Source organism: Nothobranchius furzeri, chromosome 4, assembly GCF_043380555.1.
Source record: "Nothobranchius furzeri strain GRZ-AD chromosome 4, NfurGRZ-RIMD1, whole genome shotgun sequence".
NCBI lineage: Eukaryota > Metazoa > Chordata > Actinopteri > Cyprinodontiformes > Nothobranchiidae > Nothobranchius > Nothobranchius furzeri.
In genome coordinates this window covers 63480872-63552960 of record NC_091744.1, presented here as the reverse complement: position 1 = coordinate 63552960, position 72089 = coordinate 63480872, and the positions used below count along the sequence as shown (strand labels likewise).

Below are 72089 nucleotides of genomic sequence, written 5' to 3'. Positions count from 1 at the left end.
ATGTTCGAACATGGTATCTTGGAATTAATACGATTGTGGGCCAGTTTCAAATTCCCCCTTTTTTTCTGCTAAGTGTGAAAGAAACCTTTGTGTGAAAATGTTATTGTTCTTCTCCTTGTAAATCCAAACAAAGTTAACCTGAGCTTATAAAATGATTTTCACTACATTCCCAACCATTTTTAATAGAGTCTAAACAGGTGTGTAACAGCTGAGCTAAAAGGAGATGAACAATTGGAAGTTATCTGCATAAAGATGGTGAGAGATTCCTTTGAAAGAGACCAGGGTGTACTGAAGAGGAAGCAGATGAAGAAGGAAAAGTAGAGGCCCCAGCACAGAACCTTGAGAGACATCATGGATGAGGGAGGTGGTGGAGTATAGAGGTCCAAAGCATGAAGACAGCCACAGAAAAGGAACACTCACACAGATCAAATCAAATCAACTTTATTTATATAGCACTTTTCATACAAAAAAAAAATGCAACTCAAAGTGCTTTACAGATTAAAATGGCCCCATAGATCCCATACTCCCATCCCAGTCCCCCTCCCCAGGTATAAAACAATTAACAATTACGGTTCCCCTCCCGCACCCAACTTCCAAAGTGGACAAACAATCACCCGCACACTCGTCCATGCACACACACACACACACACACACACACACACACACACACACACACACACACACACACACACACACACACACACACACACACACACACACACACGCACACACACACACACACACACACACACACACACACACACACACACACACACACACACACACACACACACACACACACACACACGTGAACACCAAAGGAAACAATAGGAAACAATAGGCTGAGTTCAGATGGGTCAAGTAATGAACGAGACATCATAAGCGGAGCCATCTGCCCTGACAGTAACAGATCCACGGCAGCAGCCAAGACACCGGCCCATGACGCCCAGTGGCGGAGGGCAGAAACCCTCACCAGTGCCCGGGCACTACCCGAGGAGCGCCCCAGCCGCCGCCGCCCCTGACCACCGGCCCCAAGGCAGAGGGCTCCGCAGAGGAAACACTGGAGGATTAAAATATATAACACGTAAACTAACAAAAGCTAATATGGATAAAAAGTAACTGATAAAAAGGGATTATAAAGATAGTAAAAGAAAACATAATCATGTAAAAACACTTAGATGTAAATAAAATGATCAAATTAATTAAAAGAGATAAATATGTATATATAGATAAGAGAAGAACCACTCCAGAGCAGTTCCTGATAGGCCTACCCAGTCTTTTAGCATCTCCAGTAGCAGGTGATGGTCAACAGTGTCAAAGGCTGCAATCAGGTCCAGGAGGTCCAGAACAGAACAGTCCCCTGCATCACTGTGGGTCAGAAGGTGATTAGAGACCCTCAGAAGGGCTGTTTCAGTAAGAGCCCGCTGTCTGTCTGACAATCATCTCTGCTCTCTGTTACCATAGAAACAACCCAAGGAACTGATAAAACTGTACACTTTCTAATCATCCTTTTTTGTTTATTAGGGTGTGGAAATGCCTGACTTACTAACAAACCAGACATTAAATGGATGTAAAAGGATTAATGCTGCAACACAACAAATAATGTGATCAAACAAAATGATGCAAACAGCAAAACTTTTGTCGTATTTATGAGGTCCATGTGTAATTAATCACCTGACCTGGATGGCAATAAATTAGTCTCCGAGAACAAAGCAAGGAGCCTTGTTCTTATCTTCAACCAGGACGTGCCATTCAAATCTCACATTAAACAGGTTTGTAGGATTTTCTTTTTCCACCTTCGGAATATTGCTAAGATTAGAAGCATCCTTTCCAGGAGTGATGCTGAAAAACTAGTTCATGCATTTATTACATCAAGACTGGATTACTGTAATTCATTACTCTCAGGAAGTCCACAGAATGTAGGTAAAAGTATTCAGCTTGTCCAAAATGCTGCAGCTAGAGTTCTGATGAAAATTACAAAGAGAGATCATATCTCTCCTGTCTTAGCTTCCTTACACTGGCTGCCTGTTAAATTCAGAATAGATTTTAATATCCTCCTTCTCACATATAAAGCTCTTAATAATCAAGCTCCATCATACATCAGCGACCTGATTGTTCCATATTTTCCTAACGAGCACTTCACTCTTAGACTGCAGGTTTACTGGCGGTTCCCAAAATATCTAAAAATAGGATGAGAGGCAGATCTTTTAGCTATCAGGCTCCTCTCTTGTGGTACCAACTCCCAGCTTTAGTCCGTGAGGCCGACACCTTGTCTACTTTTAAGACTAGGCTTAAAACATTTTTATTTGATAGGGCCTATGGTTAAAATCTGATGTTAACCCAAATCTGGACAAGTGGGGGAGTAGAGGGAGGTGGAGTGTACAGTCGGTAAAGACGGGACTCCCTTGCCCTGCTTCCAACATGCCTCCATCTAAAAAGGCTAGGTTATCCAGAGTTATCTCTGTAGTTATGCTGCTATAGGCTTAGACTGCTGGAGGACACACTGACCACTTTCCACACTCTACTACTTTCTTCTACAATCTGCTCTAACTGTATTATTTTCTGCTATTTCAGCTGTTAACATTATTTCATCTCTAAGTGTTTTTCTCCCCAGAAGAAGCTACAGTGGTGTTCTGCTGAACTGAGGTACCCTCATGGTGGGGACCATCGGGTTGAACACTGTTGCTAACCATTTAAACATTCTCCCTCTCCTGATAATAACATTTTACTTTCTTTGACATTGAATGTGCTACTACTAGTTTACCAGTTTAATTATAGATTCACTAGGATAAATACAATAAAGTTTATCTCTCACCAAAGACAATATTTATTAAGAAATCACAATGTAACCATAGACACATTGCTTGGGGGACTTGGTTGTGTTGTTTTTGTTGTTGTTGTTGTTGTCGTGTGTGTGTGTGTGTGTGTGTGTGTGTGTGTGTGTGTGTGTGTGTGTGTGTGTGTGTGTGTGTGTGTCTGCTCTGTCTTCTCGATCCCCAGTGAGTCGTGGTGGATGGCTGCTTATACTGAGCCAGGATTCTCTGGAGGTTTCTTCCTGTTAAAAGGGAGTTTTCCTCTCCACTGTCACTAAATGCTTGCTTAGTATGAGGATTGCTGTAAAGACACTGACACCAGTCAGAGACTTGATACAATTTGCTGGGTTCCTTATATAGGAAACTTTTTTCTGATCGGCTTAATGAACTGACCTGTATTGGAATGTTTACTATGTGAAGTGCCTTGAGATGACTCTTGTCATGATTTGGCGCTATATAATTAAACTAGAATTGAATTAACTTGAGTTACAACATCTTTTTATTCTTTGTGTGTATCATTTAGCAGCCTGGGAGGCAAATCTGACTGTAGCTTTCTGCTAAACCCCACACAAGCTTGTTCAGCCTGTGTTTCTTGTTTTTAACCCCTAACACACACACACACACACACACACACACACACACACACACACACACACACACACACACACACACACACACACACACACACACACACACACACACACACACACACACACACACACACACACACACACACACACACACACACACAAATATGTTTCCAATCATGAATCCTGTGACTGGGGGCATAGTGAAGCTCCACTTCTGATTTATGATGCGTTCCAGTCTTGTCTTGTACGGTGCATTCACAGATGAAGGCCTCCTGTAGCAGAGCTCAGAGGTCAGACACTCACAGCTGCTGAGCTCTTGTGGACGCTGGTGGACAGCAATGCCTTGACAGTGACTGACAGACAGAGATGATGACAGAGGCCACAGTGTGAAAAGAAACGGTGTGAGATGACGAGCTAAACATCACATTAGCCTCCAGCTGAGAGGAAATGTTGAAACACAGCCACTCAGAGGAAAATGAGTCAGAAGCAGTCCCAATCTCCTGGCCCTCTTTACAGAGCTTCTTCAATGTCACCAAAGAGCACTTAGCGGTCTTTTCACACGAGACGGCTCAGGGTATCCAGTTATATTTATCAGCTGAAAATCAAGAAAAGAAATGCTTTACAAGTGAGTCACTGGACACAAGAGACTCCAGTGCTCAGTCTGAGAAACGGCTCATCCCTGCAGACCTTCCCAGATCACTTCCTGTATCGGTTTGGGGCGCCACACAGTGCGTCACTAAAAGCTGCCTGCTCGAGTCTAAAACAGCTGGATCTGTGGGACAAGTCGAATGTTCTAAAACCACAACAAGATGCCAATTTATGAGAGCTGCAACTTTAATTTGGCTTGTTGTTTGCCTCATACATGTATTAAACCGGGCTATTAAACATGCTTTCTGGAGTTTCACATTTTCATAATGGGGCTTTGTGGTTTTGTTGCAGCAGATGTTAATCGTCCTGCTCCCGTTAAGGTTTATGCAGAGCGGTCCTTGCGGATTTCTCCTCACCGGACCTAACACCTTTCTCAATGGATAAACACAACGCAAGGAAGAAGCCAACGTTTTATGTTGGAAAGGGGGTTATTACAAGCAGGAAAACAGGCTCTCTAATTCCCACAAGAGGCTAACCACTCATAAATCATCAAGCAATGAAAGTTTCCTCTCCAAACAGAGGGCTAAAACAAACTCAACCCCCTGCGCCTCACATCTCCTCCATCCATCAGCTACTTCTCTCCTTTCTTCCTGGAGGGAATTTTTATTAGGAAAGAAAAGATGTTGTTTGCACAAGACAGCAAGAGCAAAGCATAAATAATAGAACTGTATTCCTGAGCATTGTCTCTATGTGAAAAAAGAAGCATTTATACATAATTCACAACATATTGAGAACAAAGGAGCATTCTTATTTTCCCATCTTCAGGGTTTGTTCCTCTGTTTAGATGTGTCAGGTTAGAGAGAACCCAAAGGATTTCTGCAAACAAAGTGCTGAAGGGAGTTTCACCGCAAGCTGTCAGCTCACATCAAAACTCCAAAGAAAAATAAATCTATGTTTCATTTTCTTTATCTGCTGAATAAAAGCCGTCTGATGTGTTTAGTGTTTTTGTCAGGTTGGGTTTATTTTTTGCCAAATTTTGACTTTCAGCTGTTTTAGTTTAATTTCATGGGTCCAAATGAGGATTTATGCTTCGTCACAGTGAGAGAGAAAAGCAGCATTGTTACCAAATAACTGTCACAGCGTTCTCTTTGCTACAGTGCTACCAGGACGACTGCACTCCAGCGGGATGTGTTGAATATAATTATGTTATTTACCTGAATGAGCTGCAGGTAGGATCAGGATCTGCTCATAATCATCATCTGTAAGAGACAGACTGATGCTGTTGGGCACATTCAGGTCAGCAGAGCTAACAGAGTGCCAAATATTCAGGTTTAATTTTAGGAGCTGGCTTTAAAGCGACTGTCAGTTTTACATCGATGCTTAAAGTTATTTAAACACATAAGAAGGTAAAAATATACTCCAAGTTTAAATCTTTGTAACAGTTTCTATTAAACGCTTAGAGAAAAATCTGATTGACGGTAAGTGTAGTTTCGTAAGTCCAACACTTCCCTCTTGTGGACATTTAACAGAATTACTATGCTGAACTTTTTTTGAGTTGTCAATGTGTGTGTGTGTGTGTGTGTGTGTGTGTGTGTGTGTGTGTGTGTGTGTGTGTGTGTGTGTGTGTGTGTGTGTGTGTGTGTGTGTGTGTGTGTGTGTGTGTTTCTCAGTAAGAAAAACAGCTCAATCCAGAGACGGTGCATGTGTAAATGTAAAAAACAGAAAACCTGACATCTGCACCTTTAAGAACTCGGGGAACCTGCATGGAGGTTAGGGATGAGTCGAGCAGCAGCTCCTCATCCATCTGAGCTGAACCAGAACCAGAACCCACACTGGCTGATCTGTATCTGTGGTGATGGGTCTGAAATACTGGCAGTACCATGAAAACAACATTCATTATTGTGCTCCATGAGTGATCAGCCCTGGTGTTTTGTACCGGGGAGAGATAGTTCTATACGTAAGCACAATGAACACTCAAATAATAATTATATAAATAGTTAGCTGTGTTGCTGTTTTATTATGTTTTCCTGTTTTGTTTTACACCATATTTGAACCTTCACTGATTTTTTTTTACAATGGACAAAAAGGAAACGGGCTGGAAGTATATAGATTTCAGTAACTTTATTCATATCTCACAGTATTTCAATCATGCTGGAAATGAATTTGGGTACAAAGGAGGAGACCAAAAAGGAAGACCTAGGACACTCTGGAGGGACATTTTCTCTGCTGGCCTGGGAACGCCACTTGGTTTATGCATTCACATTTTGCCTAGTTTTTGGTTACAAATTGGTTGTTTGTATGCCAAAATAAGTCATGTGTTGCATGTTAAACATTCTATTCTATTCTATTCTATTCTATTCTATTATTTTGATATTAATAATTTATATGTCATTACACAGCTGTATTAAATGCTAATAAATTATCCTCATGCCACTAGCTGGATTTCCTATGCCATTGACGGACCTTAAGCATGGATAGGCTGGCATTAGCATAGGAGAGGCTAGCCATTAGCATGTCTCGGAGAGTCACTAGTCAGCTAGTGGCCAGCCTAGACACGCTAATGGCTAGCCTCTCCGATGCTAATGTCAGCCTATCCATGCTAATGGTCTGTCAAGGGGGTAGGAAATCCAGCTAGTGGCCAGCCTAGGCACGCTAATGGCTAGCCTCTCCAATGCTAACACCAGCCCGTCCAGGCTAACACTAGCCTATCCATGTTAATAGACAGCAGAGGGAGTGTGTGAGCCAGTCAATGACCAGCCGAGGTCTGCTAGTCCCTAGTGTATCTATTCGTAACGCTGGTAAAGGTGCTATTTCTCAGCAGCACCAGCCTCTCAGTTACTGGTGCCAGCTTATCATTAATCAGGTTGGTAGTTTGCTTCAGAATTTATATAGCCTCCTGCTGCTGGGCAGTAGTCTTAATATTGGCCCCCATACCACGCCATAGCAATTTTGCTATGCTTGACCCGTGCGAACCTCGTGCACGGGTCAAGCATAAACCGAGCTTTACTGCTGAGTGCCGGAAGGGAAATATATTAAAAATGAAAGTAAACACGGTAAGTTATATATATATATATATATATATATATATATATATATATATATATATATATATATATATATATATGCAGAGCCGGATTAAATAAATGGACTACACTAGGCAGGCTGCATTTTTTCAAGAATAAATAGATTAAATAAATAGATTAATTTGAACGGACTGAAGCATGTTTTAAAGGCGCAAAAACGAACTATAAACATGCAGCCTAAATTATTACAGTATTAATTTAATACAATCTATAATCTTAAAAGAAAGTATTTTAATAAAATGAAAACGTTATCTTAAGTTTTGATCTTGCTTTATGCTCATTCAGGCTGTTATTGCCTCTGCTGAATCAGAAATTCTGTGACAATTTTCTGAGTGTGAACTTCTTGTTTTGCTATTTGAACATTAATAAAATTATTTGAAAAATAATTAATACAACCAGCAACACTTACCAAGGAAACCATTTAGCATGCTCCACTCCGGGGTAATCTTCAGCCTTCCAGCATCACAGGCCTCAATCAGCAGAAACACATCTAAATAAATGTTCCTTAATTAAGCTTCGGTTTATGTCTCCATATTTCCTCTGTGAAGCTGAAGAATATCCAATATTTTGAGAGGGATGGTAGTGCAAGTACTCACGCATCCTGTCATCAATTTGGTACCACTTTGCAGGATTAGATGGGTAGCTAGTTGTTAACGCCCTTTCTGGGTCTAGAGGCTCCTGCTGTAAGACTATACTGGGCTCACTTCTGGCTGGCTGCTGTTCTTCCAGCTTGTACTGTGAAGGCGTTGATGTTGACGGCGTTGGCACTACAGGGTCTTCCGCCGCATATTCCAACGCGTCTTTGGGTCGTGTCAACTCCGGGTCTGACTTGGGCCCGGCCTCTGGCTCTGCTGACTCGAGCAGGTTCACAGCTGTCAGACGGCTGCCCGAGCAGCCCGACAGTAACGTCTGAAAAGCCCCCCGCTGTCTCTTCTTTTGTTCCTCTTCATTTATTTTATTTTTTAACGTTTTGCCGCACCCGAAAGCATCGTGAAAGTTAGCCTACTCAAAATCACCTGCTAGCTTTGTTGTGTCCCGCTCTGACTCTGACCGCGTCACTGACATCCTTAATTGGGTGGTGCCTTAATGTGAAGTAGCCAATGAAACGGTCTATGGTTAAGATAAACATTGCCACTATTTTTAATTAATTAATAAATATTGAAATAAATTGTAGATAGGAGTCCTATCTACAAATTCTATCATAGGACATTTGTACATTTAATTTTTAATTTATTTATTTTTAATTTTGTTCCTCTGTCTGGGCCCCATCCAGCCAATCAGGCCCTAGGTACGTGCCTACTTTGCCTTTGCGTTAATCCGGCTCTGTATATATGTAACGTGATGAAGGAGCTATTCCTCAAGGTTATTTAACCTTTTCCACAGTATCCTTTGGCACAGCCCCAGAGTGCTTGAAACAGCCTCAAGGTCATGCATTTGCTTCTAAACTGTTTACTTTCCAGCAATGAAGACAGAAGATGAAGAGACTCTTTTCTTTTATTAAATCAAAGAACTCTATTTTCAATAAAGCTAATCAAAACAACTGTTAGTCAATAATATGATGTGAACGATCTGTGAAATCACAATATTATGATTAATATGTTTTAATAAGTAATATGACTTAATCTAGTTCACTAGACACACGTTAAGGTAAACAGCCGCATGACACATTGCTGTTGCTGATCCAATCCAAACCTTCCTAGTCTGAAGCGTGGCAGAGTTTCTGTGGTGTTTATAAATCTGCCAGCTTTGATTAGTCCAGAATCAGAAACATCCAGATTAATAAAACAGTTCCAACGCCATCTTAAGTTCAGTTCTCAAGATCCCATGGAGTTCACCACATGCTAAGCGAAGTATTGGACCGGCCATCTGTACACTGTAAACATGCTTGTTTCTTCGCTCTGGTCGAGGAGTGCCTCGACTCAGCTGTAGTTTTTCTTTCAACCACTTGGTGTCCTCCATTTCCTCTCTGCCTTTTCTCTGCTCTTTTCCTCTACACCCCCCTCCCCCTAGCTGTTTGTGTGTGTGTTTGTACGTGTGTGTGTGAACCAGTTGTTAATAGCTGGCCTACGACTTTCTGCCTCTGTCCTGTTTGCTCCAGTTGAAAGACACACAAAACCACACCCCCTTCACGTGGTCACACACGTGTGTGTGTGTGTGTGTTTGTGTGGTTTTTATGCAGTGTCTGTTTACAAACACATTTGACTATTGCGGAAATGTATTTTGAAATGCTTTACATTTACCGGCCTGCCTCTTATGTCTAGGTGTGACTTCCTGCCAGAATTGACGCGAATCACCCGCGGCTCGCAAAATAAAAAATAAAAAAATAGAGCAGACGCCGATACAATCGCTGCATGGCGCGGGCTGGAGCGCCGGCACCTCAGCGTCCCATTTGGCCAATAGAATAGGATAACAAGGGCGTCGAATGAAGGTGGTCCCCGTTTCGCGGCACTTCGGCAGGCCGGTGTGTCCCCAGCGTCACTTAGTAGTGAACATCTGTATGAATTTCCTACGTGTTTAATATTAAAAAGTATCAAACACTATTTATTGCGCGGTCGAACGCGCTGGGCTGATGCTCTGAGCCTAGACTTGAGCATTAAAGTCAGTGAATGGCTGAAAATGTCGTTATGCGCTTGTACAAAATGTTAGCTTACCTGCTACCGCAAATGGTCGGCAGCTCCCGCTCCTGTTCAGAAAATGTCCAAAGTTCACTCCAGACCAAGAAAAAATCTGTTTTGGTCGAAACAATTCAACTCATATCGAACTTTGGCCACGTTCTATCGTTTTCTAAGCATCCACGGGCCACCATCACACGGTCCAGGTCTGCTCAGGCTCGGTGAATGGTCCGTTTGATCTGGTTAAGGTTAAAACTTGTTCAGACAATGTGCTCAGGAGTCCTCTACGGGGTTTCCCACAGGGTTTTTCACTTCACTCAAAAAATCTACTCAAAAGTTAATAATCTCTGTTATGCTATTTAGAAAATCTTAGGACAACAATGGCAGAAATTAGTTGGGCAAACAAGCTGTTGTAGGTTGTAAATGGAAAGCTTTAATTCTGAGTCAGTTAAATTTGAAAACTTTAATGAAATCAACAATTGCTAGTTATCGTTTTTACAGTGTACTTCTTTTTAAGCTGAGAAAATTTTGTTGTTTGTTACCAACCAAGCAACGGTACCTTTCAGAATAAAAGCTGAACTCACTGACCCAAGGAGGGTCCCCTTTTTGACGCTGTGAACCACCTGTCGCTTTTTACCTGGAGACAATCCAAAGACTGGTTTGTCGTACTGTTGACACTGTTTCATCGGCTCCAGTACCAGAGGAGGGTCTTGGACCTGGCATCCGGATCTGTACGGAGGTCTCAACTCTGAGGGTATGTGGATGTGGCATCTCATGTGGTTATGAAGCTACTCTGATAAGTTAGGAGCAAAACATCATCTCCCACTCAGACTTTGTTTCTCCGGATACGAGGGTTCTGAATGACACTCATTCACACACACCAACCATCTCACACCTCATTCAAACAGAACATCCATCATTAGAAAGTTAGTCTTGTTTAAATTGTTTCAAATTATTTACTAATAAACCATCTTAAACGTTTGAAGGTCTCTCTCTCGTCTCTTGTATCTAAGTTATGACAAGGTGTCATCTAAATCCCTGCTTTAAAAGATCCAATCTTCTGATTAAATAAACCAGTGGTCCGCAAGATGGATTTCATACTAGATGTTTATGTTTATGTGCTTAGCAGACGCTTTTACCCAAAGCGACTTGCAATTTTTTAATTTTTTTTTAACCTATAGGTCATGTTGTGATCTGTGGGGGAAACCGGAGTACCCGGAGAAAACCCACGCATGCATGGGGAGAACACGCAACTCCACGCAGAAAGGCCGCAGCCGAGTTTCGAACCTGCAACCTTCGTGTTGCGAGGCTACAGTGCTAACCACTGCGCCACCATGCAGCCAGTGCAGATGTGAAATTTTAATGTCTTGTGGTCCTTAATTAATTGTAATTAACAGTCATGTGTATATATATATATATATATATGTATATATATATATATATATATATATATATATATATATATATATATATACAGTATATACTAATCCTGCAGTAGATCTATTTTCATTTGTTTTATGAAACAGAACTGTTTGTTTGCCCTCATTCTGTCTAAACTTTCCATATTTTCTAGCAAGAAGGGAACCAAATCAATCCTCCAGGCTAGCTATGAGAGATATCGATTTTGTAAAGACAACACGAGCTGTATGTGGACGGTATTGACTTTTATTCTCGGACTCATCAACAAATGTCAGCGCCCATCTTTTGGGTGTCAATATTCCAAATGTCAAGCGGATGTGGCAGAAAATTAAAGGCTTTAATAAAGAAATACATTCATCTTTCAAGTGGATTATTATTATTACTGTCATTCTGGATAAATGTCTTGTTTATGTTATTGTATCTAAGGAACCTCTCAGTTCTGCTTCGCATGTTGTATTTGATTTGAGGCAAAAAAACACACAACAGTAATTGAAAATGTCTTTTATGTCACAATCTTTTCAAGAATCTAATACCAATGCTCACATGTCACCACCTAAAACCACATTTTACATCAAATGCAATAAACAGTCACCATAAAAAGAGTAAAAGAGTTGTTGGTTTTCAAGCGTAGGAGAGGAGTGGTCATCGTGGAAGTTGCTCACACACTCACAAATAACAGAGCCACCAGCACACACGTGCACGCACGCGCGCACGCACACACACACACACACACGCACACATAAAAGAGCTTAACTGATACAGTATTTAGAATGTGTCAGTAAAAAATGTTTGCGTAGGGGTTTACAGTATACACTCAGGGAACGAGTTACCAACCAGAGTTTCCATAAAACACAGTTTAATTTTACAGCTAAGCCAACTTTATATAAATAGTCTTCATCCAAAAGTCAGTGCAGTGTTTTCTGCTCAGCGGCCACATCACACCCAGTCTGTGCTAGACCTGGTCCACAAAATGCTATCTCCACTTTGCACACAAATCTGTTTACATTAGTTTAATCTCAGATCTCAGACTTTATCAATGTGTTTGCGTGTGTGAATGTATTTTTTTGTTTGTTTTCGCCACTCAGCACCTCAAAAGTCCAGCTGTGAAGTACAAGAAGCAGCTTATTTTTTATCCAATTAAACGTTAGAAAAAGCAATCCACAAATTGACAAATGTCCTTCTTGTAGTAAATTTTTCTCTTGCATTCCCCTTTTTTAAAGAGAAAAGAGGAAATTCACAAATGGAGCATTTCTACTGGATTCCCCTGAAGAGGCACATCGCAAAGATCATGGCAAACAGCTGAGGGAAAAAGCACAGAAAAAGGTTATTTACACACATAAATAAAAAAGTTCAGTGTGTTTTTAACACAGTTTCAGTTATCCTGTCAAATTTTTAACAGACAAGGAATAATGTTTGTTTAAAGGTGACTGAGCTTTCTAGTTTTATCTGCATTAATTTGCACAGCTTTGTCAAAAAAACACACAAAATGACTGAGCTTTCTAGTTTTATCTGCATTAATTTGTATATTTAAACATGTAATTTCAACATAAACAATTTAAAAATAGCCAAAAATATATTTGTGTAATTATTTTTTTCATTTTTGCTCCTCAAAAAACGTTCAAAATAAACATATGAGTAAACATTTTAAGATAGAAAACCATCACTCTACATCAAGAGCCTATTGTAGAGACAACACGCATCACTCTAGAACTAATAAATCCTTCTGAGAGCCAATAATGGCCCTTGGGCGGTACTTTTAACATGCCGCCTTAGAATGATACCAATATTTATCCTTCTTTAAACTTCTAAACATTTAAACTGCAGCTGAATCGGCTAAATAAAACCACTGAGTAGTAGGTGATGCTGTGATACCAGATATGACCACCAGGTAGCAATCTTGTAATTCAAACAGCGTTTCCAGGTGGGAAGGCTTTTGGTTAAACTAAAACTGTTTCTAAAATTAAAATTCAAAGGCACTTTTTTAAGTTCCTCGTACCTCAACGGTTAGCACCACAATAGCCAGGGCTCCAGCAACATAGATGTAAAGTTCAAAGTAGTCAACGACTGCAGAGTAACAGCCCTGTGAACAAAGATGACACGCTCAGTTGAGAATCAATAGGCCATAAATTTGCACAATTACAGAGATAGTTAAAGTAACATCGCAGCTTCAGTTGAGCAAGGCTTGGAACAAAGGGCCATCTGAATGAGTGGGAAGCAGGGCCTGCAGCCTCACCGCCTTTTAATGAGAGCTTGTTGCGTGAATGGAGGGAGGGAGGGAGGGAGGGAGGGAGGGAGGGAGGGAGGGAGAGAGAGAGAGAGAGAGAGAGAGAGAGAGAGAGAGAGAGAGAGAGAGAGAGAGAGAGAGAGAGAGAGAGAGAGAGAGAGAGAGAGAGAGAGAGAGAGAGAGAGAGAGAGAGAGAGAGAGAGAGAGAGAGAGAGAGAGAGAGAGAGAGAGAGAGAGAGAGAGAGAGAGAGAGAGAGAGAGAGAGAGAGAGAGAGAGAGAGAGAGAGAGAGAGAGAGAGAGAGAGAGAGAGAGAGAGAGAGAGAGAGAGAGAGAGTGGATATCTCCTCATTGTTCTGATAGCATAACAACAGGTGGCAGAAGAAGAGTGCTGCTGGAAGAAAGCGATTGCTGTAATTGCTATCAAGGCTTGCCTTCCACATGTGAGAAAAAAGGCTTTGGTTTGTATGAACGTTACACACATTTAAATATTTTTAAATGTTCTACAGACGCATTACAGTCATGTGTGAACACACACACACACACACACACACACACACACACACACACACACACACACACACACACACACACACACACACACACACACACACACACACACACACACACACACAAACTGCCATCTCTGAGCTGCACCGCACAGAAAGATGATCCGCCATGACACTCAAAACACAGAATACATGGCAGAGTCAGCCAATCCTGGAAGACATTTATCGACTGCTTTCTGCTCTAATTAGGCCTGCAGATGCTGTAGAGGGAGGGTAAAGAAAAGACCTGGCAGATGTCAGAAGTTGTTACCTTGTTTTTGCGGAACTCCATATTGCCCGATATGCAGTGCTCCAGGTTGGTGTAGGCCACTTCTCCGTTCTGACTGGTACGCTTGCAGCAGGCTACTGGTATCACATGAGTCTGGTCCATTTGCCTGAACACGCTGTCCTTAAAATCCTCTGGGCCGTTCACTCCGCAGCACTCAAACTGAGAGGAGGAGAGAGTGGGGGAAATAAGTTGTTGGTTCTGAGTACCTTTTTGTGCGTTGACCTGTGGTCATTCATGCTGCACAAAATTATATTGACTATAATGACCTAAAAATCAAGGATTTGCCTATGAAAATAGCTCCTCGAGCCTTCGTATTTCTGGTTGATGGATACTGATTGGTGCTGGTGTTTAAAGCTATAGTGTAGAAAGGTTCCACTAGATAAATACTTTACCTACAACTCTATAATTGACCTCAACTGGAATAATTACAGATTAGTTCTGGCAGGACTGATGTGCTAACGGCTAGATAAGTGGAATACTGCCATCTTAACACAAATACTTCAGTGATTAAAGCAAACTCTATTATAGAAACCTTATCATCATTGTCAGTTTGGTATTACAGTCAGTTACATAGCTTTTTATGATCATTTGTTTGAATTGCAGCAACTAGCAGTAGCACCTCCTGGAACACTAGCTGGAGATGAATTTTTGTTTTGAATGACAATGAAATGCCAGTTGGACAGCGGTTTAAGAATGCGTTTGAAAAACATATGTGTGTAATTGTTTTGAATGATAAAAGTTGCTTTAAGAAAAAGGCAATGCAGGTAGATCCTTGTCTTGCTTGAACTAGCCATTAGCTCATCAATCAGGTCAGTAATAGGTTGTCCAAAGAGCCATCAACAACGGGTGAAACACTTCAATGTCAGGTCGGACAGTCAGTAGAGTTCACTTTGGTTCCTATATCTGATTGATTCAGGCATTCATCAGCAGAACAAAACAACTAAATCAAACTAAATAAGGGAATTTTGTATCACTTTATATCATATTGGCTCAAATGCAAAAAAAAAAAATCCTTGCTTTGCTTGTTATATTAAGGTGAAAGTTAGGGCTGCTCAATTATGGCAAAAATGATAATCACAATTGTTTTGACTGAAATTGAAATCTCGATTATTTAAGACGATTTTTAAATTAATGCTGATTTTATTTATCCATTTCGTTATTTATTCTGTCATAAAATTGCAAAGGACACAATCAGAACAACAATAAATAAGAAAAAGAAACAAAATAATCACAGAAACAACTCCTGATTCCTATAGTATAAAAAGGCCAATTGCTCATTCTTTATGAGGCTGAGATTTAACTTATTCAAGCGTACCCAGTACAGACCCAAGCTTGCAAATACTGACAGCAAGAATTATACAGTGCATTTATAATATAAATTAATACAAACATATACACTAAAATGTTGCATAATGATAATTTAGACCTGTCCAGCGGTGCTGTAGGGAAGTGAACCTGCAACGTGTCGCTCAGAGAGAAGAATTAATATTTATCAGTGTGAGAAACTTAATTCTATCTATTTCTAAACTATTTATTAACATGTGCCATCAGTTAATGTAATTATTGTCCCAGGCAGCGATCGGAGGTGTGCTGCAACCCCCAACCCGATCTCACAGCAACGCAGGGGCAAGCTGCATGTGAGTGTTTAACATGCCACACACACACATTGTAGTTTTTTTTAGTGGCTCAGGAGCCTGCAGGTGTGTCACTCACTCTGGCTATCCAAGAAGGAGCCGGTTCTGTGAGCTGTTTCTATCACGACACACACCTTCCCTTCCCCTAATGTACGGAAGGTCTGTCCGTAGCGCAGGTTGAGTGTTTTGCTAACCTGCAGGAAATGTTGACAGTTATCCAGAAAGTAGCTAAGGGTTACCAGAAATGCTTCTTTGTTGTTCGCAAGGTACTTTTAGGATTTAAAAAGTCAAGAAGAGGGTTTGAAAAGTTGTTAGAAATAGCGACAAAAGTCGCTAAGTTGGCAACGCGGTGAGACGAGCACTTGATTTGTAACTCGGGGCAGCGCAAGAAGGAGGAGCAAATAACCGGCTCGTTTTATTTCTATAATCGTTCAAAACTCAGATAGTAATTGTGATTAAAATTCGATTAATTGAGCAGCCCTAGTGAAAGTTAAAGGGTTAACTGCTCATGACCTTTCTACAATAACACAACAAAGATTTGCCCTTTAACCTCTCTGCTGGCCTTACTGTAGTCATGATGGCGTTCCATGTGGAGCTGAAGACGTCGCTTTTGTTGTTGTAGCCTTGATAATAACTCTTCAGCTCCTTGGTGAAGTACTCTCTGGTCAGCTAAGTGAACAAACAGCAACACCAGAGGAAATAACACTTTTAAATGCAAAGAGAAAAACTTCCACACACACACACACAACCACATAACATTTGACTGCATTGCTGTTTTAGTAAAACAAGAACAAAAAGTACTGATTCCTCCCTCGCCTGACGGTGTTTATTCAGAGTTGAATTGACTCTCACGTTTGTGTACAAACCACAAATGTGGGAACTGTAACACGCTTTTCCAAAAGAGCTGCGAGTCTCATCAGCTTGTAAAATGATGTAGCATGAGGCAACATCACTTGTTACACGAGGAGAAGTTTAGAGAAGAAAGAGTTCATCGGCCATGTCTTCTGCCTGGGAAGAGAGGTGCAGCAAGGATGATGGTAAGTTCTGGTAAGAAGAAGCTTCCAGGGGATAAAAGGTGATGATTCCTCTATTTATTAAAAATGTATAATGCCTTAAAGGTGTGGTTGACTGAAAAAGCACTTTTTTTTTCATTTTATTTTTGAATATAATCGGTCATTCTGAGTTTTTCATGCAGGCTGAAAATGAAAATAGTCTCCTACGCCGATCTCCTGCATTCAGCTTCTGGTAGAAAGCTCAGCTGTTAGTTCCGTGATATGGTGCACCGGTAGCTTTCCTACTAGAGACCACTGCAAATGCATGGATTAAACGAGTCAACCACTCCTTTAAATAAAACGCAAACTTATTATTACAACACATCACTGAATGGAGGGCAATATTGTTTTTGATTGCTAGTGTGCAGTTTTGTTTGTTGGATTGTCATTTCTCAACACAAGATGGTTTCATTTTAAATCTTTGGCACAAAAGGTGGTGGTTGATGTGGATTCCATCAAGGGACGTAAGTAACAAAAGTGTCAGCTCAGAAACACAGTTAAGTGTGAGGTCTGACCTCTCAGCTCTGACATTTGCCCAAACATTGGTATGAATACTGAGGCAACCTACATGCTCCCGGAATATGAAGGCGAGGATGGCAGCAGCCAGCTCTGCTAGGAAGATGAGGAGGATGAGCATGAAGAACTGCAGGAAGACAAAAGAACAGAAAAAGGAGCAAAGAATTTGACAAGGTGGTTGAGATGCAGAAAAAGTGCATGACAGGTTAAAAAAAATCACACACTGCCCACTTCACTCAGCATTAACTATGTATGAGGCTCCAAGGCAAACAGAAAGGCATTTTGCTCGTTCTTGACTGATTCCAGCATGGCTGTCCAAAAACCAAATAATAAATAAAACACCTGACAGAGAATATAATCACCACATGTACACAAACAAGCCTGGGTCTGAAATGCATTTCAAATTTGTCAGCAGACTCACGAAGAGGAGTAGACACTTGTTTTCACGGATAGCTCCACAGCAGCCGAGGAAGCCCAGCAGAAAGAGCATGCCTCCCATTCCCAGGATGATGTAGATTCCAGTGAAGAGTAAAGGGTTGGCTGCCACAATTTCCCTGAACCCCGTGGGGTCCACCAACACCCACACTCCCACTCCAAGAAGGAAGGAGCCTCCCAGCTGATGGAGAAAATGATAAAATGTCACATCACAGAAAAACAAATCAATATTTATGCCGCTTTAACGGAGCAGTAGAATGGGGTTTATTTACAATTGGAACCTGATCTTTGAGGCTCCATAAAGCATATGAAACTTTGTAGAGCTTGACATGTTCCAAGAGCTCTGATAAAAGGTCAAATAAAAGACACAAATTCATTATAAAACAGCTAATTAAAAAATAACCTGTTTTCCCCGCCCACTCACCCAGGACATGAATGCTCCGTGAGCTGCATGCTGACTAGACAATTTAACAATGTGTGCATGTGTGTGTGTGTGTGTGTGTGTGTGTGTGTGTGTGTGTGTGTGTGTGTGTGTGTGTGTGTGTTCACAGGCGAAAGTTTGAAGAGAGAAAGGGAAAGTAGAAACTGAAAGTAAAGTCAAGGTTCATCACTTAAGCCCAATTTATACTTCTCCGTAAGATCGAGCGTGGAGTTGCACACACGCATTGACGGAGATGTTTTCTCTTCAGACTTCTCCATCACCTGGGGATTGTTGCTAAGCAATTCCCCACCAGGACAACAGAGGGCATAGCACTTTTCTGGGGTATCCTGCCGTTAGTCATGTAGAGTATCTGATCCAAGATAGTGTATTTGCTATTGTGTTTAAATAGTTTTAATATATTTCAGATACTTTTTATAACACAGATGAGTTTGTTCTCCCACTCGTAATGCGATGGGCACCTCTAAACCCACGTTTCTTGTCATTTCCATCAACAAACTATGCACTTGCTGTGTATCTTTGCACTCCTTCAGTCACGGGTGAATAAATGTTCATATTTTTGGACTTTTTCCACAAGCCGTTCTTCATTCTGTTCCAGGTGTGCAGCAAAATATCTTTTTACTTTTGACAGGGCAATGGCGGTGCTGTTGACACATTTAACAAAAGCAGCATCCTGACCAATCCCAAGCTTGTGTCTCCATCATTTTCGACAGATAGTTATAATGTTGGGCATGTCTCAATCAGCCTCGGCGAGCCCATGGGAGAGCATTTGCACCGGCACATGAAGGCGTTGCGTGTCTTCGTACCCACACAGACGAAGTCCCCACTTTACTGAAGAACCAGAGTGTGTGGGGCAAAGCCCGGCTGCTTGTAGATGGGTTGAGGATGAACAAGGAAGAACATTATCTGACTTGATCGGACCACATGTTGTGGATCTATCTGGCATTCATTTATAGTCTGGACTTTACCAGTGTATCATGAAACCTAGGTGGTGAGTGCTTGTTATTCTCTCTTTCAATAAGGTTGTTGCTAGGAGCTGAAGCTAACAGCTCAGGCTGGTGTTAACAGAGTTTCGGCTTATCGTGGCTCTACGATAGAGTAACTGCGACTAGCGTTTAAATGTTGATGACATTTAAATGGGTTGGAACATGTAGATTAAAGATGTAGTTCACTTGTTTAATCAATACATTTGCAGTGGTCTCTAGTAGGAATGAATGCCTTGTAACTCATCTCCGGGGGGCATGAAGGAGATCTGCTGTGTGGTGTGGTTGCTAATGCTAAGGGTTAGCTTAAACTAGCCAAGACGTCTGCTGCTGATTCTGGAACTTTAAAACAACAACAGCCTTCCCCGTTGGGAGTGAAGTTAGATGAGTCCATGAATGTTCAGTGAAAGTGTGACATAGATCTGTGACGATTGTCAAATCCTAGAATTTCACCATCTATTTTCTATCAGAAGCTAATACAGGAGATAGGTGTAGGAGACTATTATCATGTTCAGCCTGCCTCAAAACTCAGAATGACTGAAATAAAAATAAATAATGGGTTTTCAGTGTTTCACACCATTAAAGAGCAAGTCAACCCCTACCTGAGTCTAACTCCACTCCCACTTCATGTTTGAAAAATGCAACAAATGCTGTTGCCTGGAAGACCGAGAAGGCGGAGCTGCTAACAAATACACACACACACAGGCTCACGACAGCATTGTGACATCATAATGTACCAGTTTACATCATAGCATACCTCTTAGCCAATAGCGGTGGCAGATTTAAACTAAAATACAGTGCAGAGTTTTTACCTGACGACGGCGCAACACTGCCAGTTTTAGGCAGAATATTTAAATTTTAACTAAGATGCACTGAAGTGCCAAATTATTGACCACACATGTCTGCAGCACGATTAGACACTTGTTTATTTAGTTTATCAGCAAAAAAAAAAAGTTTATTTGGGGGTGACTTGCTCTTTAAGCAGGGATGGCTATCATGTGACGTGTTATCACCGCCTTGCTCGGAACGGATGTTTTTTTCTCGCATTTTTAAAATTTCTAATTGACAAAGAAAGCAGGTCTCACATGAATTAGACTTTTTGGTATGCTACATTTGACCACCCGAGCTGTTTTTATTCAACGACAAGGAAACTGTTGCTTTACGTTCTATTGCCTCTTTAAAACATTCATAGGAACTAAAAAGAGAGTTGACACAAATTAGAAAAATATATAAGTGATGTGAATGCCTGCCAGGGTGGATTGACAGTTGTGTGTGAAACAAAAGATCTAGAGCCACAATGATGCTTTTGTGTGGGTAGAGATGTCTGTCCTACTTAAAAAAAAAAACAACCTGCTAAAGAAAAGAGTGCTGCAGCTTTGATTCTCTCCAATCCTTTCACTCAAATCGTATCTGCCACCACCATGGGGCGACTCATGTGATTAAGAAAAGTAGATATAAAGGTAAGGGAAGAGATCCGAGCCTCCGACGTTCCCATCTAAATCCTCCCCCTGTCGGCTGGAGAAACCTGGATAGACTCAAATGAACTCTACTTCAAGCAAACATGGCGAGAGAGGATCAGGCTGCCATTTAGAAGGACTTTACTTATTAAAAATGCTGTTAAATGACACAACATGTGCATGAAATGCTAACAGCTAAGCTCATTCCTTGCTCTGCTGCTTGCATTATTAACCCAGCCTCGAACACCCACATCTGAGAAGAGCCTCTAAATGGTTTGGCTGCACCCAATAAAGCAGGAAAAGAGACAAACCTCCCAACGCCGACCCACCCCCGCTGTGAGGCCTCAGACTAACAGGATTACCCATGATTGTCTTATCAAGACTGATAAACTCAGGTGCCAGTCACAAACTCCATATGGCCCAGCATGCCTCAGATGTGTGTCAGCACGTTGAAATTTAATCAAAAGAGAATTTGATAGAATCAAGATTGCCTCATCTAATGAAATGCAAATGTGGGTCCATTAGTCAGCCAGGCAGGGAGCAGGCTGAGGCAGACTGAGGCGCATCTCCAATCATTAGACTGACGCAAACTTCAGAGGTAGTCAGATTAAGAGTCTTTTGAGAAAGAGATGAAAAGTACTTACAAAGATGAGAAAATTGAAGACAAACATGAGGTACTTGATGCAGCTGAGACAGTCCCCCTCCATGGTTGTCCCCCGAGCTGAAGCCTCCCCCTGCCCCTGAAAGCAAACAAACAGAAACACATTACATGGATCCGGGTCAGAATTGACACGTATATGATATATAATCAATATTTCAGCAATTATAAGGTCAGTATCTGCGCAAAAGTTTTAAATAAATCAACTCTTGAATAGGTTCAGAGAAAAAGAGTTTTCATCCAGCAGGATTGATGAGCTAACAGCTAGTTGGAGTGCAGTTGTGTAAAAACTGTTTAACTCTCAAAGCTTTTCATGCAAATATTTTCTCTTCTGTGCATTAGACTTGATTGTCATCAGTTTTGTGTTATGTGTTTATTTTGGCAGAAATATAAGGAAATGCTTGCAGAATTTGACCCCTGGATGTCATGTTCTGTGTCCCTTTCTTCCCCAGCTCCTCCAGTTCCCACTCCAGGTTCTCCTTTTGTGCTCTCTTAGCGCCCTCATGTGTCCTTTGTCTGCATCTCTGTTGTGTGTCTTAAGTTGTAGCCCCAACCTCTTGTTCCCCAGTTCATTGTATGTGTGTATGAGTTTGTGTGTGTCAGTATGTGTATGTGTTTGTGTGAGTCCTTCCCTTAGTCTTTAGGTTTAGTTTTGTGTTTTATATAGTGTTAGGTTTATCTGCCCTCCACTGGTTCGCTTCCCCATCCAGATAATTGTTGTCACCTGCCTTCCCTCCAGCCTCACTCCACACACCTGCTTCCTGTTTCCCTAATTGCTCCTCCCTGTCTATACAGGTGCTGGCCAGTAAATTAGAATATCATCAAAAGGTTGAAAATATTTCAGTAATTCCATTCAAAACGTGAAACTTGTACATTATATTCATGCAATGCACACAGACCAATGTATTTCCGATGTTTATTACGTTTAATTTTGATATTTATAGGTGACAACCAATGAAAACATCAAATCTGGTATCTCAGAAAATTAGAATATTCTAAAGGCCAATGAAAAAATGTTTGTTTCTCTAATGTTGGCCAACTGAAAAGAATGAACATGAAAAGAATGTGCATGTATAGCACTCAATACTTAGTCGGGGCTCCTTTTGCCTCAATAACTGCAGTAATGCGGCGTGGCATGGACTCGATCAGTCTGTGGCACTGCTCAGGTGTTATGAGAGCCCAGGTTGCTCTGATAGTCGTCTTCAGCTCCTCTGCATTGTTGGGTCTAGCGTATTGCATCCTCCGCTTCACAATACCCCATAGATTTTCTATGGGGTTAAGGTCAGGCGAGTTTGCTGGCCAATCAAGGACAGGGATACCATGGTCCTTGAACCAGGTGCTGGTGGTTTTGGCACTGTGTGCAGGTGCCAAGTCCTGTTGAAAGGTGAAGTCTGCATCCCCATAAAGTTGGTCAGCAGCAGGAAGCATGAAGTGCTCTAAAACTTCCTGGTAGACGGCTGCATTGACCCTGGACCTCAGGAAACAGAGTGGGCCAACACCGGCAGATGACATGGCACCCCACACCATCACTGACGGTGGAAACTTTACACTGGACCTCATGCAACGTGGATTCTGTGCTTCTCCGCTCTTCCTCCAGACTCTGGGTCCTTGATTTCCAAAGGAAATGCAGAACTTGCTTTCATCAGAAAACATAACTTTGGACCACTCAGCATCAGTCCAGTCCTTTTTGTCCTTGGCCCAGGCGAGACGCTTCTTGCGCTGTTTCATGTTCAAGAGTGGCTTGACACACGGAATGCGACACCTGAATCCCATGTCTTTCATGAGTCTCCTCGTGGTGGTTCTTGAAGCGCTGACTCCAGCTGCAGTCCACTCTTTGTGGATCTCCCCCACATTTTTGAATGGGTTTGTCGTCACAATTCTCTGCAGGGTGCGGTTATCCCTAGAGCTTGTACACTTTTTTCTACCACATTTTTTCCGTCCCTTCGCCTGTCTGTTAATGTGCTTGGACACAGAGCTCTGCGAACAGCCAGCTTCTTTAGCAATCACCTTTTGTGTCTTGCCCTCCTTGTGCAAGGTGTCAATGATTGTCTTTTGGACAGCTGTTAAATCAGAAGTCTTCCCCATGATTGTGGTGCCTTCAAAACAAGACTGAGGGACCTTTTAAAGGCCTTTGCAGGTGTTTTGAGTAAATCAGCTGATTAGAGTGGCAGCAGGTGTCTTCTATATTCAGCCTTTTCAGAATATTCTAATTTTTTGAGATACCAAATTTGGAGTTTTCATTAGTTGTCACTTATGAATATCAAATTTAAATGTAATGAACATTGGAAATACATTGGTCTGTGTGCATTGCATGAATATAATGTACAAGTTTCACGTTTTGAATGGAATTACTGAAATATTTTCAACCTTTTGATGATATTCTAATTTACTGGCCAGCACCTGTATAAGCCCTCCTTGTCTCATTGTTCTTGTCGGTCCATTGTTGTTTTATGTCAGCGTTGTTCTTGTCTCTCCCTCCTGGTCTCTGGTTCTCTGCTCATGAAGTGAGCTTTTGGATTTATCCCTGCTTCATTTTGTTATTGGATTTTTTGCCTCCTGCCCCTTTTTGGATTTTTATTTTGTCATCCAAAATAAAGGATTCCTCTTTATTTTACATTCCTGCCTCGTGTCATCCTGGGTCTGCATCTTGGGTCCTAACCTCCTGCTCTCAACGTGACACTGGATTCCCATGAAGTGCTACGTTTTGCCGATGCAATTGACTCATGAGTCCAATCTCAATACTTGCATTGCGCCCTGCGGTCTTCAGCTAAGTGTGCATTGCTGCGGACTTGGGTGAAGTGCAGATCAAGGGTGCAAAAGGGGCGTGATCAACTTCCGCACTTGAGAATTGGGACACCCTACGCCAGGGCTATTCAATTCCAGGCCTCATGGGCCGGTATCCAGCATGTTTTAATTTTAACCTCGCTTCAACACATCTGACTTCCATCAGCAGGTGATTAACAGACGTCTGCAGAGCCTGATGAGCTGCTGCATAGGTGACTCAACCACTCAATCTGGTGTGTTGGACCAGAGAAATCACTAAAACGTGCCGGATACCGGCCCTCAAGGCCTGAACTTGAAGAGCCCTGCCCTAAGCACTAGCGCCCCTGGTCGGGATCGCGCATTTGAAAGGCTCAAGGGTGGAAGTGCGAGTATTGAGACTGGGCCTTAAATTACTCCTTAATACAAAAATCATTAAAGTTAAAAAGTTAATGTTTGCATAACCTTTTGGGCATTGAGGCAAATGATGCATTGATGATGGCAGCATTTAGACTAGCAGAATATGTCCTAAGGAACTAGTTTTCTGAACAGAGGTTGTTCAGAGAGCAACCTAAAAAGGGTAAAACATTAATTATTTATACCTTTGCAACAGAAACATCTTTCAGAATAGCCAATTAGTCACATTACTTAAAATGTTATTGAGATATTCCAAATTCGGGTTCAAAACTTCAGTTTCCATTTTCCAACTACACATGCTCAGCCGTTTCAGTCTGAACCTAAAAGTAACTAGAATCTGAGCAGAAGCCATATCCACACTTGTTTCCTTCAGAGATGGTGTTCCAGCATGACTCAAGAGTAATTTAAGGATATCAGTTCTGACTGGAGCTCCTTGTGCATTAGCCAACAGGGATGACCTTTAGTTCAGAGCTTCCTCTTGTTAATGTAATGGAAGATGGGAGCTCCCCTCAGCTAACCCTCTACCTGACAGAAACACACTTTACTTGATGAAAGTATGTCCTCAGAGCACTAGGAGATAATGAAGAACACCTCCACTGTATGAGTATCCACGACCCTGAGCTCATATAAAGGTGATACAAAAAAATAACAAGCAGTATTTAAATAAAATTATTTGAGATAATTTTGACCTGATTTCCAAGTAAACAAGTTGAAATTCAGAAATGTTGTTAAAAACATTTATGCTTAACTTTATATGATCAAAAGTAATGAAGCATATTAGAGGTCAGCTGTATTATACGTTTTCTCTCTAAAGCACCTACAGTTTTTAATGGTTTACTGGCCTGGACTGCTATTAAATCAGCTTAGCACCTAGATTCATCTACAGCTGAAAAACATAAAAAAAAATAAAATGGTTTATTCTGCTGAAACAAACAAGGTCTTGTTTGAAAAAGTTGTTGCTTGGCCAGCTGCTGTGTATGCCATTCAGCTTTAATGATGGCTGCACACATGCACCCCTGTGGTGCCATCGTGGATGCTGACTTTTGAACTCAGCACTACAGAACATTCCCATAAAATCCCAAAGGATATGTTAGCCATGGATATTCAAATGAGCACAGAGAAAGCAGCATCTCAGTTCATGCATTCGTGTCTTTGCGTTGTTGAGGTTTAATTGGCATTCGTGGAGGCTGCTGTATTCACAGAGAGGGGTTTCATAAGTCTTGAGTGCTGAAAATCCTGTCTGCAGCTAATAAAGTGCAAAACCAGAGCTTAAAGACTAGGACATGATCCCGGTTTTAGACCCAGAGATGTTGCTCACAAATTGCTAAAACAAGTAGTTCTTAAAAAACGGTGTTATTTAGGAAGACTTGGGCTCTGCCGGTTAGCATAGGTCAGTGATTTCCAACTCCCTTCCATGAGGGCATGTATGCAGCATGTTTTACTGTTTTTCCTGCATCAACACAGCTGATTTTATTTACCAGGTGATTAGTAGGCTCCTGCAAAGCTTGACGAGCTGATGAACAAATGAATCAAGCGGGTTGGATTATGGAAACAACAAAAACATGCTGGACACCGCCCCTCCACGAAGGGATTTGGTGATCACTGGTTTAGGATCTTCGTATATGTAAAGTCCAATCATTCCTTTATGGTGTACTAGAAATAGTTTGTTTAATACAATTGGAAATAGTTCTGGGCTGCGCAGTGGTTACAGATGTTGCCTTGCAGCAAGAAGGTCCTAGGTTCGCTTCCCAGCCTGGGAGCTTTCTGCATGGAGGTTGCATGTTCTCCCTGTGCATGTGTGGGTTCTCTCCGGGTACTCCGGCTTCCTCCCACAGTCCAAAAACATGACTGTTAGGTTAATTGGTCTGTCCAAATTGTCCCTAGGTGTGAGTGTGTGTGTGTGTGTGTGTGTGATTGCTTGTCCTGTGCATCTCTGTGTTGCCCTGCGATGGACTGGCTCTCTGTCCAGGGTGTACCCCGCCTGATTACCCATTGACCGCTGGAGATAGGCAACACAACTAATCAGAGTCCAGAGCCGGCTGCTGTTTGAACGAGCCACCGGTAACCACAGACATCGTATATTGATGTCCATGCCGGTGATGGTTGAACATTTTGTGTCTAAAAGTAGAAAATGCACAGGGCTTGGAGGAAAATGATTAGATGTGACCATCTGAAAAGTATTTGCTTGGTGATTACACATACGGGTTTTCCTCTGGTTGTAAAAGTGTTACGGTGGTAGCACCCAAAAGGGGCGGGAGAGGGGAGGATTGCTGCAGCCGAACCTAATGCACTAGTTTTTGTGGTGCTGCTACAGCCTAAACCTCCAGCATTCGGTGTACTTGCATTGTTTTTGTGACGAAAAAACATTTAGGCAGCACAGATAAATGTTCAGGCAGCTGACCTTGGTAAATTAGTGCAGGGAACTCTAATATATACATTTGAAAACAAATCTTACCTCTAGCTTACCTCTTTGCATTATTAGAGTAACATGAATGAATGTTTTGATGGTATGATGTCATTTCCTGTAATGTTTACAACTTTTACTGAACATTATACCAATTTATTTACTTTATTAATATTGAGAGGCACCATTTCAAACTGTCAGTGTGCATTTTGATATGTTTCTAATAATAATTGCTATAAAAACAATTACAAATACAGTTTTATTGATCCAAAGTGTGAAATGTGAAATCTTCTAATTTCTTTAGATTCTATAGATTACCTTTAGATAAGTGGAAAATTATTGCATCACAAGAAAAAGACATGTACAAATATGTTTAGTCCACTAAAATGTCACTAAATAAAAAATTATTTTAGTTGAAAGAATAAAACTATAACTAAATAAAAATTTCTTGTCAAAATGTACGCTGCTGCACAGTCTGCGTAGCAGTCACTGACAACCGGATTCATGAGCTAACAGCTAGTTGTTACATGCAAATTTCTCACAAATAATTGATTTTTTTCTCTCTTTTTTGATGAGTTTGCACATCTGATGCACCATCTAGCTAGTTTTAACCTTTAAAGCTGCAAAAAATAAATGTTTAGGTATAGAAAGGATGAGCATATTTATTTATTTCTACATATGTATAAAGCTAATACTAATAGTGTCACTGAAGGAAGAAAATACATTTTTTTTTAATAGAAGCAGTTATCTGTGCTGTGTGTGGCTGATTATTAATTTGCTTTTTTCATCTGGGTGGCGAGGATTGAGACTCAGTAACAGGCAGATTGGAAAGTGATTTCTCGCAGGAATTGTAAATAGGTTTAACAGCTACACACTGGCCAGTTTGAAATAGAAAAAAAATGTCAAAATGTCTTTCACTTCTTTTGTCTGAACTTGGCAGGCATCCATGAAATGTAATCTGGTAATAACCGGACAGTCTCTCTGCCGTCTAATGGACTCCTCTGGGTAATCTCTCCCTGCCTCTTTGGAACACAGATGAACTCTGGGTTATGATCGGTGCCAGGTTTGATTCCTGTCTGTTTTTGAAGCAGCTCTGCTGTCACTCAGATGTGACTCCACTCTGACCCCCTCATCCTGCCGCTGCACAGTCGACTCAGGTGAAATAAACCACAGCCTTCTGAAAACTCTCCTGACTGACGGGGATGCTTTAAGTGCTTCTGCTGCAAAACTAAAAAGTAAACGTCTAAGTGAAAAGAAAAGCCTTTTCTTGATATCTTTTGTTTCATCACTGCACATTTTCATTGGTTTGTTCTTCATTCTGCTACTAATCACGACGTATTGTGAGATACAAAGAAAGCTTTTTTTATTTGTCTCATCAAGAATGTGTAAACGTTGCTGTGACAATGAAACTGAACAACACCAGAGATACAAAAACTTTCTTTGTCTGCCTTAGAACCCATTTAAAAAAATAATTGAGCGCTTTTGGTTTCCTCACCAGCCAGAAGAGGGAATTATCTTTTCCTTCAATCCTTTCCTTGCAGGACCAAGAAAAAAGATTTAGAGTGATGCTTAAATACTTTCTGTAAATCATAATGATATGCTAAGATATTGATTACCCTCCAAGTGGTACTCTGAAAGCTACCGACCACTTCCTGTCCTGAGATGGGTTTTAAGTAACGCCACCCTTTTCCAGACCTAACTGAAAGGCCCAATGAAGGCCCCAGTAGCTTTTAATTGAGATCTGCATGAATTAATGTCTCACAGAAAGCAGCGTGCATTATCTGTTCTCACCTCCACAGATTCCCAGCGACAATCCTGAGCCCAGAAGAATGAAAACTGTATTTTCAAGAAAAGGGAACTGCGAGGCTGGAAAACCTCCCAAGAGTCTGCCGGCTTCTTATAACCCCAAACAAAATGCCTGATCTATTTTCCAGCCTCTCCCATTTGCTTCCATCGCAGAGTCAAACCAACTGTCAGATGTGGAGCAAATTTTCTTCTGTGCATTAAAATTCATTGCTTTCATTGAATGAAATGGGTTATACTGTACTTCCCTAGCTGGGCTGCAAATAATAAGGTGCAAACCAGCCCTGTATAAATCAAACTGCCACAGAGAAAGTGCAGAGTAAACAAACTGGTCTTTCCCATGACTCCCACGAGACTGTAGGTCCTCATCGATCACAAGCCATACAGATCGGACCACTGGGTCTTGGAATATTCTGCAGTGTGTGTTATCTGTAGAAGGGAAACACGGCTCACAGGTACTGCAGTTTTGCAACAATTCACATAGATTTAAAGCAGATCCTCCTCTGGTGTGCTGTTCAGCAAACTCAGCAATATTTTAAGATGTGTGAAGTTGTCTGTGTGACCTGACAAAAAACAAGCAATAAAAACAAGCATCGCAAAGAAAACTGTACTAATGAGATTGCACGTGTGTCACTGAGATGGCAGTCTGAGGTATCCTGCCTCAGCCGTCTCCATCTGTGTATTCTACTGCAGACATCATTAAATGCCATGCAGCATGAAGATTTTTGTTTACTCTTGGAGATCCCTCACCAGCTTGGGCTGAGGATGTCAGCATGGTGGAGTTTGATAGTGGGATTAATGAGAGTCAAGAGTGACTCCACGATAACGACAGGAGTCAGAGCTCCGTAATGAGGACAAACCCATCCGACCTACATTTTTCTTCGAATGAGGAAATCTGAATGATTGCTAAAAGCATTTCCCCCACTTTATATAGACAACAAGAGCTCCATTTACTTGGCACCTACACAAGAAACCATTACGGTTATGTCAACCTTCTCTAATTTAAAGACAAAGATCCTCAAGGAAAGTCTTTTTCTATAAATAGCCCATCCTTGTGAGGTTCCCCCCCTGAAACTGTCACTTTCTGCACGATTAATGAAGTGAATCCATACGCCTCTGCTCCATTGGACTAATGTATCACAGCAAGGACGCTTTGTCTGTTCCTCGACAAACGGTCGCCACCCTCCTCCATCCACAAGACCAGTTCACTCCATGATGAACGTGGACCTGCATAGCAAATAATCATTACAACTGAAAACCTCTTGAAATTGTAAAAGCTGAAACTTGACCTGTTTAAATGTTATTGACCCTCTAAGCGATCACCTGTAATTGAACCTTGGGGATAGTCTGCTTGTTCCAGTCTTTCTGGTGTAGCTGGAGCAGGTGGTTGATACTCTATGTGCTAATGCCTCCCCAACAATGACACCAAGAGACCACACACATGCTGCATCACCCTTTATCTCAATTAAAAACTCATTTTCATAGTTTTCCATGACTTCCTAAATCAGCCACTGCAAGTAAACACCCCCAGATCCCCTTGCAATGAGAAAGGTCCTCTTGAGGCACGCCATGTTCCCTAATGAACCTCCAATTAGGAGAGAATGAGCCCTGGGCTGTGCCGTCACACCAAGGAGCTTTGAAGTGCACTGAATGCAAAGCAGCCATAGCTTTGTAAGCTTGGAGGGAACACCGAGTTTCCAAACAACAATGAACAACTGCAAAAAGAAAGTGTACAAAAGTGGCTCAAAGGCAACCGAGTCAAAGTGTGCGTGTGGGTGCGAGTGACCAGAGCTGAAGCACTAATGGCTTTGGAGGTTCAGGAAGTAGTGCTGGCTAAATGCTCAGGTGGACAGAAATAAATAGCATCTCCACAGGCAAACTGAGCCTCACATTATGTATATATCCCAGAGTGGTGATGAAAAAGCTCCCTCTTGCAACACCATGTATTACTTGATACAGTCGTTCCCATGCGTGCTACAAATGTAAAACAGTTTCTGTCTGAGCCTGAACTATCCTGACCCTTTTCACTTAGGAACGATATTATATGAATCCCAGAAGACAGAAGTCCTCTGACCAGGCAGCTGATCCACCCCTGAATAACAGCCTGATTAACCAGGAAAACTCCCACAATGAACAAATGCATACAGTCAGAGACAGGCGGACCATGTGTTGTCAACATTACTGCAGGCCACATTCCTGACATCCCAACTGGGCCCATGTCCAGCTGTTAGTTCAGTACTAACTGTTGTTGTTAAAACTTCTGCCGTTAAACCAATTTTCCAGCTTCCAAGGTTAGAGAGATTGGCTAAGCTGGAAGGGAGCTGATAACTTCTTGATATTAAACTTCAGCAGAGGATCTATGGAGAAGATAAGTGGGTTTTGGCCTCTATTGAACATACGTTTGAAGCCGTCGCTTTCCCACAACTGAGACTTTTATTTAATTATTTCACCACCTTCATTCGGCTGAGTGAAAATACAAACTGGCTGCATGAGAAAGGATCAATAACGGGCCCACGCGTAAAGCCAATGATGCATTGATCCCCTGGAGCTCCAGTTCTTAGTCTGCTGGTTATCTAGCACTGAGGGCATGTAGTAGCAGCTCACAATGAACACATAAACACTTCTGCACAGCTGCTAGGGCTTTTCCCACATGGCGTTTTAGAGGATGACACATGGCCTATGGGAATTCCCACAAAAATGAGTTACAATCCAATTCTAAATGAAATGTTTCATAATTACACAACGAGGCTGGCGTGTCTCGGTGTGTGTGTGTGTGTGTGTGTGTGTGTGTGTGTGTGTGTGTGTGTGTGTGTGTGTGTGTGTGTGTGTGTGTGTGTGTGTGTGTGTGTGTGTGTGTGTGTTGGGGGGGTATTTCCATGCACTTCTGCCTTCTAGCCTAATTTATACTTTAGCACACTACTCCACAAGTTTGTGTAATATTATTCTATTCTTTATTAGCCATTAACTGTGTAGGAAATGATGTGGAAAAGCTTGAGGGGACCCTAAGTTTGAGCTCTGGGGAGCACTGCTGATGACTGATGTGAACCGAGTTTGAGTTGAAGTTGTAGCAGCTGAACAGATAATGTCCAGATTAGGTGTTAAGAGATATTAAAGAAAGTCAAAACATTGTTTCCACTAGATATGACATAGTTAAAAGGATACTGTTCTACGAGGATGAGTACACCATTTTCTGCTGCTATCAGCTGGTTGTTTGTGACCTTCAATAGTGATTTCAAACATGTAAAAAAAAACTGGAAGAAATGTCTGGCCAAGTACTTTTTTACAGCAATTTAGAAATAAATCTGAATGTTGTTAAAGTTAGGGTTGCTGCTTCATCAGAGATTATGTTAGAAAAACTAAAAACAGACAGAAAAAGTAATTAAAATGTGTGACTTAAACAACATGGAGTCAGATTTAGGTAATCGTAAATAAATAATTCAAATATGTCTTGATACTTGTTTTAAATAAGCTATTAAATGATGTGAAAAGGACTGATGGTCACCAGGATTCTGCCCTGAGGAACACCAGATAAGTGGGTTTTATTTGCATTAAAGTTGATAAAACTGAATGTGTTAGCTAGTTTGTTTTAAAAAAAAAAGAAACCTAGGGTTTAAAGAAAATAGAGTTCAGATCAGTAGGAATACATGACAAACTGGAAATTGTATGGCCAATAAAAAAATGTTGTTTTACAGATATTGTCAACAGAAGAAAACAAAAGGAGATAAAGCTTTTCCTAACAAAGACATTTATTCCAGAGAAAACAATCATAATCAAACCAGTTTCAATTTACTTAATTGCAGATGTTTGTTCTCTCTCCAAAAGCTTGTCTTTTGAATTTTGCTGGAATCTTTCCCAATGTCCTTAAACACTATGGTAACCCAGATAATGGTGTGACACTGGCCTTTGTCTGCTGAGGAGTGTTTGGCATCAAGCTCCAGTTCCTGTTAAAAAACAAAGGGGTGCTCAGGCGCTTTACAACAGGACGGGATAGTGTTTGGCCACCATGTGTCTGATGAACAACCCCTCACACGCCGGTAGGCGACCATATGTTGGTTTGAATAAAACTGTCTCCCCTGTGTAGAAAGCCTGAAAGCTGTTCCATCACTCACTGATGGCTTCATGTTGTGCAAACATAAGCAAACCATCACACCGTGAGAGAGGGATACAAGGTGCATAACCCGTAGTGATACTATTTAAAGTGCAAGGCAGTAGAGACAAAGCCCAGTGGATCAAGAGTTTGGAGATGCTTTTGATGAGAGGTAAAAGAAAAATCACCCACTGCTGCTAATAAGGTCATAAAATAAGTTATCTGAGAGGGGTTGACCAGTGTTGAAGTAGCAAAAATCCATCTCTATCAGTACGAGAGTTGGTTTTGAAAATGACTATTTCATGTTTACAGAGTTAGAAAAACAATTTCAATTTGCCAACACACAGATGTGATTCACAGATTTGTTTTAGCCTCGTGCTAAAACTGATTAAAGCTGATCTGTCGGGTCTAAACGCCCCTTTAACCTCTCAATCCATACAGGTCTGCAGCTCAGCCATGCCCAGAATACTAATGTTATGAATGTCAATGCAAATCAGAGCCTAACAAAGACCAATGCCAGCACGATGTGATGGTTAAAGGACAAAAGCTTTTCTGCCTGTTTGCGGGACCGGCTCCGTGCACCGGCTCTCGCTCCGGCACTCTGCCTCCTGTCGACGGTAACAATGGCTTTGCGCCTGTGCTGTCAGCATCTTACTGAAAAGAGTCTGTCAACAAGCTCTTTCTGCAGTGACTCTTGCGGTTTTAACACGTGTGTGTGCCGAGGTAGAAAACACTCAAGGCAGCCGCTGTACCAGACTGCAGGAAAACCAAGGAGAATAAATACATTCCTCACATGAATATATGTTAAAAATGAAAGTTGGGAGAGGTTTTTTCGACATCAAATGTGCCATGCTTGAAGACAAAGCAATCCCATACCATCAGTGTCTCTTTGTTCTTATCAGCTGAAGGTGACGACTCTTCTGGCTATCCTCTCCTCTCCTGTTTTCATGGGCTGTTGGACAGAAGGAGAGGAAAACACAGGTTAAGATTCGGCTAATGGGATGAACACAGAAGCATCAGAAAGGACAGAATACCAAAGGCACACATTTGTCTTGATATTTGCAATAAATTTCAGCTGGATGAAAGCGCAAGCGAAAGAAAATAACAAAGAAAATGAAATTGTGGGACACTTAAAGTGACAGAGATTGCATTTATTATTTACGAAGCTCTTGCTCCCAGCAGCACACTAATCTGTGGCTGCAAAAGTGTTTCATCTGTGTGAATATTTCACCTCTCAGCTGTGAGGTAAAATGACCAAAACAAAAAAACGGCATCACCTTTAAAAGCTCAAAACAAAGTCGCATCTAAGGAAAATATTAGCATTGGCTTCCAGGCATTAGAATCTATGAGGATTCTCAAAAGGTTAATTGTTCATTATTAGAAAATCCAATGTTCCCCGCTTTCCTCACAGAGCTCCCGTCTTGACCTTGAGGAGCTCTGAACTCATGCATTATTCACTGAAAGTAGAATACCTTCTTTTTCTTTACACACACTGCTGACTTTAGCCGTCAATGCAAGAAATGTCTCCAACCAAGCGTGTCTAATGAGCATAAAGGCTTTAAACTTTCCCCATCTCTAAATTGCTTTGGCACGACTGTCTCCTAGCTGAAAATAACGATATAGCAATGAGCACCAATTAAACTGCTGCTATTCCAGCCCCCATGAGCGAAAATAGTCAGCAGCATGATTTTGACTGACTACACTTTGGAGCCGGTTTCAAAGTGCTGGCACTGACAACCCAGCACCAAAAGTGGAGACGAGCTGTCTTTCGAAGACATGAGCAGCATGCAGTTCTTGCAGAAGGGTATTTCTCTGACAAGGACCAAGGATGGAGAATATCCCTGGAGGATTCCAGCTGATAGAGCCAGAAACATCATCCCGTCGACACACCATATTGCCAGGAGACATCACATTCAGCAGGACACAAAACCCAAGTGACAGTGACAGCAACGCCCCCGCTACCCACTCACACACACACCCGTGAAGAATATTGGGCTGTGATTGCATCTGGAAAAGCTAGAGTAAGGAAAATGGACGACTCTTAGAAGAGGAGATGCACCTGGATGGTGCACAACCTTATCGTGAAAGCTTGGAAATGAACACATTCAGGGAAACACATGCACCGAGTGCCAAATAATGCAATGTATTCCCTGTATGGTTTAGCTAACATAACCCTGGGCAGTACCATCTCTTTTTGTTTTGTTTTAGAATTTTACAAAAATGAGTAGATTAGTAAGTAGCTGTCATTATGATGGTCTGCAACAGCCCTGAGCAGCTGAGAGCCTGTGGCAGAGGTAGTCTCTTTTGAACCCTTGTTTAGAGAGCTATCAGCCAGTGGAAAGCAACAGTGTGGAGGGTCTGCAATAATTTTTGGTTTCCATGGAAACGCTTTCATAGGAAAGTGGAGCACCAATAGGATGCGGAGACCTCATTGAGTTGGTTATGGGGGTGCGAACTGAGATCAGCGCAGACGGCTGAGAAAGCACAACAATAGGGCGAAGTCTCAAGGGGGACCAGAAAGGCCAGACCGCTGAAGGTCCAACAAAACGGGAGCCACGGCTTCACACCAGAGAAAAGGTTTTGTCTACGGCCGCTCAATGGCTTTCCTTCTAAAAAAATCACTGGAAAATTTACAATTGACATTTAGGTTCATGAGCATTGTGGGCAACTGAAACATCAAAGCAGTCGTTAATTGAAAACCCTCTGCTGATATTTCAGCCTCTGACAATCATGTTACATCATCGAGATCTAGCTTTTTTGTTAGACAGCGGGATGTTTTTAATCGTGAGCTTCCACAATCAACATTAGTGACTTCCTGTAATTCTCTTCAGATCTGAGACAGTGGGGGAAACAGGAAAAATGCACTGCAACAAAAGTACTGTATAAATGACCTTTAACCTTTCCAATGTACAAATTTGTCAGCTCTGAAGACCGGAGATGATTTTGATGTTTGTAGGAAAGCTTTGCCCACTTTCATGATGCATGGAGAAAAAAAAAATCATGTTTCAGCAGCGCTCAAGTTATGGAGACGAAAAGATCTTAAAATAATGAATCAAAAATACAACAGAGTCATGATTCCACAGCAAGAAAGCGATTAGGGATGTCCCGATACAACATTTCAATTCTGATACGATACCGATATTGCAGCCTTCAGGATTGACCAGTACCGATATCAATCTGATATCGTATCACAAATCATACATGCTTTTCCCTTCTTCGTAGTGTGGAATGTATGAAAGGCTTGATCAAGTGATGTTACTCAATCAGCGAACAAGGGCCAATAACACTAAGTCTGAAAAAAAAGACTAAATTTTCTTAACCATTGGTTGCAAAAATGTGAACCTTAACGGACTGCTTATATCGGAGATTTTTGATGCCGTCTGATGTAATCCGATACATTGATTTTAGGCCGATATCTAATGACCTCCGGTATCGATATCGGAATGGGACATTCCTAAATGTGATTGCTTTTAAAAAAGGTGTTTTGAATGCGGCTGGAGCTTCTACTAGAGCCTGACCAAGTTTTTTCCAGTCAAACATATGTAAGAAAGTTCTGCAAGAGGAAATAACAACACACTAATGGTTCTTAGAGTCGAGGCTCGGGCCTCGCTGTGGGGCACTAAACAGGGGTTTGGAAAACTGAATTGAAAAATCAATCCTTACAGCATTTCAACTTGAGTTTAACAAAATATAAAAGCAGAAAGATATGATTTAAAACTACAGCACAGTTTTATTTTCCCAGGAAGTGTGCTTTCCTCTATATAACCTTATTTTACTTTGTTTCACCATTCCGTTGACCACCTGGCTTAAAGAAAACACCTGTATCTGCAAATGCAACCGGTCAACTCGTTGAACAAGCAAGACTGTTTGGATAATAGCCAAGCTCATACACTCTAATTAGGGCAATCTCCTTTAGTGGTGCTGATCAGGCAGGAAATGTTAGTGGAAATGTCAGAGGTCAGAGAGCAGCAGGTAATTTGGGTGGCGACGCATCCTCTGGAGACAGGAAGTGGAGAAGAAAACAAACAGGAAGTGAGAAATCTTTCATCTACATTTCACAGCTGGGCCTGAGATGAACTTCTTCACCAGTGTTAACAAAAGCAAAGGTCTTCTGCAGACACATTAATAGCAATAATGACCTCTGGGAGTCAAAGCTTTTTAAAGACACCTCATAAAATCTGGACCCCTATGGATGACATTTCTCCCTGCTGATCACTGGCCAGCCTCTAGCACTCCACATACATCACTCTGTAATATTATAGAAATTAGAAAAATGGTGCCTGTTGGTAGCTATATATCTCCTGAATGTCCTCTTTAATGAGGCCAATGCTGAGGCAGAATTATCGTCTAACTCCATCTAGGTTTATTGATCCAACAGTGTAAGTCAACCACAAGAGATAAAGATAAACCACAGAGATGGAGAAACAATCCCCAGCCTGATCAGAGGGCACCATGAAGCTAATCACTCATCCTATGCTCCCTGGTGACTCTTCTCTTTGTTCTCTGCACTACAGTAGACACTTAGGGGGTTTCATGCAAGTGAGGAGCAGAATTATATCAGCTAAAAGATGAAGGTTGAATTCATTAAGCAGTCTCCTGTTTTCTCAGCGTTAATCATTTTGGACTAAATGGAAACCTGATGAGAATGAAGCCCTCTGAAAATGTGCTCTGAGATAGCTGTTTTTTATGCAAATGAAAGGCGACACTGTGTCGACCTCTTTGTGGCAAATGTTAGCCAGGCCTCATGTCTGGATAGCAGGTTTCAGGCAGCACCTTGTACGTCTCATCAGGCTCACAGCTCTTCCAACACGTGCAACCTGCTTCTGTAATGACACATCAGCTTCTCCCTGGTGATCAGGTGAAGAACAACTGAGCTACTTGTTTTCTTTTAAAGCATGTCTGTCTAACTTAACCAGCTGCCTCATGCAACACCACACTTTCACCTACTTCCCAGGCCCGCAAGGCTCGCCCCGTGTCTCTGAAGAGCCAGACGCCTAGAGGGCATCCAAATGCTTCTTTGAAGTCGAGCGATTAAAGAGGAAAGACCTGTCGAATTGAGATGATGGGGTTAAGGCTGAGAGAGGAGGAGGATCAGCATGAGGGACAGGAAATGCTGTGAATACTGAGCACTCAGGACTCGTGGGACACAATTAAGAGCGAGGCTTTTTTTTAGTCAAGGTGAAAAAAAACACAGCATGGATTTCAGCCACATAGCCTTCCAAGCCAAGGTAAGAGTTCATTACTAAGCACACAGAGGGGGCTGTTAAACCTAGTTTGTTCACCAACGCCCCCACCCACACACCCTGCAAGCTGTCAAACAGCTACACGATAATCATTTCCATCCCAGGTCAAAGCCTACAGCAGCAAAAGCCTGAGAGAAGTTTTCATTAACCCTCTCAGGCTCAAAATAAGTTTTGATAAAAGGACGAAAAACTAAGTCCTTCAGGGGTACTTCTGAGTTAAGCAATGCTCATGAAATACGTTTGTGGAGTAACCAGGCAGGTAGGTTTTAACGTTGCAAATCTGCAACGCCTGCCTCCAGAGGGTTAATGGTGTTTTTCTGATGAAAACATTATGACTGTAAGGTCAAGCTTGGATTTTTCTTTTTATCAGAGTAGGAACCATCTTCAGCAAAAGGGGTTCCACAGGGACAATAAAGGTGATGCACCGCTCTCTGAGGTGTAACTTTACCAGAGAGCATGGGGGGTCTGAGTCAGTCAGAAAGTCTGCTCAGAACAAAATACTTCTACAAAATCTGAAAGGCAGCCGGTAAGATAAATTTATAATATATTGCTTGTTAAATGAGAAATAGTTGACCTGATTATTGATTGTTTGCCTAGACATGGCCCAAACAATTGAGATTCTGGGTGATTTGTTTGGTTTAATCATAACATTGTGAATGTTTGCCAATTAGTGAGATAAAGACTGTAATTTGCTTGTTTGTGGCGGATTTCTCAATATTTCATGTGGTGATGAATCTGCTCCCAAAATGGTTTGTCCATTTTTGGGTTCTGTGATTAGACTCCAATAGTAGATGCATTACTGATGTTATTGATAATTATGATAAATAGCTTCTATTTTTCTAAGGTAACTAAAAGTTGATGCCACAAAATAATTACGTAAAGTCTGTAAATCTAATTTAAGGGTAAATGTTTGCTTGTTTGAAGGTTTTTCACCTAACCTGACCCGAGCTGACATGCTGAAAAATAGACATAAAAGCAAAAAGTAAAGCATCGTTTCAGTCTCGGAGTGAAATCCAGTTTCGCAACTCTGGGTGGATGTTTATCCCTCTAGAGTAGGAAGGCACGAAAGAGTGCTGGACTAATTTGTAGTCAAAGTTGAGAAAAGAGTAAAATTACTCCAATTTTTCATCTTATGATTATTTTGTCGTTATTAAACTGCAGCTGGAATCCAAATTTGTGTAACATTTCTAAGAAATAAATAATCGTAATGAGTTATAAGTTGTCATATTTTTTTACATTTTAAATGCAAATTACTTATTGAAACATCAGAAAAAATGCTATCTGCAGGAATGGCAAACGGCCTTTAATCCTACAATGAACTGGTCCCATCTGTAGTCAAAGTTCAGGATCACCCACAAAAATACAGGAAACAATGTTTTAGCCTGTGTTTTTATAAAAAATCTCATTAGCCATTGGACGGATTTGATTTAAACTTTAAGAAGTCAACATAATTGAAGGCAACCAACTCTGACAAACACAAAAATGGCCATGAGCCAGTCAATATTACAGATTTAGTCATTGAAAAACATAATCTGAGCCCCAACTGTGAGATTCATGATGGCATTTTGGTTTAAACCTGATGATAAAGGCCTTTCATTTGACTATTTTACTCATAGTGATGAGTGTGTGAAAGCTCTACAAAAAAAGCAACAGCTATAATGGTAACATGTTATAAATCAACTAACAAGTTGTTCCCTACATGTGACATTTTTCTCCAGACGACACATGTACAGCCACAGGGACACCACTATCCTGAAAGTCAAAGCAGCCACACAAGCAAGTGTTAAGAAAAAACATCTGGCAACAGCTTTTAGGCCTCATTTAAATTTTGCTAAAATACCATATGCTAAAATACTAAAATGCCATATACCATATAAATACCATATTGCATACTGTATGGCTGCTGCATATTCCAGATGCAGCAGCCATACATGATGGTTTCCTGTATGGCTGCTGCAATCAGATTCTGCAGCAAAGTAGATTGTAGCTGAGATGACTCTAAAATACTTATGAAAATGTCCTTCAGCTTTAAAACTGGTCTGAACTGAGACACTCCACCTATTGTGGCGACTCACTGAGCTTCCTGTCTTTCTAAGGCGAACCAGTTTGTTAAGTGATCTGATAAAACACTCGTTAAACTTCAGTGTAAAAGACACACAAGTAGTGAAACCAGATATTAGTGCATTTCCAGCAGACAAAACTCTTATTTTCTAAAGAAAAAAACTATTGAAGGCTCTCAATTTGAGCCGTGTGAAAAGGAAATCTCTATGAAACATTCTGGCCCATGTCAAGGTTTTTCTCTTGATAACATTTTTTACTGGTCAATGGCTGCTTGACATCACCACACACACACACACACACACACACACACACACACACACACACACACACACACACGCACACGCACACATGCATGCACACACACTCTCACAAACTCTTATTCATAATAAAAATGTCATTATGACACAAAAATGTTGGAGTTTTCTGAGCCATTTTTAGAGCAGATTCAGTGGAACTGGACTGAGATCAGTTTCTACAGGTAATTGCATGTAAAGGTATCAAATATTTATTTCAGTTGTCTTTTCAGCAAGTGAAACAACACCAGGCAGTTGCTAGAACCACCTATATTTTAGTCAGTTGGGTTAGGTACAAAAACATGTGAGCTTGTTTTCTAGAAAATTGGTAAATGTTAATTGTTGCACAGATATGACCACATTACGGCCTTTATTAATATCTGATATGCATGCTGCTGTTGTAGGCGATAACCAGAAATTATAAATAATATTTATTTCACTACACTTTTGACAGCGTAAAAGCTACCGCACCACCTGCATTACCTCTTTGCTTCAGTGAAACACAATCACTGTCACATGACCAAACAATTACCACATGGCCCACCCCTTTATCTTTCTAAAAGACGGACTCAAATAACACCATGGAAATACACATCAGCTGTTAATATTAGCCCATTTTTACTTATCAGACCAATAATGATTTGTTAAAAATCGACCAACATTGGGTGATACCGATGTTGATGCCGATGGTGCACCCTTAAAGATGTAAAGAGGCTTACATCCAGGTGGGGTTAATTTTTATAGCATTCTCAATAACAACAAATTATATAAAATTACTGTATTTGAGCCTAATCCACTGAACTGTTAAAGTCGATGTAAGGTTAGGGCTGTTCACTCTTACAAGTGAATCATTTTTACATTTGTGGAAAACATTTTAACTTAGTGCATTAAGCATCAGACTAATGAGATAAACAGATTATTAGAGACCAACAACAAAACATCTAATTTGTCAGTTTTCCAAACTTTTCCTACGATTCCCAAAACCCAAATGTTTGGACCAATCAGCATCACGTCCTGGCATCTACAGGATTTTAAAAGAGACAACTGTAAACAATGTTATTTAATTGCATCTATTTCCATCTAGTGAAAGAGTCACAAACCCTAATGTTGACCTTTTAGTTTACTTTTGTTTTTACAATCAGCACCTGCTAACTTTGCACTAAAATCATGTAAGTAGCTAACTTATTGTAGCAAAGCATAGCTCCATAAAACTCGTATTTATTCTAACGACCTCTACACAAGTAGTACATGTGATTTGTATAAAACCAACAGGACTTCAGATTGTCTCTCTGCACATAATAGAGTAGGTATCTGTGGGGTTTTCACTTGGGGCTGCACAGGAGCAGCAGGACATCTGTCCCACTGGGTTACAAGAGCCAAAAAGCTTTAAACCTAGATTGTTTCCTCAGCGCAATGACGCCCTCCTCATAAATCTGCACATTCTCTGAAGAACACGAAAGCCCACAGATCCTACCATCTGTGTCAGCTCATGTGGGGATTCTTGTAACGAGCAGCAGGTAACAGATTCTGACACAACATCACAGAAAATAGGAGCAGGAAAGCAACACTCACTTCTTGTCTCACACACTGTCAAATACGACTCCAATAACGGCCAAGTCCTTCGAAAATGGGCCTCAGAAAGACGAGGGAAATAAAATGGGTTTATCACTTGAGCATCATGCTTTTGGATGTGAAGCAGAAGAAAGAGGAAATAGTGACAGCGGAAAACTAAAAGTGCACAAGGATGAACTCTACCCATTCCAAGACCTCAGGATACATTTCTTTCCTCACCATTAAGCTCCAGCTTCCATACTGGACAAAGAGTTGAAAGATTGTCTTTGAGGAGATATCCTGCTTTTGACTAGTCCTGAGAGCAAGCCAGGAAGAGGGGGGAATGTGGAAAAAAGTGTTGGGGGGGGTTAATCTTGTGAAAATGCAGGGGCACTTTAAGAAACATTTGTTCAAACAGCCAAAGGAGCCGCAAGCACGGAGATGTTAGACGAAACCAGGCTTGGCTCAACACAAACAGCACTCAGAGAAATGAGATTTAATCTGCAGATCCTAGAATGTATTGGCTAGAGGTAAACCAGCGGCACTAGCTGTGAGAACGTTCACATCCACCGGCCTGCTGCTTAGAAGAACAATACCTAAAACATCAGGGGTTAAACTGGGATTAGTCACATGGGGTGCTGTGGTTTCAGGGTTGCAGTGGATGAGCTGCTTTGTGTGCACAGATTTCAGAACGTGACATCATCAGACAAACTAAAACAAGGTGATCCTTCTTGTACAGTAGGTTTACCATCAGAGAAACAGCTGACTGTGTAATAACTTTCTGTGGGAGAATTCTTGTGTTTAACTCCACTGACATTAAAAAATATGTCTGCTTTAAAAGAAACGGGTCTAACTGTACCGCTCATAGTGTGTGTGTGTGTGTGTGTGGGGGGGGGGGGGGGTGAGATATTGGAGGTGTGACGTGAAAAGGGTTAAATGCGTGCGTCTCACTCTCAATACGTGAGAGTTGGCAGCTCTGGTAACTACTTGATTTGGAAAGCCAATACAGCACAGAACTGTAAACAGATACTCTGGCTAACAAGTACTTTTGTTCTATTTGTCAATTAAATAAAGTTGGTAGTCCAGCAGTGCTGAACTAGTATTTTTGGGTAAATCCTACTCATTATAATTAGGTTCTGTTTGTTAATTAGACAAAAAATGTAGAATTAACTCATTTTTCTTTATTTCTGTCTTTAACTAATTGATTTAGTCACGTTTTAGATTATTTTATCGGGAGACATTTAATATTCCAAAAAAAAAAATCTGTTTTCTCAGTGTACTATTCACTAATTCAAACCACAAATATCTGGATAATTTATAGGTTATAAGGACCAATAAAAAACAAATATGATTCTTGAATTGTTTTAACTGATATTGGGATTGTTTTTCTTTGACGCCAAAACCGAGAAAGCCTCCAGATTTGTGCTGCACCCTAGAGACAACCAACAGTTCCTGTTCAGTTGATCGAAGAGGTCGTAGAGGAAGATATTTATGCAGAAGCTCCAACAAATACGAAAAGGGTGCTCTACCATCAAGGGCTTTAACGCCGAGTTTGTCATAAACATGATGACTGAAGCGGAGTTCGCTGCGGCTCTTTCCTCTGGTCTAAATGATTTGGACACAAGTAGAAGCGCTAAAAGCATTTCTTCTTCTAAAAAAAATGTTTGCGCTGTTGCTAAATGCAATTTTTTTTACTACAGCTAGAAAACTACAGCGTTGTGCTGTACAGTCGGGATTTCCGTCTATTTTCTGATTGGTTACTTTTGATCTGCTTAGTCCCGCCCCTCAAGTGCCTCTGCCTGTGAGTTACCGGACTACAGTAGTTCTCTGTGCAGAATTAAGCAGAGGATGAGTCCGGCAGGCCAGGCCAGGCTAGGGTAACGTGCTCTCCCATATAAAAGTGACTCTGCAGTCATATTTGACTTCTTAGAGAAGTTTAACGTCCACAAATCCAGAACTGTGTGTTAAAAGTAAAACATTTGGGACTTGTTTTGCTCCTGGACATTATGGAGGCTTATTTGTAATTGTTCCTAGTTTAACATAAAAATGCCCATCCTCATGAAAATATTTACTTCTTTACTGTCTTTTCAGACAGATTCACTGATGGGCTGCTCTACAGATTATTGATGGTAAAACAAAATGTGGAACAATTGGTGAATGGATGTAAACCTGTAGTGATAAAAGGTACAGGGCTTTCACTGAATTATAATACAACAAATGCTAAACTGATTGTTTGCTGTCAAAAATGTGTTGTCATAGAAACAAAAAGAGAATATTTTAGGAGGTACTGAAACGATGTCAAGGCAGCACTCTTTACCCTTCACCCTGACAGGGAAAAGAGCTGTGTGGACACACACCTGTACTTTTCTTCCCTACTTTTCCATCCACCTGTCACTCAGCTGTCTTTCTGCCTGTCATGTGCTCACTGTCAGTGTGTTTACAGGGAAAGGAGGATTATGTGGAGGTAAACAGAGGTGTGGATGTGTTTTTATGTGATCTGGAGCAACCAGAGGAGTTTCAGCGCTGTGTTTGGGAGCAGTCATAGACAATCAGGGGTTTTCATGCCTTAAAATGTAAATAAACGCATGCCAAGTTAAGCACATCACACTGAAAAAGCATGTGTTTAATCCCTGTTAAAACTTCTAAAGTCGCTGGTGAAAAGAAACTCGGCAAACACGGATATTACAAGCCCCCAAAATAAAACTCTCACAAGGCAGGAACAACAAAAGTATGGGAATGGAGGAGCTATGGGTTGACTGGTCACGCTGAAACTCTTTCTCCCTAAGAATACTGCGCCTCCAGTCATGAGCTGTGGGAAAGGGAGTTTATGCAATTACATCACATTGATTTATGGGAGTGAGAGGGAGAGATAGGGAAAGGATGAAAACCGAGCTGCTTGGAGAGCGTCCAAAATGAAGTCCCAGAAGAAACACAAGTCGATAGATTCAAACCACAAAACATGATGGATCTGAGGCAATTGTATGGTCAGGCAAACATGGGGAATATAGTGAGGTCAAACTTACTTAAAATGATACGTTTTTAAATTTGATGCCACAATTCTACTTACAACACAGGCCCAGCGCTCGGTGCTCATGCAGATAAACTCAGAAAAGCAATAACAGCAGTTGATTCACTTTGAATTGTCTGAACTGAAGAAACTGATAAGACTCATCATGCTGCTGATGCCAACTTTCAGATTAATTGAAGTAGTGATGGAACTGTGAGTAAAACTGGTGCCATAAGCTTTAGAAGGGAAACACATCCCATGAGCTGCACCACAAACTCACAGCTCTAAATAAAGTGTCCCATCTAAAAGCTCTATTATGATTATAACCATGGAAGTAGTTTTCTTCCCTTTTGGGGGAATTTAATATAATATAGTCAAAAGGCAGGTAATGCTCTTTTTGCCTGTTTGTGTGTTTTAGTCTGTTCATCTGAGGAATCTAACAACACATCAATACATAGCGTTATGGTGATCGATCCAAAATGCAAAAATCTACAGAATAACTGTTTATCAAATGAACTTGTATTTTGCATATTGCTTCATTATGAAGTTCTGCTGACATGTAGTTTTCCACCGGTTCCTGCACATCACCAAACATGTTTAAAAAAGAAGCTAGCCGTGTCATGGCAAGCACTGAAGTGAGAAAATAGTCAGTGAAGAAATCATCTCTCCCCCAGGAAATGATGGTGTTCAATCATTTTATATCAATCAGTGGATCCTAAATTGAATCAAATCAAAACGGTATTGTGATTGAATTTGAGAGATCAGCAAACATCAAATCGAAATCCACCATAACGATATAAAATTTTAGCGTGATCCATCCATTTTCAGTCACTTATCCGGAGTCGGGTCGCGGGGGAAGCAACCTGAGGAGAGAGGCCCAGACTTCCCTCTCCCTAGCCACTTGGGCCAGCTCCTCTGGGAAAATCCCAAGGCGTTCCCCGGCCAGCCGAGAGACATAGTCCCTCCATCGTGTCCTGGGTCTTCCTTTTGGTCTTCTCCCAGTTGGAGGTGCCCAGAAAACCTCACCAGGGAGGTGTCTAGGATGCATCCTAACTAGATGCCTGAGCCACCTTATCTGGCTCCTCTGGATGTGGAGGAGCAGCGAATCTACTCCGAGCCCCTCCTGGATGACTGAACTTCTCACCCTATCTCTAAGGGAGAGCCCAGCTACCCTTCAGAGAATGACTCTTGTGTCTGCGATCTCGTTCTTTCGGTCACTACCCAAAGCTCGTGACCACAGGTGATGGTTGGAACTTAGATCGACCAGAGCTTTGTCTTCCGGCTCAGCTCTCTCTTCACTAGGGATGAGTACCGAATTCGGTACTTTTTAAGGTAACAACCGAATTCCATAGTACCGACCGAGCACCGATTCACGTCATTTCAAACGGTGCCTCGTTTCGGTACCCGTCCTTCTTAACGAGAACTTGACAAGACAGCTGCGCATGCGCAACAGCGTTATGTCGTCGGTCCCTGCGAGCGAGTTGTAAACAGAGCAGCATGGTAGAAAGAAAGAACGCTAAAGCTTGGGTCCACTTCACTAAATGTGATGGGTAACTGGGTGATGATGAAACCAGCGACAGACAACGATCTAAGTGAGACATCCTCATCTTAATCTGCTCCGGTAGGTAAATAAAATGTTTAAGTTACCTTGATATGTTAGCTTCCGTTTCGCTAATGGTGCGTTCGCTTTCTCCTCGGAACTCCGAATTTCCGACTGGTAGAACATGAACGCGCTCTAAAGTTTGGCTTCACTTTACTAAACGCGACGGGTGACTGGGTGAAGATTAAACCAGCGACAACGATTTAAGTGTGAGGCTTCATCGTTTTAATCTGCTCCAGCAGTTAAATAAACTGTTAAAGATAACGTTAGCTTGATATGTTAACTTCCATTGCCACCGTTGTTGTCAGCTAATGGTGCGTTCGCTTTCTCCTCGGAAATTCTAGCTTCCCAGTAGGAAAAATCAAATGAAAAAAGACGGCAAAAGGAATGAAGATACACAGTAAATTTAGTTCACAGTAAAGATGTTTGCTTCAGTTTAATTATCAGCTTATAAAACTACAAGAACAATGTTAAAATACAAACAGTTGAATGTTATTTATCGTGATATTTTTCAAATATGGTTATATATTGAGAAAAATGTATATTTAATTATAAAAGAGAATAAAAAAAAAACCTCTAAAGTATCGAAAATTGGTACCGTTAAGTACCGGTATCGATTCGTAGGTACCGGGAATTAGTACCGGATCGATTCAAATGTCAAAGGTACCCATCCCTAGAGGACGCTGTTAAAAAATGCTGGAATGCCATGTTGTAAACAACAGTAATTTTTACTTCTACTATGGTGTAGTGTTGGATGCATGCTGTAGAGCTCCATGCTGCCCCCTACAGTTTGGGAGAATATTGGCTCACCGTAGAGACAAGCCGCATGAACCATAAACGCTGCGAGTTGTGAAGCGCGTTCCATCCGTGAGCCGCATCATCAAGCGGAAAGTAAATGCGTCAAGCATAAACCAAGCTTAACACTTCTAGTTCATCTCTTAGCAAAACATCTCACAAACCATTGGACAACATTTTCTGAAATTCTCAAATTTTCTTCATTAGATCTAAATCTGCAGCTCGAGTCACCCTTACTCAAGATTCAAGCCACCACAGCTAGCTAAACTTGAAAACATGAAAATGGCAGATTTACAGATATTGAGGTAACATCTTAAATGTTAGTAGTGCAGAATAATTTACAACACACCATCTAAAGGTACCAGGTATTAATATTGCTTTGAAGATTTGACCAAAACTGCTAAAAGGACACAATTTCTCAAAATAAGATGGTTAGGGTTAGGGTTGGAGTCCTTCTGACTCCGTTGTCTGCCAAACATTTTATCTTCTGCTTAGAAACTTTCTCACTTCTACTTCCTGAGGAGATCTCCTCACTAATAAATGTTGATGTCTGAAAGGATTTAAACCTACCTCTAAGGGAAATCATAAGCTAACGGGAGTTTTTAGTGTGATTTTTGCATTTGAAACTTGGTCATGTGTTTTCCTTCAAGGGTTTAATGTCAAATCTTTTGTTCCAGTGACATCACTACAAAACATCACTTCTTATCCAAACATGTGCCAAGACACACACAAAAAATGTGTGAAACAGGAAAAAGTACCATGTAGAACTGGAACGCTTAGAACTCAATTCAATACCTCCCGATAAAAAGGTACATGTATTTATTCTTTATTTTAAAGAGGCATTATGGAAGTTTGACAGCCAAAACATGTATAGAAATAATAAATGTCTTCTTCATACATTCTCCTGCAATGCCCTGGTCCTGTAAAATGAGCCCTGGCATTTTTACTGTGATTGCCTGTTTGTCTGTAAAAATCACAGAAAAAGAGAGCTGCTTGGGTTGAGCAGGCTGCTTCATGCGCGTTCACGCTCAGGCATCTCCTGTAGCATTTGCTATCCATAGCTTTAGCAGCAGAGATGGAGGCAGTGCCACTTTGTTGCTGTTCCTAACGCCTAGTGATAAAGCTAGCTACATTTCTGAGGACCCTTAGCTACTTTCTGTAGATCTTTCTTCTAGATATTTCCTGCAAATTAGCAAAAAAATAGCCATTTTCGCTCTGAACCGTTCTTTCAATATTGTTTCAGCTGTCATCAAGGATATAAATATTACAGATACAAAGGTTGTCACTGGTGCTTTAGCTCACCTAGTAAGAAAGTCGGACTCTCGTGCAGCAGACCCGGGTTTGAGTCTGGATGTGAACATAGTTTATTTTGAGTTTGTTTTTTACATTAATGATATATTTTTTTACAGTAAGATGCCCAAATTTTTATTTGAGACTCGTCGAACAGCATTGAATTCACAGATAAAAAAGATGTGAGTTCAACGTTCATTTTGGAACAATTTTTCAAGCAAGGGAAGGGAATGATCTGAGCATGCAGGAGGACTGACCCATCTTAAACCTTTGTCGGCTGTGCTGAAGAGAAGGGTACAGAACCAAATTATTTAATTAATTAGTTGCGCGTTCTCCTGTCCTCTGTCCTCCGGGCCACACACACACACACACGCACGCACACACGCACACACACACGCACACACACACACACACACACACACACACACACACACACACACGGGCCTGTCGTCAGCTGTTATTTTTGTTAAGGAGTGTACACATACAGCATGCGCGCCTCGTGCACGAGCCTACTATTGAAGCTGCCGTTATGCTTTTGGCCTGAGGGGGCAATCGCGAGCATAAAAATTCTAAACTCCGTAAAGTCCCTTTAAACATTATTTACCAGATAAAAACAACCATCCAGAGTTTCAGGGGCTTAAATGTGAAATGTAACTCGTTATTTTTATTGCCCCAAATGAAAAGATCTAAATAAACAAAGAGGAGATTTACAAATGATGTTCAGTTTCATGAGCAGAAGAGCCAAAGTCAAAGACAACACACCTCTCCGTCCTCAGTCCTGAAATCTCCAGCTGTCAGCAAACTCCCCAGATTCGTGGAGGAACAACAGACCCGAGGTTCACGCCAAGAGCAACAGAATAAGAACGCAGAAAAGACCAGAGCAGGCCAAGTTCTTGAAGTGGTTGTTTAAAAAACTTACAGCTCAGATGATTTGGATGCACCCAACACAAGAGAGTGGGAGTTTAGACGTGGTCCTAAAGTTTGACCATTTTTCTGAACTGCCGACAGTGATGAGAAACAGAATGGTGGTAATCGTTTAAACACTGGATTCCTCTTATATATAGATGTCCACGACCTGTAGACAGAGCTCGGCTGCAGGGCGGAATCTACTGTCATTTAATTGATTGGATATCGCCACAACCAATCAGAGAAACGAACAATGTAACTCATTCATTCATTTGTTCAGTGATTCATCCATAAGAAGAAGAATAAAAACTTTTTAGAAATCAATGACTTAATGACTCTTGTCTGCCACGTCTCTAAAAAAAAGTTGTCAAAATCATCCAAAGTTCATACCAAAGTCATTTCAAACGAGAGCAGTTCCTGAGCAGATCTTTGTACCTCAGCTCTGGTGCTAAGCCCAACAACAAACACTGCTGTGATTGGCTGTTCGGGCCAATAGAAGACATGCCGCGGCTACAATGGAGCATGGCTAGACCGACCTGCAGAGCTCAATCTTTTGCAGCGGCTACGGTCGGTCTAGATCTCCAAGCTAGATTCCTCCCCCTGCGTCTTTCCTTTAGTTCATGAAATCACCTAAATTTTGTGTAATTTTAAAATAAGTCATTGTGTTAAATTCAGTTTTGGCATCTCATTAAAACAGCAGCTCAGAGTCACGAGTGCAGGAGGTGAGTGATTGATTAATGTGTTATGAAGCCAAAAGAACCTCTGCTCAGTCAGGAGTTAGAAAAACATTCTAAAGGATTTTGGCTTAAGGACCGTTACTGAGACATTTCATTTGGGATCTACCTCTTGCCAAGTGTTATCGGGAAACATACGCTGGAACCATTCCTTCCGGGTGTGCGGGCTTGGAGGGTTGCCTGAGTTGTCGACTTTGTCCTCCACACATTTGAGCATCACAGCCAGGTGGTCACGGCGGGTGACTTCGATGCCCACCAGGTGATAAATCATCAACCAAATCACCGAATGTTTCAGAGTGCTTACTTTACATGTTAATTTAAAAAAAAACTCTATTAACATTGTTAACCAACTCCTTGAATATTTTAGTTGAACTTTTACTCAACATCAAAACGGAGGTTCCACTTCCATGCAGGAGATTCTCCGTTTAACCCTAAACTTCAAAGAAAGAGTGGATGCAAGCAGATTCCAGACTGAGGAAAAAACAAATGAAGCTTTACAGTTTTGTGGTAAATGACCTAGTAACTCTGAGTAGAGAAATAAAACCATGTGACCTAAAAAGACGGCTCTACTTCTGCTGTTCTCTTCATAGAAACCCAGATTTCTCAAGGTTTCCTAATACCTTGAGGAGCTTCCCAAAGTGGCTGTGCTTATAAAACGTGGCACATTCCTTCCACTAATGGCACGGTTGGCTTGTGGCTGCAACACTCAAGCTAGCATTCACCGACTGCTTTGACCAAAGGACAGGGTCTGTGTTTTAGCGCAGTGACCCACCAATGCTGTCTGGAGTGCAGCGCTTTTATATAAAGCGGAAGGTTAAAAATTTCATAAGCCACCATCAAAAAAGCATGAAGCAGAAAACCCGCTACGTCTTTGATGTCTAATTGTTTTCCCTTCAAGGGGCAAAAGGAACATTTACAGCTTCTCGCTTGTTAAAAGTCTCTTATTTCATCAGACTACAGAGACAAATAAAAAATAAATCATCAATTTTAAAAGGTAAGTGCCGTTTCTCTCCAGCAACCTCAGATGGCTTTATGATGACGTTCTGAGCAGCTGCTCACGACCCCTTTGAGTTTCCAGTTTCAGCCACGTGCTGTTAAAGGCCCCCTCCTGCTCACAGGATGACCCCGCTACTCTCTCCATGACCTATGTGACCTATTGAGACAAGGCTCTATGGTGACAAATTTGTAATCTTAGTATTCACCAAATGGGTTTTATCGGTGTCCTGAACCCTGCTTCACATCAGCAGCATGCACCAAGAAGATCCTACCACAAAGGACCTATAGAGCAGAAGAAGCAGACAAATAGCATTCCCAAAGAGATTTGCCAGTTATTCTAACTATTAAATAAAAATAGCTATTTTATTGATTGTAGCTTTTACATCCAATAGGATTTAAGAGCTAACAGCTTGCCCACAAGCAGCCCAGACCCAATAGTGTTGCTGCCATCTTAAAACAGCTCCAATCCAATTCAACGTCATTTTACAAACACTGAATTATTTAAATCAGAAATAACACGACATTACTGTCCGACCTGACCCTAACCCTAATCCTTTGCATATAATCTACCTGATTTTGATGTAAATGGCCTGCAGGATGCCAAGCTGACAGGAGATGTTTACAGTATTGCAGATATCAATGCCACTAGGAGACATGGTCACCCAATGGCTAATCAGTACTATCATTTTTCATGGCCAACATTTTCCACCTTACTTTCATTCTAAAGTGTCACCAATAACATCAGTCGATGCACAAAGTTTGTGAAGCTGAATCAGTTTGAACTCTGAATTTAACAAACTGTTAAATCTTAACTTTACTGCTCGGTGTTAAAGTCAGACCTAGATATAGTTTATTTAGAGTATTTATTATGCAGATATTATTAGTCAAATAAAATACGTAATGCTGCTACAGCACAGAGCTGCCCGAGGATGTGCCTGCCTTTAAATCAGCTTCACTACGGACAAATATCGGCCGATATCTAAAAATCGGTCAATATTGACCCGATATATCGGCTGGTTCATAGACAACATATGGCTAAGCAAATTTGGGGATCAGATGCAGCAGTGCATTCTGTAAACTAGCTGATCACTCATGTGAATAGTAATTTTATTTCTCTTAACAGAGGCATGCAATAAAGCTTTGTAGGTAAGGTAGAAATCATGATCAAGACGAGCCACATTCTGGTTGTCACCCACTGTGGGAGTGGCTGAATGCTTTACTTGTGGTTGATGAAGACGAGCTAAGAGCACACCTGTGCGACACTCTCCAGATGAGTCTTGACCTCAGATGGCACAATGTTAAATATTAGATTATTTTCTGCAAACATCTGACCCAAACACCCACCCTAATGCCAGTTTATATGCACTAAAGATGTTCACTTCCTGCTTTTCAAACAGCAGTGCAGAGGCTTGTGATCCTAGCAGGAGAGTGATCATTAGCCGCTCCTTCCCACAAGTTTCCCCAGGTACAGAAGCTGCAACCTGCTGTGGATTTTTCTTTTTAGTCTAACTGTGATCGGTGTCTCTAATGCTGCCGAGGCCGACGAGGAGCCCATATGTCTAATAGACCTGCGGCTAGTCTCACCCACCCCACCACCATGTGGGAGGGACTGTAACTTTGGTGTTATCCCACAGGAGCTGCAGGGAGCTGCGCTGTGGACAAGGTGTGTGGGCTACAAAGGCAGCAGAAAACACAGCCGGCTCAGAGGCAGGAGAGTATACAGAGCCATTTTTATAGCTACCTACAACAGCATCACGTGCAAATGCACATAAGTTAGTTTGAAAGAGGAGTGAACACGAGAATAAAATTAGCCCAATTACATCTGTTTAGGTTTAAAATATTCACTTTCAAGTAAAAGAAGAGAAAAACCTGCTAGATCAGCTCTTTTCTGTGTGCTGCACTTATCAGTTAAACCCTAAATATGTAGCAAAGATTCATGAGATTTATGTGCTATTGATATAAAACACTCTGCTCGGTGGGGAGATTTCCCTGCTGACCACAGTCTGCATGCGGGAGATCATCATGCATGTTAGCATTTAAGTAATAGAGGTTTGCACCATCTGAAACAGTTAAGTGTTATTAACAAGCCTGGATACAAACCCAGCTCATGTTAGGAATAAATCTTCCAGAGTCACCCTGTAATTTAGCTGCAGTGGAAAAAGCAACTGTTCGCTTCTGTGTCTATAAATCTGATGCAACTGGAGCCTATTATTCATCTCCCAGCTGCATGATTGCAGGAGAACGAGCTAGTGAGAGAACATCCAGCTTCAACTTGCATTTAATTTGTTCACAATCATAACGTCCTCATTATCTGAGTAACCATTAATAAGCCTCTGTCCATCCCTACAATAATGCTTCCGCTCTAAATTACCAAATTAATTTGTGACAAGAGCCAGTGCGTTAGCATGTGTGGGTAACAATTACCACATGGCACTACACTGTGCAGCCCACTATCATCAGTAAACAGAAAATAAACAAGATATTTACAGGAGGTCAGAAACCATGCAGGCACAGGGAATGAATAAACAAACCTGTAATAGAAAGAGACACTTTATAAATACCTCTGATGACTAATAAGGGCACTGCCGCAATGCTAAAACATATAATCTCATTGTAGAGACGTGGAGGGAAAAAGAGGCTGGGCACAAACTAGGACAGAGAGGAGAGCAGGGACACAGTTGTGGCTGAAGCAACGGTAAAGTTAAAAAGACCAGAAACTGGGACAAAGTCCCATTTGAGCAGAAAAAAGCCTGAGTCAGGAGATGGGAGAAGCATTAGGGCAGCGAGTCACAGGGAGGGGCTGTAAAAACCAGAACCCAATTCAGCTTCCATCACCAAAAAACTTCCAACGAACCAAACAGTTGCTGATCCGAAGCCTGACTACTGAAGGTGTTTAGTAGAGGTGCTGAAAAAAAAAATCGATTCAAGTCTGAATTGGGATTCTTGTTTATTAAGATTTAGAATCGATTCACAAAGGTTCAGAATCGATTCCAAGAACTCAAATATTTGGCATGTTACAGGTTTGAGATGCACTTTTTTGATCTTTGTTAGGAGAGTCAGCACTCTGTTTACTTTTGTGGTCCCATAAATTGAGATGATTTATGTTTGAATCTGCTGATAAGAGGGCACATGAATGTAATGTTTTCCAGACTCAGAAATTTGAGATATTCTCATATTTATTTTCTAAGTTGATAAATGAGTACTCATGATTACTCATGTAACTTGTTTCTACACATACTTGAAAAGTATTTGACTGTATTACTTTCAAAGCTACTGTTAGGTAACTACAGATTTGTTATATTTTACAAGGTAAGCAAAAATAAATGTTGCCTTTTGGTCAAAAGATTGCTTCTGTGTACAGTTTTAGAATCACTTTATTTTACGTTGTACATTTGCATTTTTGGAGCATGACCAGTTTAAAGTTGAATAAAAATGTCCCATAGCTTTAACTAACTTGTACAACAAAGTAGTTAATCCTGGAGCTGACACTCTTTGTTAATACTGATTGTGAATCGATTTAAATTGAGAATCAAGAATTGATTCTGAATCGAATCGGCACCCGAGGAATCGGAATCTAATCAAATCGTGAGTTGCTCTAAGATTCACATCCCTAGTGTTTAAAGCCAGACTTTGCAACTTTTCATATTTAGCCAGGATGTGCTAAAATGACTCTTTACTGGGTTAATGAAAGGCCACCCAGCCCCCATCACCATCTGTGGCCAGAACATCAACTTCAGACTGGCAGGCCACCGCCTGTTGGACTTGCAAAAACTTGAACTGACATACCTGGCGCTGCAGTCTGGTCAGTGCACGTTTCCTGCATGTTTTAAATCACGAACCCATCTGGTTTGTTTAATTCAATGATAAACGCTCCTGTAGACACTAACGAAAGCTGGGAGACATTTCAGCTGTTAGATTAAGGTGTTAAAAAGACAAACAGACAGTAAGAAGAAAAGTTTCGCTTTTGGTTCTACTAAACAGACACTAGGGGGTGCTAAAAACAAGCCAACACTGCCTTGTCTCCCTTTAACCTCAGAAATGCATCTCCAAGACCTCACTAATAAAGACGTCTGTGTTTGTTTATATTGTTGATAAAATTGGAGAAAATTGTCAAGAATCCAAATTCTACTTTAGTTCAGCAGAAGGAAAATGACTTTTGTCTTATTTATCACTCCAAACCCAAATTAGTAGATTGAAATTTCAGCTAGATTGTCATCTACCCCCAAAAGCCAAAGAGTGGATGATGTTTTTGCCTTTGTTGTTTGTAATGTTAGCAAAGCATTTCATAAACCCCAGATGGATTTTAATCAAACCTTCATTTAGTGTTTATTGAATGTTAATGCAAAGCTGGTTAACCTTTAGAATCAACCAATAATCAGCAAACACAGAAATGAGCCATTTAGTGACGAGCACCTTGTGCTAAACATGGTAAATAAAGCTTTTAATTCAAGTTAAAGGAGTTTTTAAAAACTGAATACACTTTAAATTATATGTAGATTTGCTTCCAGGAACATATAAATACCTATTAATAAAAGAAAACAACTTGGTCTGTCCTTATAACAAGCCTTTGACACCAAAGGTCGTGTGTTCCCTTGTCCTCAGAATTCATACAGATCTGGATCAATCCAAGGATGTTGTCTATTCACACCATTTGCTGTGATTTATGCAGACAATGATGCCATTCATGGTGCAGCACACATTTTATTCTATTCGTTGACTCATAGTCGGAGTGCAATCCACCCTTTAGGTTGATAAATGCACCCTGTGATGACACAAAACAGCTCATTTATTCACAGCACAAGCAGGAGCCGAGTCTTAGCAGATTCGCTATTAAAGGTTCCGTGTTTGTGCAGAGAACAAGCTCATAATTATATATGGAGATGCTCCTCTGCAGTGATAGCTGGTTAGCATCCACCAGCTGAACATAATCTAGTTTTTTAATGTAATCCTCATCAAAAACCAAATTTCTTTTTGTCTGTTGAATCATAAAGACTATTTGGTGTTCGCCTCCTGAGTTCTCTTCAGGAAGCTTCAACTTCAGCATCATTCAGAGTATCAGAGCTCTGCTCCGCTCTCTCCAAAGCCAGGTAGATAATCTCACCACACGTTGGACCCGAGTCGCTTATCTAGACACTCAGCTGGCCATCTTAAGCCACTCTCTGAGCTTTGAATTATTCTGAGGATGAAAATGTGATGAAGGAACCTCTGGCAAAAAAGCCCAGGGATTAAGGAAGCGTGCTTGGTCCGTGTAATGGTCTCAGCCTTTAATGGATACCCGAGTAAAAAAAGGGGTTTATTAGTTCTGAAAATAAATATTATGCAAAGAAAAGATGGTGCAGCGGAGACATCCTGAGATGGGGAACCCTCATCTAAAAGCCAAGAAAATAAGCCTATTGGAGGGTCTGCTATCTCCCAAGGCCAGCTTGTCAAGCACATACCTTTTACCTCATTACCTGCTCAGCACAGCCATTATTGAAGGAAAAGGCGTGAGCGCAAGATAAGCACAAAGAATTCTTGGGGTGAGCGCAAACAGCCGTCCTGCTTCCTCCTGATAAAAAAGGAAGCAAGGCCCCTCAGCTTCCTGCTCTCGGTGAACTCAGAAGCTGCCAGCTGCCCCGTGTTTAGGTCACTGGCTGCTTCCTGGCACATATGGAGACACGCAAGGGACAAAAGAATGCATGGAAGTGGGAAGAATGAGCAACTTTAAAGCCTGAACAGACAAAGTTACTAAAAATATAAACTAATGATGGTGTGACAGATTTTTGATTAATACTCAAACATTTATAAACATTAAAATGCCTTTTCACATCGCTCTTATGGGCTTGTGGTGCATCTGAGTGCTTAACGGCGACACTACTGTGATTAGGATGGTGCTAAAAGATGAAACTAAATAATTCACCTTTCTGCTATTTCATGTGCTAAATGTGTGTATGCTGGTTCAGTTTCAGTATCAGCCATCTGTTAGCAGGGAGAGAAGATGGATGTGCTGCATGTGACCGGTCACATCGTGATAAAATCACAAGCTTATAGCACATTTCCTCACTCAGCCACAAGAACAACGGCTGCATGCAGAACATGTACGGTGGATTGGCTTGGCTATGCTATTTAGGATGGGGAGATAACAGCTTGTATTTGATGGAAAGTTAAACTTCATAAGAAAGATCAATTCAGCGAGCCTCTCTTCATCGCAAAAATCACACTAAAAACTCGTGTTAGCTTATGATTTATCTTAGAGGTCGGTTTAAATCCTTTCAGACATCAACATTTATTAGTGAGGAGATCTCCTCAAGAAGTCGAAGTGAGAAAGTTTCTGAGTGGAAGATAAAATGTTTGGCAGAAAACTGAGTCAGAAGGACTCCCAACAATCTGAATGTCAGAGAGTTAATGAAACGCTGCAGATAAGATCGTGCTGGGATAATGATGCAGTTCATCTCATCCGCTCACATCTTAAACACAATGAATGCGATCACAGCACAGATTTATTCTGAAAGAGAGAAACACACAGAAGACTTTCCCTTAAAAACTGGATTTGACTGTGTTAGTTAGATACAGGTGAGCTTGCTCGTGGGCTTAAGGCAGATTTACACAACCGACGAAGATGCCCTTTAAACATGAAGGAACCACAGTGCTGCTTTTTGATCACGTCTAAATTGCTCACAATTTATTCAAAATTTTCAGAAAACTGCAGACATGAAGAATTAAACACATCAAGCTTTAACTGAGAGGAGAATCTATAATTAGTTTTCCATGTTTCCTATAGTTTTGTTACCTATTTTCACTGGGAATTATTATATTATTTATTTTAGATCAAATTTTAAAAGTTTGTATGAGTTCTCCAGTTGCTCTTCATACTTGTAAATGTGATGTTTTTGTGTGCCAGTATTGTATCTGAACCACAAAATCAGAAGAAGCCTAATCGCCCTCTAGTGGTTGGCTGCTGCATAGGTTCTAACTGCTGCCTCCTGATAAAAACAAACCTTGTCCTGATTAAAATTATCGACATTTCATCTCTGACCATTCTATCAGATGTAGACATCTACTGATTACGATAGTTAGAATATGTTTCTGGTGGTGTTTATGTTTGCAGGTGAGACTTTCAGCCCCATGCCCCGAGTTTGCAGACTCTAGCTTTGCAGCAGTCACGTAGAAGCATCTGTAAACTTAATGCTTTGGCTTCAGTGTTCAAAATGTGGGTTTGGTGTTAGTAAATGGTCAGGATGTACCAAATGACAAGTTAAAGCTAAAACAATTTAACATAAATAAATCGTATCTGTGTACTAGCAATAAAAGCAATGTGGACATATGCTGAATAAAAATCTGATTTTTTTGTTGTTCATGAATGCACCATCCCTAAGCTGCTAATATGCACAAGCAACAATCCACCATCGGTGTAAAAATAAGTAATGAGTAAATAAAACTCAAATTGTGTTATTTGTAAACTCAGATTGAGCACCAGAGACTGCTAGAAGAAAACTTTTCCTGAAGGATTGTCATTTTCTAACTTTAATTTATTTCCACAGTTTAGTTTTTACCTTTTTTTCCACCAAACTAAACTAATTGCACAATAGTTCTGATTGTACCCACCATGCAACAAAAACAGTAAAATCCAGTTCAAGGCAGGTTCCAGACCAGATGCAAAGCTTCGATATAAGCCAGCTATATAAAAATCAGATAAACAAAGAACAATTTTACAACACCCTCACTGGACATTCAGCACTTGTGAAATGCAGGGCTGACGTGTAGTTTGTAACAATGCCCACCTCGGTGTTTTGAACAGTCGGCGAAGACTACACACCTTTTCAGAAGGAAAACGATTTCTGCCAACTAGAAAGCAAATTTCATTTTCTCATGTCTCTCGACAACAAAGATGCTGAACCCATTACGGGCTGAGGCGTGTGCATCACACACATTAAATGAAGGGTCCTCTCCCAATCGAAAACAAAAAAAAAGCAATTTTCTCATTGAGCCAATAGATACTCCATTTAGTTCCAGGCTCTCTACGGACCGCTGCTGCCGTGGTGGGGCTGATGCAGGGGGAAGCGAACGTGGAGCGATGACCCTGCCTCGATTTCCCCAAACGCCTCCTTCTGCTCTGAAGCCACCGACACGGATACAGACGTGCTCTGCAAGGTAGATGAGGAAGGAACTCATCTGGGGGCAAAGTAAGAAAGGGCTCCCAGATAAGATGCTGCATGGAGGTAAAACCTTTAAAGGAGAACATGCATCATGAGAGTAAACTGTAAAAATTTGCTTAATGCACAAAAAAGAGAGAAGCACCTCATTTTGCACGCATGCCAGCGGCTATTAAAAAACAAGTAGGAGTGAAAGTGTGAATGTGAGAGGGGAAACGGGGAGTCCAGCCTTGTGGAACCACCGACTGACTAATCTCAGGTCTGTAATGAGCGATCCTCCGCCAGGCCAGCCAGAATCAAGGCAGTCGCCCCATCTCTCTCAGCAGCAAGAGCTACAACTCACACACACGTTAATGCTTGGATGGCACCATGCCGGCTCTCCTCTTGATGGATTTTTACTATTAGTTTCACCGAGGTGAACGTGAGACAAAGAATATAAATGAGGAGACTATTAAAACCACATCAGGTGTTGTGTAGGCGGGGGACAAAAATCACTGGTATCTCCTGAAACATTTAATTACCATCCTTCCAGCATCCAGCAGGGAAATGCATTGTTGCTGCTGCATAAACTTCCCCATAATGCCTGTTGTGTGTTCAGCCTGAATTCATCGCTGAGCTAAGAAAACACTTCCACTCCTAAATATTAAAGCGAATCAAGCAGAGGAGAGAAAGGCTTCAGGCGGTGTTTAGTCATCCGTGTTGGCAGCTGCTCCAAACACATCAATACTAACGTTTCTTTCTTTATAAACGTTTTTTATTTGACAAGGCAACTGTTTCCTCGCAACAACAACGTGAACAAACAGACCTCTGTTCCCAGTCGGCGTGCTTATCTTTTCCTTTCGTTTGATTTGAGGACAGAAATAATGATGTTTAAGAAAAGAGAAGGAAGAGTTCAGCGTAGAAACTCATTATCAGCCTCATCAGGAGGACTCTTCTCCTTTTCTTTTTTTGACACGTGAATCTGGATGACTGGCACCTTGGAGCACACTCACCTGGACACTGTTGTATGTTAATGGGTCCCTTGGAGACAATCTCCTGAGGCAAAAAGTGATTAGAAACCAATTCCTACCAGTTAAAACTTTATCCTCTGAATCAGCACTTTTCTCATTCTGACCATCAAACTTGCCACCAGAATGAAGATGTTCCTGGACATTTAGGAAGTGGGTTTTATTGACCTGTCCTCTATAAGGGCTCACTGGATGGTTTATGCTCGCTCCAGCGGAGATGTGATGGGACTGAGGTGATTTTTGGATGATGCATCCCTCTGATTAACACAAACTGACAGTGAATTCCTGCCCTGCAGCAAAAGGTAGAGCAGTCACAGACACCCATCTGGTGACTCCTTACTATCTCAGCAGACAGCCTCCTCGGTTAGGCTGAGATCCCCAACAACCCCCCGTGGGAAGGGTGCCAGCTTGTGGAGTCTGCTGTCACTCTTCTCATCATTTAAGTCATTATTTAAAATGGAAATTCAAGTATTATGCTGTTAAAAGGTAATAATAGCAGGAAACCTATAAGGTGGATGTTTAACCATGGGTGGAATAAAAGCGACCTGAAAAGTCTTCTGCTGTTAAAATGTATTTTTTGGAATATATTTTTCTTTAGAGTCATTTTTTACGATTTAATTAGGGAGAGAAGCAACTTCCTCCAACAAAGTGGCAAAAACAAACAGGCGCACAGAAAACCATCGTGCTGTAAATAAGTCTTGCTTTTACGCACAAAAACATCCACATTCTCGTAGAAACCACTTATCGTTCACCTTCACAGACAACTTTTAAGTTAGAGGTACTTAAATAAACCACAGACTCGTTTCTTACCTCATAAGCCGAAACCTCTCGTCTCGACCAGCTCCTCCAAACAAAATACCACTAAACAGCCTGTATCGGACGTGCGTCTTTTGCGCAAAAGACAACACAATTTGAAAAAAAGCTGCTCAGTTGGGATGATCGCTGGCGTGGATCATACCCAACAGCGTCCAACTCGTAAAATCCACCGCTCCGAGATCCCGGTATGGACAAGCACGCAGTGTTAGAGGGGAGGATGGTATGCAAACAGTTTGGAGAACTCACGGAGAGCTGCGCGGCTGATCCTGCAGAGGGAGGAGACTAAACCCGCCTCCACTTTTCCTTCATCTCATCACAACCAGGGAATAGTCGATTCATTTATGGGATAGGGAAGCGTCTTCTAACCCATTTTCATTATTCATTTGTTGGTAAAATGTTCAGATTTTTACTGTGGCACAGATGCGGACCCATAAATTTAGAGGTGTGGAGGCCACAGCCCACATATAAACAAATTTGCCAAATCAGCTGCAGTTTTTGTGTTAGTAATGCTTTTTTTTTTTTCATTTTCAAAAACCTGGCTGTGTGCTTCTCTTATAGTACGTGTTTTAGGACACTGTATTTGAGTGGATTTCAAATGATGATCTCAGGATCCCTCACAGTGGACTCCCGACCCCAACCTATCAAACAAACGGCCTTGAAAGTGATGAAAGTGAATAGTACAAAGTGGCTGTGTGTATTTTCCCTGGCGATAGGGGCCAGTGCATAACTAAATCATTACAAGTGCGACAAGGTGTAGAAATGAGGGGCTGGGCGGGATTCGATCCCCAGACTCCCAAGTGAGAGTCACGCGCACTAACCAGTCAGCCAAAGGGACATCCCCTTGGCCATGTAGCCAGGGCGCATGATCAATCGGGACACTGTGACAGGACGCTCACACTGTCACACAAGCAAGCAGTATTTCTGTGTTTTAGCAAGAACTTTGCTACAGATGGCCATTAGGGTCAAAAATCCCTGAGAGTGCAACCTCCAGCCAAATGATAAACACACCAGATTCCCTTTCATCACTGACAACAAGTGAAGAGGTAAATGTGTAAAGCAACAATGTTTATGAATGGTGGAAGTTTTGTAAACACTTGTTAAAAATAAGCAAATGCATTTTGTCCTCACGGGCTCTCGTAGAAGGAAACATGGCGTCCAACATGGCGTCGGCCAGATACTTAGACCATGTATTTTAAACCCAATTTTTTATTTTTTGGTTAGTTGTTACAAAGACGCCAATATTTTTCAACTGGGCATCATTTAATGTATTTTTAACAACAGTTCAATGGACATTTGCAGAGATTATTGATATAAATACAGATTGTCTCTTTAACTTGAATGCAGCATGTTGTTTGGCTGCAGTGTGATTATTAAGCTCCTCCCACTGTGTGTAAACGAATGGGACAGATGACTAATTTAGAAGTATATCTGAAATAACTTTAATTTGTGTAGTTCTTACCTTGTTTGTTCGTCAGGAATGCTTTTTTTCTTCCCTCTGAGATGTATCTGTAATTTATTACTGAATGCTTCAAGTTCACCATGATTGTGTGCAGGTGAGTTGGTAGGACTCTTGTTGTCTTTTGTTTAGTGCACAGACCCTAGCTCTAACCACCAACACGGCAGCATTTCTTTCTTTCTTTCTTTCTTTCTTTCTTTCTTTCTTTCTTTCCTTTCTTTTCTTTTCTTTTCTTTTCAAACAAAACAACAATATTAACAACTTGAATTTAAACCAAAAAAGGAATAGGTAGAAGCAATGCTTATTTTAGCCTACCCTATTTTCCACCTAAGATACATAACCAATATACATTTCAGTGAAATAAAAACATGCGGATGCATTTTAAACATTATCAAATCACGTTGGGCATTCAGGTTTTGGAGAAAGCACTGTAATCTATTTTGCTCATGACTGCTGCTTTGTGAAGAAGGGAACCAAAGCAACACTAGAGTCATTTTCCTGTTTTCTGCATCCATCTGACTTCATTCTAATTTGGTCATCTTTAATCTGTCATTATATATGAAAATGTTAATAAAACACAGGAAATTTAGAACTTTATCAAATAAATAAGAAGATCTTGAACATTATTCTAAGAACTTTAGCCATTGTTCTTTGTTTCATTTTGTGTGTAATTTTTCTGGTAATTAGCTCAACAAAGGTGGGTATTAGTTCCTGAAATCAGCTTGAAAAATTATTAATGCAGACGAGGCCTTCGGTTAATTCAATTAAAACTGTTGTGATGATTATTTCATGCAACAAAAAAAATGATTAAAGTGATTTCTTGAGAGAAAAGAGTTCCTTTGAAGATGAAGGCATGCACCAATAAAGTAATGTGTGATAGTGCTGAGGGATTAGTGCAGGCGTTTTATCTGCCGTGTATCAGGACACCAGCATCATCCGTCCCAGTCCACATCAAAAAGCTCATTAATGAACCAGATCACATATAGAGATGTTACAACGAAAGGCTGACTCAGATTATAAAAATGCAAAAATAACACAAATGTGGAAAACAAATCTAAATTAATAGAGTGAGTAAAACAGACACATGAAATGTTTATTTTTACCAAGTTGTGTAGGTATACATGTTTTCCCATTTATATTCTTGCTGTGCAAAAGAATAAACATTTCACTCTGATAAACCCCACTGAGCTCAAGATGTTCCTTCCCCTCCATCGGATACACTTTAAAACATTTGCATCCTGTTCAGTGAAGAGGTGCAAGAGTGCATCACCCTCAGCACAAATAAACAGATCCTGAACATCAGAAAGGATGTTTTCACCTCTTTCTAAATTAAAATGTATAAAATTAGGGGAAAAACACAGATGTGTTTTTTTCCCATTATTGGCATCAAAATGACTCATCAGTTGTCCAAACACATTAGCTTATAAAATATATATGATGATAAAAAAGCCACATATGTTGTGCTGTTGAAAGAAAGCCCACCATAGCACTAATAACTAATATCATGTATACAACGAGCCTCATTTTCTCAGGGAAAGTAAATAACTTCCTATAAATGGGAGAAAGTGAGAATCGGTGCAGCGGCGGCAGTGACAGCTTCCAGATGGAAACCTTTGACACACAGTTGTATTTTCTGTGTGAGGGTGGTGGTTCCACCATCAGATAAGAAGAAACTTTCACATTTGGCAGCTGATAGTTATTGTTTGTCCCCTGTTAATTATTCATGCTGTGGGCCTGTCTGCCCAGCCAAAAAACAAGAGAAGAGCTTTTTGTTCCACATTTGGAGTGGGCCTGAAGTGTTTTCTCTCCCTCTGTGCTCCTCGTGTCACTAAATCTTCTTCAGATGGAGAGCGAGATAAGAGCTCCAGAGACTGATCTTTTTGCCTTCTCCTCTCGGGTCGTGACACTGGCATTCTCACCAGCATACGTGATACCCCCCCCCACACACACACACACACACACACACACACACGCACACATCTTCATGTGCTCTTCTCATCTCCTTTTCATTGTCCCAACGGAGTTCTGGGCAATCCAAAGAGTGTTTCTTTAGAGTCAAAATGAACAAAACCCCAGGATTCAGATGTAGGGTCTCGGCCTCGGTGAAGAAAAGTATCGCAGGAATGTTTTAGCAGCAGAAAGAACAGCTGTGAGGTATTTTCTCTTTGGCTCCGTGAGTATTTTCAGAGGCTTTGAGGGAGCAAAGGAGGGCTGAGGTGGCTGGAACAGCCTCCTCCCCTTCGAGCACTCACATGGATCACTGGTCCTGGGAGGAGTGCGCTCACTCAGAGTTTAATGTGTTTTTCTTAGATAATCTGTGATCAGTGAGCACACTGGTCCAGGGATTGCAGCGTTACGGTTAAAAGGTTAACTCTAATATCACTTTTTGCTTTTGAAGATGCAGTTTTGTTGCTAATTTGTAAAACGTTTGCATGATTTCAAACTCTAAAAGGACCTAGGACTTCTGTAAGACAAGAAATTAACTTACTAAAGGCTTGTATGTGCTGTAAAAAATAAAATAAAACAACGATAAGTGAAGTATGACTCATGGCAAATGGGCATTTATACGAGAACTGTTCCTTTATTCCTTTTGGATTTTCTGACAGTGAAACTCATTTTTAGTAAACTGATGTGGTCCTATGTTTTATCTGTTCTGTTTTCTCTGTTCTCTGTTGTGTTTTTCAGTCTATTACGCCATCGTAAGTCCATCAGAACTGCCAACAGAGGTCACTGACTTCTGGCTAAACATTGAGCAAGTCTGACATTTTTATTTCTCGCTGCAATTTTGTAGTTCAATGTGAAGAAAACTGAAGTCACAAGAGAAGTCTAAATGTTCGGTTGTTTAATGGACTAATTCACACAATTCTTTACAGCCACCCCATCAGAACGTGTGCAAAGTGCCTGGTTAGGTTTTATTTTTCACGGTAATCTACCTGCATCTGTGCAGAAAGTACTTCTGGTTTGCGCGGAGCACTTTAAGGACAAGTGTTTTAGCAACCTCCACCAGTAGGGCTCACGGAAAGGCTTGGTCTTATTGAGGGGATGACAATTGCAGCAGCAACGCAGTAAGCATTGCGATGGAACTATGGCTCTGTGAAGGGAGCCATTTACCTCACAGGGCCGTTCAGAAGAGCCAGTCGTTTGAAGAAAGCGTGTCCGTGAGAGCATGGTGGGGTTAAGGAAGCAACATGTCCCTCCGATGTCCTGGACATCGCGGAGGGAGAGGGTAGCATTTTGTTGATGTATGTGAGAACCATGGGGGCTGGGGGTGTTATTGGAAGACAAGGTGAATGACGGTTCTCTACAAGGAATCGTTCACTTTGAAAACCCATTCAAAAGAGTTGATTCATTTGTGAACTTCACATCACTAGTAAGCATCATGTAATGCTAAAATGACGTGTATGGGCTCTTGGTCACTTTTTTGACAGCGTTAGCATCAGATTTTCTGCTTATGTTTACGTTATGTGTCACGGTGCCACCTATCGCTCCCTGATGACGTCTTTTTAATAAAGGGTCAGATTCTATATTGAAAATGTACAGCTGGATATGCAACTACAGTTTCTGCAATGCTAGTGTCACGAAGAGGAAGGAGGCTTGGACCCAAAATGCAAGAGCCCAGAACTACACAGGCAGGAGCGGTTGCAAAAATAAGAATCTTTTACTTTTGGAGGAGTTACTAAAAAACTCAAAAGCATGGGAGGCAACTAGAACAACGCTGACAAAGACAATGGACCAACAAAACACTAAGAGACAAGACATGGTTATATACACAGGGGCTGGGTGATTAGGGGAATTGGGCTCAGGCGAGACTAAATAAACTGAGAGGAGGAGCAGAAACAGGCAGGGGAGAACACCAGATCTAAATCCTGTAAAACAAAGCTACTAAACTAAAACAAACCTAAACACTGTAGAACTAAGACACAGGAGAACAAAGATAAGTAAACTAATGACCTAAATAGGGAAGGAAACACAACACACTACAGGAGATACGAATAATCTGACCATATAGAAAACTAAAAACAAATGAAGCGACTAGGGGGAACATGAAGAAAACCAGGAAGGGGCTGGGGACCAAAGGGACACAGAACACGACAGTTAGATTCTCTCTATCAAACTACAAAAATGGAGGAATGGGTGGAAGATTTAACAAATATAATGTATAATTTTATTAACTCATTTACTGCCTGTTACACAGTGAAGTGTAGTGAGGACAAAAGAAACATGATAACTTGGTCGATAGACAAGGAAAACCAATTTTATTTCCTCTGGTCCGAAAAAAAAAAACATCAGAAAATCCCAGCACTATTCAAAATGGCCACCCATCCAACTCACTTAGCAGTCTCTGTCACTTTCAGAGAGGAAAAACGACCCTTTGCCACACCCAGCAGTCCACCTATATACTCTCCGACCCCCCCTCCAATTCAGGTCGGCCAATCACATCAGTCCACTCAGGCATTTCCTATATAAAGGCAGCAATAGAGGCGGGCTTCCTCTTTAGCTGCTTCAAAATGGCTGCCACAGAGGACACCTCCTGAGGGTAACAAACAAATTCATGTTACATAACAAATTACATTCTTGAATGAACACTCTTTGGTGTAAAGACATGTTGCTTCTCAACATTTACTCACTTCCCCCCCTTTTTGGTTAACACATCTCAGGCAAACGAGAAAGGTAGTCAGCAATAAGGTTTTTCTTACCTGGACAATGCTGTATGGTAAACTGATATGGCTGGAGGGCCAGGCACCAACGCATTATTCTGGCATTCTGGTGTTGTTTGGACTGCATCCACAACAATGGTCTGTGATCAGTTTGCAGAATAAACTCTCTTCCAAGTAAGTAGTATTTTAAAGAGTCCACAGCCCACTTTATTGCTAGTCCCTCCTTTTCTACTGTGGAGTAACTTTTCTCTCGATCAAACAGCTTCTTACTCAGGAACAGAACAGGTTTTTCCTCACCAGCTCTTCCCTGAGCCAGTACCGCTCCAAGGCCAACATTTGAAGCGTCCACCTGTACAACAAAGGGCTTGGAAAAGTCAGGACTTTGCAAAACAGGAGCTTGACATATCCGCTTCTTTAAGGACTGAAAAGCAAGTTCACAGTCATCATTCCATCTGACTTTGGAGTTGGACTTTTTTGTCAGCTCTGTTAATGGGGCTGCCAAAGTTGAGAAATGTGGAATAAATCTCCTATACCACCCAACCAAACCCAAAAATGACCTCACTTGCTTCTTGTCATAAAGGCTTGGCCCTCTACTTCTATGGTAACATCTGCAGTTGGATAATCTTTCTGACATCCATGAACACAGGTAATGTTTACAGGTCTGTTAAAGTCAGGCAGTACATTGTTCAACATAGAAGATTTTACCAAAGTTTGTGAACTACCAGTGTCTGCTAGAGCCTTTAATGCTCTGCCATTTACTTTTACCTCCACCACATGCTTATGTGGAATCAAACTATCAGACAGTTCCTGACCATGTTCTTTGGCAGGTACCACACATAGCTCTACCATTTTAGGTTTTCTTAGTGGACACAAAGAAGCTTTGTGACCAGGCTGCTGACAGTGATAACAAATTAGGTTAAACTTCGAACTGGAATAAAGTGGCTTTTTACCACCTTTAATGTCCAAGCTTTCAAAACCAGGTGTAACTGGAGGTGTTACCTCCCCAAACCTTGGTCGTCCCACAGCAGTCCTTGACCTTGCTGGTTCCCGGTGAGCAGCTAGGTAACGTTCAGCCAGATTTGCTGCTTCCTCTCCTGTCCTGGGATTGTTCTCCTTCACCCAGGTGCGGACGTCTGGCTGAAGCACATGCAGATACTGCTCCAAGATGATTGTTTCTCCAATCTCCTCCTTACTCCGACTGTCCGGCCGCATCCATCGCTTGTAGAGTCCCTTTATGCGATTGTAGGTTTCCCGTACAGTCTCTCCCACGGGTACACTGGTGCTTGGAACCGGTACCTGTAAGTCTCTTCTGTCACGTTGAACTTAGACAACACAGCAGCTTTAATAGCATCATATGAGTCAGACTGATCTTCATCCATACCAGCATAAGCCTCAAGAGCTTTTCCAGTCAACAATGTGACCACTCTAGCAGCCCACTCAGCTGGTAGCCATCCCCATGTCTTAGCCATGCGCTCAAATCGTACAAAGAAGCTCTCAGGATCCTCACCTTCTTTGAAGTCAGGTATTCTAGGTTCACCTCCATGGATCCTGCCAACCCTTTGTGCTGGAACGCTTTGTGCCAGCTGCAGCTGAGGTGGTGCAAGCAGTCGTAAAGGTGAATGAGGATCAGCTGGGTGTCCTTGAGGGGGCTCTCCTGACGCCTGAGGCATTTGGACCTCTTGCTTTGGAAAAGCAGCTGTTGTAGACGTTTCAGTCTGGACATAAGGCTCAGAAAGTTCAGAATATAACTCATGCTGCAGCTTTGGTATGGTACTGCTCAACTGTTTAATCTGCTCAAACAGTACGGCTTCAGTTCGCTTTGAACGCCGTATAAACTCTCTCATTTCTTCAAATATGTCAAGTTCAGAAAGTTCTTTACTCACAGTACCAACTGTAGTCTGCTCAGGCTGTACCACTGGTTCAAAATCCTCTTCGCCACCTGTGGCTCCTTGGTGTATCTATCTCCATTGTTCGACCTTCTGTTTCTTCCATGTCATCAAGAGGGCTTTTCTTTGTCCCACGGGTTCTTCCACGTCCTCTCATTTCTTATCCCACTTCTGACACCACTGTTACACAGTGAAGTGTAGTGAGGACAAAAGAAACATGATGACTCGGTCGATAGACAAGGAAAACCAATTTTATTTCCTCTGGTCCGAAAAAAAAAACCAACATCAGAAAATCCCAGCACTATTCAAAATGGCCACCCATCCAACTCTCTTAGCAGTCTCTGTCACTTTCAGAGAGGAAAAACGACCCTTTGCCACACCCAGCAGTCCACCTATATACTCTCCGACCCCCCCCCTCCAATTCAGGTCGGCCAATCACATCAGTCCACTCAGGCATTTCCTATATAAAGGCAGCAATAGAGGCGGGCTTCCTCTTTAGCTGCTTCAAAATGGCTGCCACAGAGGACACCTCCTGAGGGTAACAAACAAATTCATGTTACATAACAAATTACATTCTTGAATGAACACTCTTTGGTGTAAAGACATGTTGCTTCTCAACAATGCCATTGACAAGTAAAGTCGTCATTTTAGATCCAACCGTTCACTGCCAATGACGACTAAAGTCGTCATTGGCATTTTTTTACTGTTTGAGCATCAGAACGAGCCCCCGCGCTGAGAACAAACATCTCAGCCCTGAAGCCGATCTTCATCCGTATACGTCACATGTCATGTGATCAGGAAGCAACACATCCATGTGTTAGGAGATCGTTTTGGGCCGTTCCTGCAAAAAAAGTGAGACGCGAACCGGAAAAGCGTCTGCCGATCACAATTCAACTACGGATTATGAAAGAACGGATAACGCTCGAAACACACGGATTCTTCCTGATGTAAGAGGTGAGTCTCCGCTTTGTTTTGGTTGTTTTGGTTGTTTTGGCGTCGACATCATGCTAGCGTGCAACGTTCTGTGACTCTTAAAAAACAGTAAAAACAGTGAGAAACGCTGACAGCGAAGGCCGTTAGCGATCAGGAAATGGCTGGCAATGAACGAGTTAACTATACTTTTTCTGTTTGCAGGCCTCTCTTGTCCCATGGGTGCATTCTACCTGAGGGAAATGTTGTGTAGAGAATAAAAAGTAAATTATTTTCATATGAAAAACTGAACATCCCATTTCTAATGATTTCATGTCATAGAATTTAAAAGAAAAATATCAGACCCTAAATAAACTACCACTAAACTACATGCAGACGTGCTGTACTGGATAAATAACCATTGTTTGTACACATAAAGGTAAGTAGCCACCAGACTGCTACTTAAATGAGTTTGATCAGCTGAGTATTGATATATGAGCTCCTCTTTAAAAGCAGAAGCGTTGATCAGCAATGATCAGAGACAAAAATGTTTGTGTTCATCAATAATGGAACATCTAAGGGATTTATTTCCCCCTCTAACAATTGTTTTACAGTTGGATTATACTCAAAACGAAACACTTAATGTAAAAAACAAGCCCTCAATCTCAGTTTGCAGGTTAAAGTAAAGTTTTTAAGAGAACAGAAGACATTTAACTGGTGTGAACCGGCTGTCAGGATAAAACTCTCCTCTCTGAGAAGCGCTTATCAGCACTGCTGAGGATTTTGTAAAACTACGTCTGAACAAACCACAAGACTTCTATAGAAAAATGTCCATACGCCAAAACTAAACCAAGTAGCAGCACAAGCACCTACTCAGCCTGTCGAGCACAATAGAAGTGGTTATTGGTGCATGTTAGGTTAGAGGAAATTCATACTTAATTCCGTGGACGTCGTTTCTGAATGTTCTCTAATTTCATCGTCCATGCCGCAAACCTTTCTGAGACCCAACGTCAAAACAAATATGAATAAAACTGGACACAATTTTGAATTAGAAACAGACAAAATTCAGTTGTGCAAATAGCCGAAAAATAAGGAAGAAGAAACACTTTTCACTTATTGTTGTTGATACTATTATTGAAAAAGTATCAGTGGTTCCCAATCTGGGGTCTGTCACCCACCACGAGGGTCCCCACAAGGCTGCAGGGGGTCCCCACCTATTTATTTCTATGCTGAGGTTGTGAAGTTACCAATATTATAATTGTAGTATTTATAAAATCATAATGGCACACTCAATAGTATAATCTAAACTCTGTATAAGAGTTAAACGTCTATCTGTACAAAGATGGTAATGAATCACTTTTTATGAGTCCGTGTGGTAAGAGTTGGGGATCCTGGCTTGTCTTGGACACAGGAACAATAATATGACTCAGATTTTATTTCTTTATTACAGAAGCTAAAAAAGCAAATGAACACCAAACTCTAATATTTGTGGTTTATCAGATGACATGAGCATAGCTGCAGAAGAGGACCGGAGAACACTTTAGCTGTTTGTTTGTTGTGTGGCCTTCCTGCTTTTCATCCATTCAGATTGTGGTCAGTAAAATGTCCACAGTGCTTCTTGCTGATGTTGATCATGTGTGAAACACACACTCACAGGCAGGCTAGTTTACTTGTTTTTTTTTTTAAATACATTTGCTAGTATCGTAGTAGTAGCAGTACTATAGCACTAATGAATGTGACTGCCTTTGTGTGTCTGGTGCTCATTTTCAGGAACTAAACATTATCCAGGGGAGAGGCGAGCAGAAGATGGCAAGATTTGGAGCCCCTGATATTCAGACATGTCACCTCTGATTTGTTAACAGCAACGCGACTCTACCACTCAGTGTGTTTTCATGTGCATCCAAGTTGATCTAGGTCAATCTACGCCATTAAACCAGGAG

The 72089-nt window shown here is 41.2% G+C and overlaps 1 protein-coding gene across 1 annotated transcript; it reads right to left on the bottom strand.

The window, feature by feature from the left end:
- Positions 1-12131: 12131 nt before the first annotated feature.
- tspan18b (tetraspanin 18b) lies at positions 12132-61451 on the bottom strand. The gene is made up of 9 exons (XM_015964202.3): positions 61235-61451; positions 33686-33761; positions 21325-21420; positions 17788-17982; positions 17419-17493; positions 16366-16467; positions 14147-14323; positions 13102-13185; positions 12132-12404 (listed from the first exon to the last, which is right to left on the bottom strand). Exons 2-9 carry the CDS (start codon positions 33686-33688, stop codon positions 12357-12359), a joined length of 780 nt encoding a protein of 259 aa, XP_015819688.1. The 5' UTR covers positions 33689-33761; positions 61235-61451; the 3' UTR covers positions 12132-12356.
- Positions 61452-72089: the final 10638 nt, after the last annotated feature.

Coding starts and splice junctions, on each gene's coding strand:
- tspan18b (XM_015964202.3), bottom strand. Junction 17,983..21,324: donor TCTTCAATTTTCTCATCTTT/GTAAGTACTTTT, acceptor TTTCTCCATCAG/CTGGGAGGCTCCTTCCTTCT. Junction 13,186..14,146: donor TGGAGTTCCGCAAAAACAAG/GTAACAACTTCT, acceptor CTTTGTTCACAG/GGCTGTTACTCTGCAGTCGT.